The sequence below is a fragment of the Dioscorea cayenensis genome, chromosome 8 (assembly GCF_009730915.1).
Source record: "Dioscorea cayenensis subsp. rotundata cultivar TDr96_F1 chromosome 8, TDr96_F1_v2_PseudoChromosome.rev07_lg8_w22 25.fasta, whole genome shotgun sequence".
Classification (NCBI taxonomy): Eukaryota; Viridiplantae; Streptophyta; class Magnoliopsida; order Dioscoreales; family Dioscoreaceae; genus Dioscorea; species Dioscorea cayenensis.
Window position 1 is genome coordinate 18,572,232 of NC_052478.1, and position 72,089 is coordinate 18,644,320.

The following is a 72,089-nucleotide window of genomic DNA, read 5'->3' on the forward strand; positions in this document are numbered from 1 at the left end:
ATTAACCTCCTTGGTTGTAGTTATTATAATTTAAAATAATAAACTCTTTTAAATAATTAAATGATAAAAATAGACTTCTGTAATTTTTAAAATAAATTTAACGAAATAGATATAAATATGTAAGACAACAAGTTTGAGATAGGCTCTTCTTGGAAATTTTACTATTAAATAGTCAAATTTTTACTAAGAAGTAGTCAGTTATTTTTAAAATTCGATAACATTAGATGGAAGAATTTAAATGGAAGAATTTTATTTCATCATGCACTATCTGGTAACTAACAACTGCAATAATACTTTGAAGGAAATAACTCCCATGTTCACTTAACTCTAAGACACCACAAGGTTTATCAATATCCTACTTACACTTATTTTGATCAATGTTCAAATACATTTGATATAGGAAATTAGATAGAAAACACAATGAGTACATAATAACATAAGCGATTTATTTATTGAAAGCTACAAAAAATCTATGCTATAGATGCTAGTGGATCTGTAAGATAAGAAAGCACAAGATTTGCCCCTAACACGCAGCAAGCTCTAAGAGTGACTACCTATAACAACATCAATAATAAATTGAATGAGTAATACTACTCATTAAAGGTATAGTGAATAATAAAAATAAAAAAAGTTTGGGCAGAGAAAAGGTCTAAAATACATTTTCTAAACCATTTTTTCCTCATTACTCACATATCATGTAGCCATCACCAGAATCGAGTACAAAACATCTTAACAAAACTCAAGTAATAAATATAGTAAACAAAGCTTAAGTGTAAAATATAGTAAATAAAACTTGTGTATATAACATAGCAAATATAACTTAAAGGCCTTCCAAGGTCGTGCTATGTATAATACTATATAATAACAGAATCGGGCTTGTCAAGAAACCACCCCATACATAGCCGTGATCATAGCTAACTACTAGGTCCATCAAGGTCGTGCTATGTATAATGAAACAAAAGCAGGGCTAAGCCCGCATTGCCGTTGCCCTAAGCTTAATTACAAGTGTGATGACGTACAGTAATTTAGTTTTCGTGGGGATATCTTCCAACTCTCCATTAAATTTTCTTCAAGCTCTCTCAATGGGGAGAAACATAATCTTAGTCAACCATTCCATCCCTCACAAAGCTATTTTACAGAGATTACTATTACATGTAGTCATGGCCGGTCTTAGAGAAAATGGGGCTTTAAGCCAAAATAAATGTTTTTTTTAATTATTTTTATCAAATAATAAATTATATAATAAAAAATAAAAAAAATTATTATGATAAATCAATTAAAAAAAATAAAATTTAGAGTTTAAAAAAATTAAAAATATTTAAAATTATAATTATGAAGATAGAATAATAAATAAAAAGTTTAAATATAATTTTAAAAAAGAAAAAAAAAATCAATTATGTGACTCTAGAAATTTTCGGAACCACCATCTGGTTATTTTTATTTGTCTATTTTACCTAATTCACATAGATTAGAAAACCGGTTGGAATTAATTTGCAATATAAATTTCATAAAAAATCATATTGATTATCTTTATTTAAAATATGCTTGAAAAAAGCTGTAGTTGAATATAAGTTATTGGAAGGTGTAAGATTGCATTAAATATAAAAAGTAAATTTGAAAAAAATAAAATTTAATGCTTGACAAATATTTTAATTGGACAAGTAGAAAGAAGAAAGGAAATCTCTAAAATGGGAAAGTAAAAAGGACATAGGGGAGGAGTAGTTAAAAAAAATTTAAAATTTTCAAAATAATTATATGGATATGATTATAGGATGATAGTAAATGAAAATTATAAATATAATTTTTTAAAAATAAAAACATGAATTGCGAGGCCCTAGAAAATTGCGGGGCGCTATTATAAGCCCAAATTTGTTGCACATTGATATTATCATAAAATAAGTTTTATAGTTAAAAAAAAGTTAAAATCTTGAAGATGATAATTATGTGGATAAGATAATACTTAATAAAAATTTTAAATATAATTTTTTTTAAAATTATAAGAATTATGAGACCTAGGAAATTGTGGGCCTATGTCTAGGCCTAGGTCACCTATGCCTTAGGCCGCCCCTGCAAGTAATAGCTCGTTTTCACGAATGTAATTAAAGTATCAAAATACAATGTATAACATTTTTGGTATGTATATGAGTAGAATCTCACATTTACAATTTCACAAAAAGCCCATTTGAAGATCAAGTCTTTAAACAATTTATTTCTCAATAAATATGAAGTTTCAAAGAACTTGCTTGCAGGCTAAGTTATTTATTAAATCTTTTCTTATAAATTGAAAGATGTTTCATAAATAAAGAATATCTTATCTCAATGGGAATAACAATTCCATTTTTGGTCCCATAGATATGCCCTCTGTTTCACATCATCTGTCATTTTGAAAAATCAAGAAACTAATTATTATCTTTTACCAAATTTTCCATCAATTATTATACATGTGTGTAATTTCAACTGATTATAATTTAGTTTTGAAAGTCGGGGGCATATAAATATAGTCAATAATCACTTTTTTCAAGTATATTATCTGAATTTCCATGACAGTAGACATACACTAATATAAATACTGAGGGAAAGAGAGCATTAATGCAATATAGAAAAATTAATAGAGTTACTCCTAACATTGATGGACCATGGGAAAATTAATAGTGCTAATACCTTAAATGAATGGAGCATGGGAAAATTAATATGGAAAATTAGTTATATGTAATAATAGTGTCAATACCTAAAATGAATGGAGCATGGGAAAATTAATATGGAAAATTAGTTATATATAATAGGAATTTTCTTATGAAAACAAAAAATATTCCAGTCATTTCCTTAAGGGGCATGCATTTGTCAAATTGACACATTATATGAAATGAAGGGACTAAATACTTTGAAATGGTAATCATTTATCAAATCATTATTTACATTGATGACCTCTCAGTACTCTAAAACATATAGAAAAATTTTTATAAAAAAGTTATAAAACATCATGAAACAAGGAATAAAATATTATAAGGCAAACTCTATAAACATTATTGAACAAGTGCTAAAAACATTATTAAGCATTATAAACCAAGTTATAAAACTAGTTATAGAAGCATTATAAAGCTTGTTTTAAAGATATTATAAAACAAATTATAAAATAATATAAACCATATTACCCTAATAGAATTTAGCATGGAAAATTATCCACTCATAGTGTCATGGATGCTAATTATCAAATATGCAAATTTGGTTGTACATGATAAATCCTTTGCCTTTGTCTGAGGTCTCACCTCCTATATAATTCCCAATTGTTATAAATTTAACTCAAGGAACTTATGTACATGAGTACATAAGCACTTTTAGTCCTATATGCAATATATGAAATGTTAAGGTAACTATTAAAGTGTTCCAGGTTTGAAAAGAGTACACAGAATTTTGAACTTGGTCAACCTTTCACTATCTAACATTTCAAATGATGCCTCAAACATATCATACTCGTATTTCAAGGCTTTAAATAACTACAAAACATACTTACAATTTGGATCTAAACTCCTCAAAGTTGTAGCCTTTATACAAATCCCCTTAAATCAGTAGCGGAAAGAGGGCCAAGGGGGTGCTTGAGCATCCCCTTGCTTGGGAAACATCCCTTTCCTCCTTGAAAGAATAAAGGCCCATAGACCATGATATCAGCAATCAGTCTTCCTCTAGATTTGAAGACTGCCAAAGCCCCAATCTAAAGGCATATAAATGTGGCATCAAAGACAACTATCAAGATTGTTGATTGAGTGAGGATTTGTTTGCACAAATCTCGATGTTAGCAAAGCAAGCACCCATGTCACCATGTCTTCTTCTTTGTTATTCTGGATAATCATCAAATCACAAGCAACATAGTAAGGAATCTTAATAACAACGTTGATATGTTATAAGTGCATTTCATAACATGTTTTATATACCTCCAATCTATACTTTCACTCATCTTTTTAGCAATTTTTGTATATATTTGATGCTATTATGGGTATGTTGTGTTCATTGTACATAATTTTAGGGCTCAGAACAAATAGGAGTGAAATCAGAGGAAAAATTGACCAAAGAATATGAATTTCTAAGTGTTCAAGCCAAGCATAGCCAAGCACGGAAGTGCTCTTTGGCCATGATTATTGCTGTAGCCAAGCAGTCTGAGTAACATGGCCAGCATGGGTGTGCTCCAAGGAGAGCACGGGCAAAGCACAAGCATGCTCCTCCCCAAAAATTATCACTAGAATGAAGCACTTATTTCATTTAGGGGAAGCACGGTCTGCTTACTCCGTTCACAAGCGTGTTCCAGCATAGCATGGGCAGACCACGATCGTGTTCTCCTCGTGGTTTTCTCTGGATGACACTTAGTCGATTCTTTCCGAAGCCCCAAGAAATGTACGGCTTAAGCACGACTGTTAACAACGCCCCTTGCGTATGTCCCGCAAGTGCACAGGTTTGTCGAAGTAAAAAAATCGCAGGTGAGTGGGTATCGTATCCACTTGGAATAGGGAGTAAAAATACTTAAATTGTTTCTTAACTAAGCGAAATATGAATAGTGATTTTGTGTGACAAGATGTAATGCAAACAAAAGTAAAAGAGACAAGAGAGAGAGCACAAGTAAACGAGAGGTAAGGCAATCGATATAAATGGGGTACTCGGATATTGATCCGCCTAGGACAACCGTTTCAAGTGCAAAAACCCTCTATTATGCTTCCTAACTAATGCATTAATGAATCGTGGAGATCCTTTAATACATGGTCCCAAATCTAAGGTCAACCATGCCTAACCCTATACATGTCCCAGAGGAGAAATTGAACAATCTCTCAATCTCGCACTCGTATAGAATTGCAATGAGTTCTAGGGATTCCAAGTGATAAATCCTCTTCTTATATGTAGACCTAAAACTTTGGTCCAAGCGGAAGATCCCTAGCCACAATTAAGCCCTAGATGCTAAAATCACTTCAATGCTTCACTCCATTGCACTCGAAACTAAGCCCCAGCGGAAGGTCATCCCTTAGTCCATTCACTCTACTATGACCGCAAAGAACTCGAGGAATTGGAGGTAGAATAAATCACACCGGAGGGGAAAGGAGACGCTCCGCTACCTCTCGACTCACCCTCTCAATCCTCTCCAATCTAGCTTTGTCTAACTCTCGCGGTGTGTCACTCACTCACAAGGGTTACCAACAAAAACTCTCAACCCTAGTGTCACTCTAAGGGAGTATTCATACAATCAATGCATTTAAGATTGGAACTCAATAAAAACATCAATTAATGAAAGCATAATAACAAGGTTTAATGAAACTAATACATCTTAGGGTTCACAATCCAAGTGCCCACTAGGGGGTTTAGCTCTCCATGGAGATAATTACAATCAATGAAAACGAATGTAAAACAATAAATCTATAGAAAACCCCCTCGATAGTCGTGATGATGGTCTTCTGGAGAGTTCTCTACTCGTTCAAAGGTCCCTTTGTCCGGCCTAGGATATACCTCGCCGGATCGGTGCCGACGAAAGCTCTCCCACTAACCTTCTTCCAAACGGAGCGCGATGTCAGAGCCATACAACCTCTCCGAATCCCTAGACAATACCTCTCAAAACCCTAGCCGCAGCCCTTTCTCAAGTTGGGGAAAAGATGGAGAAAAGAATTCTAAAATCGGTGCTGAAATCAGCCTTAAATAGGGTTGGAATAAGGAATCCACACGCCCATGTGGGCGCCAGTGTGGATTTTTCACACGGGCTTGTGGAATTTTGACACGGCCGTGTGGATTCTCTGTTTTCATCCTTCTTCGGCCGGCTGTGAATAGTACCTACTGCAATGTTTTGCTACTGTGTTTGCTACATTGCTCTGCTACAGTACCGGCCCGAAACACTCCCGAATCCATGCTTTCATCGAGGTAACGTAAACGGGCACACGTTTACGTCATAAATCGCTTTGCTTCTTCAATAACGGACATGTTGGTGGAGATCTTGCTATACATGCACAAGTCAGAATGCTTGAATGTGACTGCCCTTGTGCCCCTCCAAATCGTTGTGCTAACTTGAATACGAGGAGGTTGGCACACATTACCGCATTTCGAACCCGACTTATGTCTTCACGTTTGAACCTTCTCAAGATTTCCTCCAAATGGTGCATTTACGATCCACATTGGCTTCTTTCTCTAATACTCGGCCTCACAACCCTATCTGCATGAAAGTAACATAAATACACACATATTAGCGTTAAAACCCGATAAAAGTAATGCTCATCATAAGGAAAGAACACTTCGTATTCTTATTGCACAAGCATTTATCAAACTCCCCCACACTTAAGCTTTTGCTTGTCCTCAAGCAAAAATTTAAACATTATGTGCATAATGACGGAAGTGATTGGCCTTAGGTTCACCAAAGCATACAAAGAGAGCATTCTACAAGCAAGGGAAATTTCAACACTAAATACGAAAAATCAATGCCCTAGCTAAAAACTTGAATAAAAATGGACAACAAACCCGAAATCATGTAAGTGTGTGAACTCACTCAAAACAACCCAAAGTATACTCCTCAAAGTTCTAAGTACAAGGGACTTATTTATCTACAAACAGTAACAAAATTTCAAAGATGGTAGTAGCTTCACACATCCTCTAAGGTAGCCCTTTCCAAAGTGGGCGCTAAGGTGGCTTTCACACTTTCGAGGTGGTAGCTCTTTCTACCGGAGTGGTAGCTTTCACTCATCCTATGAGATAGCTCTTTCTCTCATTAGGGCATAACTAGTATCCGACTTATGAGATTAGCTTCATATTTCATAGGTGGTAGCTCTTTCCACCCAACAAGCACAACTAAACAATAAAACTATTTTGTTCTTTCTTTTCATTTTTCCATTTTTCTTGAACTCAACAAAAGAAACAATTATACTTAGTCCCTTTAAAATCAAACTTGAGTTTCCAAAAGAGTTTAAAGAGTGAGTAGTGCACAAGTGACAATCGGGCAAAAATAATTCCTAGAAATTCAAGCAAAAAATAGAGCATGAGAACATTTAATGTTAAAAATTTTCCTAAACTCAAGGATACAATCATTGCAACTAAGGTGAACCTCCATTGGCTATGTGAACATGTATATCAATCAAAACTAATATATAAAGAGATGTGTGCACAAATGTGGGAGAAGCAATCAAAACAATACTCCCCTGATTCCTAGTGTTGCATTTGATGGAGCTAAATCCTTGGGAGTGATGTTCCAACGGGTTGTGAAGCACACACGGCCAAGTGCCGAAGCACCTTGATCATGTCTATGACTATTTCTCAAGTCCCATGTTGACAAGACCATCTGCACGCATATACGAGGGGGTTCAGTAAAGCTCAATAAAAACAAGACAACTCGAGTATATATAAAAGATAAGGCAATGAATACAACTCGAGACAACAAAACACAAATAAACTCATAAGGAAAGTCCTTTATGAATATAAAAGTCCAAAATAAAATGCAAAAGGTAATAAAACGAAAGAAAATAAATCAAGTGTCGGTGTCGCGCTCTGGCTCCTCTGCTGTTGCTGGGTACTCAAAAGGAGCAGGTGGGAATAGTGGTGGGGATGCAGGAGGGGCCGGAGGTCTTCTAATCAACAGCCGCTGTACCATGTCGAAATGAGCCAACATCTCAGTATACTGTGTGGTCTGTATAGCCCGGAGCTATGCGATCTCGGTCCGAAGCTCACCCACAACACTCTCAAGCCTCCCAATACGATCATGATCTCGAGGAGGAGTAAAAATGGGTACTTATCGCCAGAATGTCTCCTATGCTGCAGTGGGTGTTCCGGGCCCCGTCTGTGCAAACTGAGGCCAGGGAATCTATCAGGGACCCTCCGATACATCCCTTCTGCTCCTAGCGGTCTCTGAGGTGGATGTAGCTATAATATATGTCCCAGGCCCACATCTGTGTACAACCCCATCATCCTGATTGTCTCAAATCCCAGGGGGTAGGCACAACCGTCCTCTCAGCACCACATATAGCGTCCATCAAGCCTATTCCCAAGATGAGTCTGGTGACGTAAGGACCAGTAAATAATAATCGTACTCTCACAAATTGGCCCTGGTGCCTCAAAACATCTGCCACTATGTGCCCTAAATGAATCGGCACATTATGGACCATGGAATATAGATAAAGTAAGTCCTGCCTGCTCAAAACATCTGTGTTGTCTCCTTGACCGGACATAGACCTGCTGAGGACCGAGTGCAAATACCTGTAGCTCAACTAGGATAGGTTGGTGGACTTAGATACTCCCGGTTCATACTGTCTATGTCCACACAAAACCCTGTACGCCTGATGCTGGATCATTGTACCTGGGAAATCCGTCGATAGACATTTATACTCCTTTGTACCTGTGTATGTGCTATCGTACAGGCCCATACGAACCTAGAACTCAGTGACACACATGCAGAATAGATGTCCGAATGCTCAAAATTGTATAGCATCCATGGTGTCAACCCTCCCATTCGGATGATCAAACTCGAAAGACGCTAACACCTCTAGTGTCATCGCGCGGAAAGTTGGCTAATGGATCGTCAATAACCTCCTCCAGCTTCCCACTACTAGCATCTCATCAATCTCATCAGCTAGCTCATCACCCCGCTGAATATCTCTCAACACCTAGAAGTCTACAAAGCGAATCTTACCAAAACTGAGCGCTTATAATCTCTCAAATTGAGCTTGATGCTTGGGATTTCAGAATTCCATGTGTATTGGCTCAGGCGGGGTATCTCAGAGACATTTTACTTCATGCGTCCTTGCTTGAGGTGCCATATCTACAAAATTGGATGAGAAAACGATCAACAAGGCTAAAAAAAAAACATCCTGCAGAATTCCACACGGGCCTGTGGAAATTATCCACGCTCGTGTGGATCTGTGGGGCATTAAAACCGCAAGGTTACTCAACAATCTTCCAAAAAATACAACTCAAAACCACTGGTAAACACTGTCCAGACATGCATAGACCATTATAAAGTGAAAATACATGCAACTCAAGACTTTTAATCCGCTAAAAACCAGAATTGGCGAAGAAAAGAGGGTAAAAAGGTTTACCGATGAAATAGATGTGAACACTTCAAAAATCGGCACGGAATGTGAAGAAAAATCCTCCAAAACAACGATGAGGGGCCGGGAAGTTCATTAGGAGTGGTTTCCGGGTGATTGGAGATAAAGAAGAAAAGAATTCACAAGAATTTTTAAAGAAAAACTCGCTTCTCTTGGAATTCTGCGCATCCACACGGGCGTGCGGAAATTGCCCATGCCCGTGCGCCTCCACAGGAAAGCTTCACAGGGATAGGTGCATGCCCCTGTGCGCTCCCAGGAAAACCCTCACTGTCTCTGAATGCTCTCGCATGGGCATGTGGAAAATACTCATGCTCGTGCGCTCGACCCACAGGGGGACGCGCACGCCCCTGTGGCTTCTCTGTCCAACCAAGAAGAATCGCTAAGTGTTTCGCACGCCCGTGCGGAAATTCTACATGGGTATGGACATTCGCAGACCCAACTCACAGGAGCAGCCGCACATTCCTGTGTCTTCTCGAGATGGAGAGGGATTGTTTGCAGTGATCCGCACGGGCGTGCAGAAAATTCCCACACCGGTGCATTTTTCATAGGGTCGCCCACAGGGATGAGTCCACGCCCCTGTGTGCTCTCAGGATAATTTGCCAAGTCTCTGCAGGAAAACGCACGCACGTGCGGAAGTTACCCACGGGCGTGCGAAAATCGCAAGGTCACTCACAGGGGTGAGTCCATGCCCCTGTGCCTTTTGTGGATGAGCTCGCAATACAACTCCACGGGCGTGCGAAAATTCCACATGCCCATGCGTTTTCTTTGGATGACTTAGAAAACTTTGCAGGCTCTGCAGAAATTTCGTGAACATGTTTACACATTCAGAGCCTGCCCTTTTATGCAAAATACACCAGCAGAAAACATTAAAAACAAGCTCAAGCGACTTAAACTTCGCCAAATCCTCATGAAAACAAACAATGACATTAAAATCCACAATACAATACACAGCAGAAGCATCTAAAAATCAAGACACCAACACTCAACAAGTTATTCATGCAAAAACTAAACTAACAACTAAGAAAAAAAATAGTAAACACTTAGGTTGCCTCCCAAGATGCGCTTGTTTTACATCACTAAGCTTGACGTACCTCATCCTTACCTCACGGGAGCTCATAGATGAATGTTGCCCTCTTACCCATGGCTTGAAAGCATGACGAGCAAAGTCTCTTGAAGGTAGAGGGAGAGTTATCGGGCTTGGGACCACCTAGCAATGGTTCATCCAACTTGTTCGGTTCACACACATCTCCAACAGCCTTGGAACGTTTCCGGTGGTGTCTCCTCACCCTCTTCATCTTCCGAAGCACCTTCTTCAGGATCCCCGGAGTAGACGGTATTTCTTCCGTCAAGCAAAGCATCATTACTTCATTTTCCTCCTCTTGGTCGAACAAACCCTTGTAGGGGTCCGGATTGAACATTTTCTGCATATATTCATCAACAATCTCATCTGTAGTGTCTAGAAAATACAAACTATCATCGAAATCAAGAGAATGCCGCATGGCTTCAGCAAGGCGGTATGTGAGCTTGTCATCTCCAACTCTCAAAGTTAGCTCCCCGCCATCCATGTCAATAAATGCCTTGGAAGTCCGCAAGAACGGCCTTCCAAGTATCAAGGGCACATCTGCATCCTCATCGATGACTAGTACCACAAAATCTACAAGAAATATGTACTTGTCCACCTTGACAAGCACATCTTAGATGATACCCCTCGGATGTCTCACCGTTCGGTCCGCCAATTGCAAAGTTAATGTTCGGCCTCACCTTCGATGTCTCAACATGTGGATGAATGCCAGCTTCAGCTTGAAGTTCTGAGCTGTAATCGGGGATGCACAATACCCGATTGTGTCCCCAATACTGAAGGTCTAGGATAATCGGATAATGCCCTCAGTTACTCATTTTGTTCTGCCATATTATCTGACCCTTCAACTTCTAAATCAGCTAGATTAGATTTTTCTTGCACAGGTTCTTTCACTTTTCTTCTAAGTGTATGTTCGAGCTCGGGATCTCCTTCAATCAATATTGAGGTGTTCCCTCGGTTCATAAACCTAGAGCTGCAAAAAAAGAAAGAAAGAAAATCATAACGATGATAGAAAAGAAGATGTGAAATAGAATGAATAAATGAATAGCTAAGAAAATAAAGTGCAAAGTATCTCTAAAAGCCTATTCCCCGGCAACGGCGCCAAAAACTTAACAACGCCCCTTGTATATGTCCCGCAAGTCCACGGGTTTATCGAAGTAATAAAATCCCAGGTGAGTGTGTATCATATCCACAGGGAGTAGGGAGTAAAAATACTTAAATTGTTTCTTAACTAAGCAAAATATAAATAGTGATTTGTGTGACAAGATGTAATGCAAATAAAAGTAAAAGAGACAAGAGAGAGAGCACAAGTAAAGGTGAGGTAAGGCAATCGATATAAATGGGGTACTCGGATATTGATCCTCCTAGGAAAATCATTTCAAGTGCAAAAACCCTCTATTATGCTTCCTAACTAATGCATCAATGAGTCGTGGAGATCCTTTAATACATGGTCCCAAATCTAAGGTGAACCATGCCTAACCTTATACATGTCCCGGAGGAGAAATTGAACAATCTCTCAACCTCACACTCGTATAGAATTGCAATGAGTTTTAGGGATTCCAAGTGATAAATCCTCTTCCTATATGTAGACCTAACCCTTTTGTCCAGGCGGAAGGTCCCTAGCCACAATTAAGCCCTAGATGCTAAAATCACTTCAACACTTCACTCTATTGCACTCGCAACTAAGCCTCAGTGGAAGGTCATCTCTTAGCCCATTGACTCTATTATGACTGCAAAGAACTCGAGGAATTGGAGGTAGAATAAATCACACCGGAGGGGAAAGGGGACGCTCCGCTACCTCTTGACTCACCCTCTCAACCCTCTCTAATCTAGCTTTGTCTAACTCTCATGGTGTGTCACTCACTCGCAAGGGTTACCAACAAGAACTCTCAACCCTAGTGTCACTCTAAGGGAGTATTCATAAAATCAATACATTAAAGATTGGAACTCAATAAAAACATCAATGAATGAAAGCATAATAACAAGGTTCAATGAAACAAATACATCCAAGGGTTCATAATCCAAGTACCCACTAGGGGGTTTAGCTATCCATGGAGCTAATTAGAATAAATTAAATCGAATGTAAAAACAATAAATCCATAGAAACCCCCTCGATAGTCATGACGATGGTCTTGTGGAGAGCCCTCTACTCGTCCAAAGGTTCCTTTGTCCGGCCTAGGATACACCTCGCCGGATCGATGCTGACGAAAACTCTCCCACAAACCTTCTTCCAAATGGAGCATGATGTCAGAGCTGTAGAACCTCTCCCAATCCCTGGCCAATACCTCTCCAAACCCTAGCCGCAACCCTCTCTCTAGTTGGGGAAAAGATGGAGAAAAGAATTCTAAAATCGGTGTTGAAATCAATCTTAAATAGGGCTGGAATCGGGAATCCACATGCCCATGTGGGCGCCAGTGTGGATTTTTCACACGGGCTTGTGGAATTTCGACACGCCCATGTGGATTCTCTATTTTCATCCTTCTTCGGGTGGCTGTGAACAGTACCTGCTGCAATGTTTTTCTACTGTGTTTGCTACATTGTTCTGCTACAGTACAGACCCGAAACACTCCCAAATCCATGCTTTCATCGAGGTAACGTAAACGGGCACACGTTTACGTCATAAATCGCTTTGCTTCTTCAATAACAGACATGTTGTTGGAAATCTTGCTATACATGCACAAGTCGGAATGCTTGAATGTGACTGCCCTTGTGCCCCTCCAAATCGTTGTGCTAACTTGAATACGAGGAGGTGGGCACACATTACCGCATTTCGAACCCGACTTATGTCTTCACGTTTGAACCTTCTCAAGATTTCCTCCAAATGGTGCATTTACGATCCATATTGGCTTCTTTCTCTAATACTCGGCCTCACAACCCTATCTGCATGAAAGTAACATAAATACACACATATTAGCATTAAAACCCGATAAAAGTATGAACACTTCATATTCTTATCGCACAAGCACTTATCAACTGTGTTTAGGCTTTGTTGAGCCCGAAAAGTCTTTTTTATCTCTCAAAACTAGGTTTTTAATGGGAGCTTGGCTAAGGGTTTTCATCTTTATTATTCCAGCTATCAATGGAGAGCTTGAGTAGTGTTCACCACACAGTTTAAGGGGATCAAGGTTAAGTTAGATGCACTTGAGAAATGGAGTTGGTTCATTCATCTTTTGAGGTACGACTGAGAAGATCTTGTGAAAAGTGGGAGTCATGATTTCTCACCTGTTTGTACTCATGTCTTTCTCTCAATTGTGTGAACTCATGAGTGGCTAACTGTTTCATGGTGCCCCGGGATGATGAACTATGTTTCTTAGTATACTTTGATTTAATTTCTTTTAATGTTTATGGAGTTTTATTGTGTTCTTGTGTTTATTCATGTGTTGCATAATTTGGCGTGCTTGATTTGCGTAGTTGCTTGTGTAAAACTTGACGTGCATTGATTACCGTAGTTGTGATTGCCTTTTGTAGTTGCAAAACTTGGCATATATGAAGCATGTAGTTATATTTGCAAAACTTGGCATATTTGAGAGCTAAAGATATGAAAGTACCCATAAGAGCCTTAGAATGTACCTGATAGACATTAGAGGCAAGTCAGTATACTATAGCACATAGGGATCATCCCAGGGCATTCTTCTCTTCTTTTTGAAAAATCAACCCTATTCTACCAATCACTTCCGTCTTCTTTTCCCTTTCTTTGCCCTTGTCTTATATCTCTCTCTCATCTCTCTTTCTTTCATTCTCTTCTTTTCTCTTTTTTTCCCACCGACTCTCTCTCCTTTTTCTCATCCATTTCTTGGCCAAATCCTCTCTTTTTTCCCCTAAATCTTCTCTTCATCCCTTGGAGACTTCGATCTAATGGTTTTCCTCAAGTTTAACGCAAGTTTTCTCAAGATTTCATCCGTAAGCTCTTTGATGCCCTAAAGTTTTCTTTTTCATTGTCTTTGCATTCTTGGAGCTTTTGTGTGGAATTTTTCAAGAATTTTGCTTGATTTGGATGATGTGAATGTCATAGATGAGTTTTATTTGAATTGATGTACAAAATTTTTGACTACCATGATTGTGGGGAAACTCTTGCATAATGAATAGTGACCATACGACCCCCATACGGCCATATGGCCACTAATCCTTGTAATTTTGCCATATTTCCCCATCTTTTGCATCATGTTTTAATTTGTTTTGAATCAAGGTTTATCTTTGTTGTAGGGATTCCTAATGCCAAAAGGCTCACCTCTAAACGCCAAGAAACACCAAACCATCCTACACTCGAGGAATCCGTCTTCAAGCATGCACATCATCAAGAAAAATACGATATTTTGAAGACAAAACCATTTGGAACAGTGTGCTATATTGATTGGGGTCATGTGGAAAGTCTTGGGATGGAAAACCAAGTCAAAGGATAATTATCGCATAATTATTGGGAAATTATATTTGCAATCGATGAACCATCCATTTGCCAACTAACTTTGGAGGTTTTGAGCACTTTTGAGGCACGACAGGATTCGCAGTCCATGGGTGATAAGAAACGTGGGACCATCAGTTTTCAAGCTTTTGGAAAATCTCTTGAGATGAACCACATGGAATTTGCCAAGTATTTGGGGATATATGATGATCATTTTATCAATTCAATGCCTGTTGGCCGACTAAAGACAGATTCCCCAAGTGATGTTAGTAAAAAAAATATTGGCAGCCTTGGCATGACAGACCAAGCACACAAATATATTCACGGGGGTAGTCACATAGTCAAATCTCTACACGGTGTTTTGCATCATTACATAGCACTCCATTCATCTTGGCCACCTTGGTGTTGATGCATTTCTTTATCAAGGATAGTGTGAGAGATTAGGAGCTATATTTGTTGGGCCCTATGTAACCAGATTGGTTCGTAGTATGGGTTTATTTGAGCATACTCGAGGCATGACCATTGTAGGAGGAGTACTACCCCTCGGGATGGCCACCCTATGGGCGAAAGGTTTGATGACAAGCAAGGGTGATAGTGGTAGACCCACACGACACCCGGCCACTGGAGAGTCCAGTTAGCAAAAGCCAGTGCACACAGAGTTAGAGCCTATGGACACCTGCTTCCACCCCCAGTGCCACATCAATGCCTAATTTTGACATAAGAATGAGGAGGATTGAGGGAGAGATTCAGGTTGTGTGCCAGGAGCAGCACGAGAGACGTGGCCAGCTTCACAAGATTATTAAGGGACAGCGTCAACTCGCACAGGATTTTCACCGATTTATGACTTTGTATCATGGTTCATTCTTACATGCTGCGACCATTTTTTCTGCAGCCATGTCGCCACCACCTGCATCAGCCTGTGATGAGTAGCTGCCATTCTGATCATGGACACTTGTTACTTTCTTTAGTTCACTTTGTTTTGTGTGCTTGTTGTTTTGTTAAGTGGGCACGGTTCTTACCATACCCAACTTGTGGTGTAGAATCTTTTCTTTTCTCTTTCATCTATGTTGTTTTGTTGACTACTTCCTATTTTCTCGCTTGTGTTTGCATTTTTTAATTTTTGTGGAATGATTATGTCCGCTTTTTTCCTCGTAGGGCATTAAGGGAGTTTGGTGAGCTTTCCTACTTTGGAATGGAGGTCGGACCCGATATGTATTGCTCACACTCCTTTTTGTCGGGCACACCTCACCATAGGAAAAGAGTAATCGGGGAAGTTCATTTTCACCCTCCTCTATTATTTTTGTCACCTATTTGCCATATTTTTCATGATTAGTGTACATTAAGGGCAATGCACAACACTAAGTGTGGGGATAGGTGTATTTCCTGTATTAGGACCATTGTTTACATGCTAGTGTTACCTATGATGGCTTTGTTCATTCTTGTAAGATTCTTATTTTTATGCTTTATTGAATCCTGTTTCACCTCTAGTAATGTTTTGTGCACTGAATTTTTTGTTGATACCCTGGGAATAGCCAACGTAACTACTTTAACTCTCTTGTATGCTTAACATACTACTTTGAGTACTTGACCTTAGAACACTAAGTTCTATCCTTCAATGGACTCTTAAGAACTTCTAAGTCTTGTTGAGCTAATCCTAGTATTGTGGCTTATAGAGAAGTCTAAAGACATGATTTAGGGTTAAAAAAAATTTTAAAATGAGTCTATGACAGTATTCCTCTGCTAGTTTAGCATTAATGTGTTTATGTGGATTTGTAATCAAGTAGTTGCGTGGCTCTTGTGCCTAATTAGCATGTGCATCCTCCAGAAAGATTTTTGTGTAGATCTACGTTAGTCGGACTAGGTGACAAGTACCCCTTGCTTATATCCTGCAAGTGCATGGGTTGGTCGAAGTAATAATCCCGGGTGAGCGGAGTCGAATCCACAGGGAGTAGGGAATGAAAATACTTAATTTGTTTCTTAGCTATGTGGAAGATCAATAATGATTGGTGTGAAATTGATTCAATTCTCAATAATAAAAGAAACAAGTGAGAGAGCAAGAATAAAGAAAAGGGTAAGGCAATCGATAAAGATGGGGTACTCGGATGATGCTTCACCTAGGAAAATCGTTTCAAGTGCAAGAGCTCTCTATTATGCTTCCTAATCGATGCAATGGTGAGTCGTGGAAATCCTTACATACATAGTCCCAAATCTAAGGTCAACTATGCCTAACTCTATTCATATCCCGGAGGAGAGATTAAGTAACCTCTCAACCTCGCACTCGAATAAAATTACAATGGGCTCTAGGGATTCCAAATGATAAATCACTTCCTAATTATAGACCTAACCCTTTGGTCCAGGCGGAAGGTCCCTAGCCACAATTAAGCCCTAGATACTAAGATCCCCTCAACGCTTCACTCCATTGCACGCGCAACTAGGCCCCAGCGGAGGTTCATCCCTTAGACCATTCACTCTATTATGGCCGCAAAGAACTCAAGGAACGGAGGTGGAATCTATCACGTCGGAGGGGAAAGGGGACGCTCCTGTACCTCTCGACTCACCCTCTCAACCCTCTCCAACCTAGCTTTGTCTAACGCTCGTGGTGTGTCACTCACTCACAAGGTTACCAACAAGAACTCTCAACCCTAGTGTCACTCTAGGGGAAATGTTCATATAATCAAGCATTCAAGGTCAGAACTCACAATAAACATCAATTTATTGAAAGCATAATAAAGAAGTTCAATGAAACGAGTACATCCTAGGGTTCACAATCACCCAAGTACCCACTAGGGGTTTAGCTCTCCATGGAGCTAAGTACAATCAAAGAAATTGAATGTAAAAGCAATGAATCCATAAAGAAACCCCCTCCATGGTCGTGTCGATGGTCTTGTGGAAAGTCCTCTACTCGTCGTCCAAGGATTCCTTCGTCAGGTATAGGATACGCCTCGATCGAAGCTCCCCTACCAACCTTCTTCCTAATAGAATCACGATGTCGGAGCCGTAGAACCTCTCGAAAACCTTGGCCAATACCCCTCGAAACCCTAGCCGAAACCCTCTCGCAAGTTGGGGAAAAGATGGAGAAAAAAATACTGAAATCGGGGCTGAAATCGGCTTTAAATAGGGCTGGAATCGGGCGACTGCACGGGTGTGTATGATGTCACACGCCCCTGTGGAATTTCCACACGGGCGTGGATAATTTCCACATGCCCGTGTGGATTCTCTGTTTCTCTGATTTCTCGGCCGGGCTGCTACAGTACTTGCTACAGTGTTTTGATACATCACCCTGCTACAGTACTCTGCCGGAAATACTCCCGAATTCCATACTTTTATTGGGGTAACGCAAATGGGCACACGTTTACGTCGTGAATCACTTGCTTCTTCAATGATGTACACGTTGGTGGATCTCTTGTTCTTATATGCATAAATCAGAATGCTCAAGTGTGACTGCCTTTGTGCCCCTCCAAATGAATGTGCTCACTCAAATACGAGGAGGTTGGCACACACTCTAGCATCTCACACCTGACCTATGTCTTCGCGTTTGAACCTTAGCAAGATCTCCTCCAAAATAGGTGCATTATGATCCACATTGGCCTATTTCCTTCATACTCGGCCTCACAACCCTACCTGCATAAAAGTAACATAAAAACACACATATTAGTGTAAAAACCTGAGAAAACATAAGGAATGAATGCTTCGCATTCATATCGCACAAGCACTTATCAAACTCCCCCACACTTAAGCTTTTGCTTGTCCTCAAGCAAACATTAAAACATTCTGTGCATCAATGAAGAAAATGTTGAAAGTGCTTGGCCTTTGGTTCACCAAAGTATACAAAGATAGCATTCTACAAGTAAGGAAAATTTCAACACTAAATATGAAAAAATCAATGCTCTAGCTAAAAACATGAATCAAAAAGGATAACAAACCCGAATTTCATGTATGTGTGTGAACTCACTCAAAACACCCCATGTTATACTCCTCAAAGTTCTAAGTGCAAGGGACTTATTTATCTACAACAAGAAAACTACGAACATTTCAAAAACGATAGTAGCTTCACACATCCTCTAAGGTAGCCCTTTCCCAAGTGGCCGCTAAGGTGGCTTTCACACTTTCGAGGTGGTAGCTCTTTTTACCCAAGTGGTAGCTTTCACTCATCCTATGAGATAGCTCTTTCTCTCATTAGGGCATAACTAGTATCCGACTTGTGAGAGTAGCTTCATACTTCATAGGTGGTAGCTCTTTCCACCCAACAAATACAAATAAACAATAAAACTATTTTGTTCCTTCTTTTCATTTCATTTTTTTTTTGAATTAGCAGAAGAAAATAAACCTAACTAGTCCCTTTAACATCGAACAAGAGTTTCCAATAGAGTTCAAAGAGTGAGTAGTGCACTAAGTGTAAATCGGGCAAAAATTCCTAGAAATTCAAGCAAGAACTAGAGCATGCAAACATTCAATGTTAGAAATTCTCCTAAACTCAAGAATACAACCATTGCAACTAAGGTGAACCGCCATTGGCTATGTGAGCATATAACAATCAAGAACAATAGAAAAGATGTGTGCACTATGAAACTCCCCCCCACACTTAAGTTGTACATTGTCCTCAATGTACACATGCAAGCTCACTCAAAATATATCATTTAAAAAAATAGATGTGGGAGAAGCAATCAAAACAATACTCCCCTGACTCCTAGTGTTGCATTTGATGAAGCTAATTTATTGGGAGTAGTGTTCCAACGGGTTGTGAAGCTCGCACGGCCAAGTGCCAAAGCACCTTGGCCGTGGCCATGACTAAGTCTCAATTTCCAAGAAGACAAGACCATCTGCACGCATACACGAGGGGGTTCAGTGAAGCTCAAGAAAAACAAAAATAACTCGAGTGTAAAAAAAAAATGAAGCAATGAATACAACTCGATAATGCAAAATAACATAAACTCAGAAGGAAAATCCTTTCTGAGTGAACAAGTCTAAAAAAACAAGAAAAATAAGATAAAAGTAAAAATGCATGAAAGTAAAAAGAAAGGTCAAGTGTCGAAAGTCGCCTCGGGCTCCGCTCATCGCTGCTGGCGAAGTGGAAGCATATAGTGGGTCCTCTGGTGCTGGGGTCGAGGATGGAGGTGCTGGAGGTACTGGTGGTGCCTAAAGAGTCCTCGGCTGCGGGACGAATGATGAGCCAACGTCTCGCTCTAGGATTTGCTGTAATATGTCAAAACGCGCCATGAACTCTGTGTACTGAGTGGCCTGCGTAGCCCTAATCTCAGCAACCTCGGCTTGGACCACTCCTATAGCATTCTTGAGCCTCTCAAAGCGATCATTGGCTCGAGAAGGTGAAAACATACGCACTGGAGGTGGTTCCTCGGCCGCTGGAGGTGCCTCGGTGTCCATCGATGCGGGCTGAGGCTCGGGGACGGGCTGAGATGCTCCGGCGTCATCACCCTCATCCTCGCCTATCTCGGGGGCTGGTAGAACTAACGCAAAAAACCCCCGTCCGAACCCCTCGCGGACCATGCCCATCAACCGCATCGTCTCTAGACCCAGGGGAGCGTGTACACTCATTTTCTCGACCCCGCGAATCGAATCCAAGAGACCCATGGCCAGCACTAATCTCGTAATGTAAGGACCCGAGATGATCGCTCCCAGTCTAGTGTACTGTCCCTGATGTCTGATGTAATCAACCAAGATGTGCCCCTAAGTGTATCGGTACGCGCTCTACCATCGAGTACAAGTACAGCAACTCCTGGCGGCTCAGGACACCAGTACTATCACCATGGCCATTCACCGACCTACTCATGATTACGTGCAAATATCTGTAGGCAGGCCGAGAAAGGCACGTGGCCTTGGAGACCCCCGGCTCGTACTGACCCTGACCACATATCACTCTGTAAGCTCTCTGCAGGGTCAAGGTTCCAGGATAATCAGTAGGTAACTGTGCGTACTCCTCGGAATCTGTGAATGCCTCCTCGTATAAGCCCAGTAGTATGGAAAACTGTGTAATGCTCAAAATATGGTGGTGTCCAAACACTCTGAACTGAATGGTGCCCAAACTGTTGAAGCTCACATACGCTCTATCAAACTCAAACGAGGAGAGCAACTCCAATGCAAACTCTCGGATAACTGGCTCTCTAATCGTCAACAACTGCTGCCAACCCCCCTCTGAAACAAGGTCCTCAACCTCATCAGTGAACTCATCTCCCTGCTGAAGATCTCGTAATATAGTCGTGTCCAGGAATCGAGTCTGTCTGAAGCGGAGTCTCGATAAGCGCTCATAACGGGCCTGATGTTCGGGAATCACAAATCGCATGCCCTCGGGCTCAGAGGATGACTCACGTGGACTCTTATCAGTTTGCTTCTTTGTCCTAGGTGCCATGATCTGCCAAATTTAAACAAAATTAGTCAAACAAGTTGATAAAACAATACTGCAGAAATCCACACGGTCGTGTGGAATTTCCGCACGCCCGTGTGGATTCAAGGGGCGTGAGAAACGCACGGCCAGGTATCAACAATTCAAAAATACACATCAATAATATCTCTAACTTCGTTCTAAACGTAAATCATTGTTCCAATTGAAGAAACGAAGCATTGTTGACTAGATTAATCAATGGAAATCATGAATTGACGAAGAAGATGAAGAAAATGAATTTACCGACAAGGAGAAATGAGAAAATAGAGAGCCGGCCGAAAAACTTGCTAAAATCCAACCAAAATGGCGCAATGGACTCGGAGAATGTTGTGAGAGTGTTTTCAAGGGAAAAAGAGTCGTGAAGAAGGAGAGAAATCATCCCATTTTTAAACAGAACTCACGACTTTTGACGTTCTGTGCATCCACACGGGCGTGTGGAAATTCTCCACGCCCGTGTGCCTCACTTCAAAAGCTCCACAGGGGCGTATGCACGCCCCTGTGCGCTCTCGGAAAAAACTCTCACTGACTTAAAACGATCTCCCACGGGCGTGCAAAAATTATCCACGCCCGTGCGCCAAACCCACAAGGGCAGACGCACGCCCCTGTGGCTTCCCTGGTCATCTGAGAAAAATATCAAGTCGCCAACACGCCCGTGCGGAAATTCCCCACGGGCCTGGGCATTCATAGGCCTCAACTCACAGGGGCGACCGCACGCCCCTGTGTTTTCTCTGGATGGAGGGACCAACCTGCAGAGTTTCGCACGGACGTGCGGAAATTACCCACGCCCGTGCGTGGTTCACAAGGTCACCCACAGGGGTGAGTCCACGCCCTTGTGTATTCTCGGGAAAATCTGCCCAACTCTGTAGGAAGGCACATGCTGGTGTGGAAATTACCCACGGCCGTGCGCCAGTCGCATGGTCATCTACAGGGGCAGCCACACGCCCCTGTGCCCTCTCTGGAAGAGTTCACAGTACACACCCACGGGCGTGTGGAATTTCCACACGCCCGTGTGTTTTCTCTGGATGACATAGAAAAACCTGCAGGCTCTGCAGAACTAGTCTGAACATGTTTACACACTCAGAGCCTGCCCTATTGTGCAAGATATACCAGATAAAAACACAAAATAGAACTCAAACGACCAAACTTCGCCAATTCTCAACAAAACATACAATGAATTCTTTTAAAAACCCACAATAAAATCGCAGCACAAGCATTCAAAAATTGAAACACCAACACTTAACAATTTATTCATGCAAACAAACTAAACTAAAAGGTACAAAAATAGCAAACACTTGGGTTGCCTCCCAAGAAGCGTTTGTTTAATGTCACTAAACTTGACGTATCTTTCTTACCTCACGGGGGTTCATGAATGAAGGTTGCCCTCTTACCCATAACTTGAAAGCATGATGAGCAAAGTCTCTTGAGGGTAGAGGGTGCACTATCGGGCTTCGGACCACCTAACAATGGTTCGTCCAACTTTCTTGGCTCATGTACGTCTCCAACAGTCTTGGGGTGTTTTCGGTGGTGTCTTCGAGACCTCTTCATTTTCCGGAGCACCTTCTTCAAGATTCCCGGGGTAGATGTTTCCTCTCCAGTCGAACCAAGCATCATTACTTCTTCATTGCTCTCCTCTTGGTCGAACAAACCTTCATACGGATCCGGGTTGAACATTTCCTGTATATATTCATCAACAATCTCATCAGTAGTGTCTAGAAAATACAAAGTGTCATCAAAATTGAGAGAATGCCGCATGGCTTCAGCAAGGCGGTAAGTGAGCTTATCGTCTCCGACTCTCAACGTGAGCTCTCCGCCGTCCATGTCAATCAATGCTTTGGAAGTCGGTAAGAACGGTCTCCCAAGTATCAAGGGTACATCTGCATCCTCATCAACATCTAGCACTACAAAGTCAACCAGAAAAATATACTTGTCCACCTTGACAAGCACGTCTTCAATGATGCCTCTTGGATGTCATACTGTTCGGTCCGCCAATTGTAAAGTTATCCTAGTAGGCCTAGGATCACCCAAGCCTAGCTTTTGGAAGAAAGTATATGGCATGACGTTGATACTTGCCCCTGAATCTGCCAATGCCATTTCCTCACCTAAGTTGCCGATGTTACACAGAATAATGAAGCTTCCCGGGTCTTTCTTCTTATCCGGCATGTTCTTTTGCAACACCGCCGAGCGTGAAGCATCAAGCACCACTGAAGCACTCTCCTCCAATTTCCTCTTGTTGGTCAATAAGTCTTTCAGGAACTTCGCATACTTAGGCATTTGAGCCAAAGCCTCAACAAAAGGAATGTTGATGTGGAGTTGCTTGAACAAACTCAGGAACTTCTTATACTGGTCATCCCTTGGTCATTCTTTAATCTAGAGGGATAAGGGATTCTTGGCTTGAAAGATGGGGGTGCCACATCTTTCTCTTTGTTTTCTCCCTTCTCAACCTCTACGACCTCGGGTGCGTGTTCTTTCGGCTTTTCACTCGGAAGCCGCCCTTCAACCTCACGACCACTTCTCAAAGCGATCGCCTTCACATGTTCTCTCGGGTTGGTTTCCGTGTTGCTTAGTAAACTTCCATGTGGCCTTTCGGAAAGAGATTTCGCAATTTGCCACACTTGATTTTCAAGATTGTGCAAGGAGGCGGTGTGATTGCAAAGTGTAGCCTCGACTGATTCAAACCTTGTATTTGCCGATTGAACAAATCTAGCCAAGTACTTCTCCAAATCTGTCATTCGGGTTTCCAAACCTGAAATTCTGTTTTCCACTTGAAGGGCTTGTTGTTGTTGTTGGAACCCCGATGACCCCATGGTTTTCTGTGGTCCTTGATTACTCCATGAAAAGTTGGAATGATTCTTCCAACCTGAATTGTAGGTGTTGCTGTATGGATTCCCTTGAGGTCTCATTCCATTACCTACAAAGTCAACATTCTCAACTGAAGAAACATCACCTACGACGATTGGGCAATCGGAAGGAGCATGTCCTCCACCACAACCGGTACAATTTGTCACAGCCGCAACTCTATTCGAAGCTATAAGATCTAGCTTCTTACTCAAACTCTCCACTTGGACCGCTAATGAAGTTACCGCATCAATTTCATGGAGTCCGGCCACCTTTTTCTTTTCCCTAGCGTTCCACTGGTAGCTATTTAACCCCATTTCCTCAATCAATTGACGTGCCTCGTCGGGGGTCTTGCTACCTAAGGTACCTCCTGCCGCCGTATCCAAGAGTTGCCTTGTACTCGGGTTCAAACTATTGTAGAAGGTTTGAACAATCATCCACTCCGGGAATCCGTGTTGCGGACACTTGCGCAGGAGTTCCTTGAAACTTTCCCATGTCTCAAATAGAGACTCCAATTCCAACTACATAAAGGATGAGATCTCATTCCTAAGCTTTGCTGATTTTCCAGGAGGGAAATAACAGGCTAGAAAAGCTTCTACCATCTCCTCCCATGTAGTGATTGATGCCCTAGGTAATGAGTGTAGCCACTGCTTTGCTTTCCCCTTTAAGGAAAATGGGAAGGCTCTCAATTTGATGGCATCATCCATCACACCATTTATCTTCAGCATGTCACACACCTCGAGGAAGCTCTCTATGTGACTGTTTGGGTCCTCATCGGCCAAACCGTTGAATTGTGTGGACTGCTGCAGCATATGGATGAATGCCGGCTTTAGCTCGAAATTCTGAGCCGTGATTGGGGGACGCACAATACTCGATTGTGTCCCCAACACTGAAGGTCTGGCATAATCGGATAGTGTCCGTTGTTGCTCATTTTGTTCTGCCATGTTGTCAGATCCTTCTACTTCCAAATTAGCTGGATTAGGCTATTCTTGTACAGGTTCTTTCCCTTTCCTTCAAAGTGTAAGTTCAAGCTGCACCAAAAGTAAAGAAAAAGAAAATCAGAATGATGATAGAATAAGAAGATATGAAATAGAATGTGTAGTGAAATAGCTAAGAAAACAAAGTGCAAAGTACCTCTAAACGCCTAACTCCCCGATAACGGCGCCAAAAACTTGACAAGTACCCCTTGCTTATATCCCGCAAGTGCACGGGTTTGTCAAAGTAATAATCCCGGGTGAGCGCGATCGAATCCACTGGGAGTAGGAAATGAAAATACTTAATTTGTTTCTTAGCTATGTGGAAGATCAATAATGATTGGTGTGAAATTGATTCAATTCTCAATAATAAAAGAAACAAGTGAGAGAGCAAGAATAAAGAAAAGGGTAAGGCAATCGATAAAGATGGGGTACTCGGATGATGCTTCACCTAGGAAAATCATTTCAAGTGCAAGAACTCTATATTATGCTTCCTAATCGATGCAATGGTGAGTCGTGGAAATCCTTACATACATAGTCCCAAATCTAAGGCCAACTATGCCTAACTTATTCATGTCCCGGAGGATAGATTAAGTAACCTCTCAACCTCGCACTCGAATAAAGTTGCAATGGGCTCTAGGGATTCCAAATGATAAATCGCTTCCTAATTATAGACCTAACCCTTTGGTCCAGGCGGAAGGTCCCTAGCCACAATTAAGCCCTAGATACTAAGATCCCCTTAACGTTTCACTCCATTGCACGCGCAACTAGGCCCCAGCAGAGGTTCGTCCCTTAGACCATTCACTCTATTATGGCCGCAAAGAACTCAAGGAACGGAGGTAGAATCTATCACGTCGGAGGGGAAAGGGGACGCTCCTGTACCTCTCGACTCACCCTCTCAACCCTCTCCAACCTAGCTTTGTCTAATGCTCATGGTGTGTCAGTCACTCACAAGGTTACCAACAAGAACTCTCAACCCTAGTGTCACTCTAGGGGAAATGTTCATACAATCAAGCATTCAAGGTTGGAACTCACAATAAACATCAATTTATTGAAAGCATAGTAAAGAAGTTCAATGAAACGAGTACATCCTAGGGTTCACAATCACCCAAGTACCCACTAGGGGTTTAGCTCTCCATGGAGCTAAGTACAATCAAAGAAATTGAATGTAAAAGCAATGAATCCATAAAGAAACCCCCTCCATGGTCGTGTCGATGGTCTTGTGGAAAGTCCTCTACTCGTCGTCCAAGGATTCCTTCGTCCGGTATAGGATACGCCTCGATCGAAGCTCCCCTACCAACCTTCTTCCTAATGGAATCACGATGTCAGAGCCGTAGAACCTCTCCAAAACCTTGGCCAATACCCCTCGAAACCCTAGCTGAAACCCTCGCGCAAGTTGGGGAAAAGATGGAGAAAAGAATACTGAAATCGGGGCTGAAATCGGCTTTAAATAAGGCTGGAATTGGCGACTGCACGGGCGTGTATGATGTCACACGCCCCTGTGGAATTTCCACACGGGCGTGGATAATTTCCACATGTCCGTGTGGATTCTCTGTTTCTCTGATTTCTCGGCCGGGCTGCTACAGTACTTGCTACATTGTTTTGATACAGTAACCTGCTACTGTACTCTGCCGGAAATACTCCCGAATTCCATACTTTCATTGGGGTAACGCAAACGGGCACACGTTTACATCGTGAATCACTTGCTTCTTCAATGATGTACACGTTGGTGGATCTCTTGTTCTTATATGCATAAATCAGAATACTCGAGTGTGACTGCCTTTGTGCCCCTCCAAATGAATGTGCTCACTTGAATACGAGGATGTTGGCACACACTCTAGCATCTCACACCTGACCTATGTCTTCGCGTTTGAACCTTAGCAAGATCTCCTCCAAAATAGGTGCATTATGATCCACATTGGCCTATTTCCTTCATACTCGGCCTCACAACCCTACCTGCATAAAAGTAACATAAAAACACACATATTAATGTAAAAACCTGAGAAAAGTAATGCTCAACATAAGGAATGAACGCTTCGCATTCATATCGCACAAGCACTTATCACTAGGGAAAATGAAAATAAAATATACCCTTTTGATCTTCTGACTGCCTACCTAGTGTTGTTGTGAAGAAAAGAGGATTTAGTTTCAAGCTAAAGAATTAGAAGGGTCTTTCTTTGAAATTGAAGTAGCTCTTAGTAGTTTAAGGCTTAGTATTCTTTGTATGTGGAGTGATTAGCATCTGCATATAGAGTTGTATTGATTGAAGTCCTTAGGCTACACCAGATCAGGGCAAATGAGATAAAAATTCACTTACACGACACAGACATATAAGTGGTGAGATAGGGTATTTTTATTATGTTTATTGATTGTAACTCAACATCTATTTATCATTGTCCATTGCTTTTGGATTCTTATACTTGCTTTAGGTAATGCATTTAGCCATTTATCAGTCTCTTTGTTTTTCACGAGTTGTTTGCTTGGGGACAAGTAACGCTTATGTGTGGGGATATTTGGTAAATGTCTAAATGTAAGTATTTTCTTATATGTATTTTATGCACTTTGCATGTATTTTGTTGAGGATTGACGCCCGTTTTGTGCTTAATTGTGTACTATTTGCTTTGTAGGGTACAAGAGAGCCATGGAGAACACGAGGATACCATTTGTCAAAAAGAAGAAGAAAACAGTCCCAATGTATTGTAGCGGAGTTACTGCAGTGAAGTTACTGTAGCAATCACTGTAGCACAGGGATTGTTTGAAGTAGCATGTCCAAAACTTCATGCGGCCCCCATACGGGCCTAATAAGTGCTTGTGTGTTAAGAATGTGAAGTATTCTTTCCTTATGATGATTATTACTTTTATCAGATTTTGGCGCTAATACATGTGTATTTGTGTTCTTCTGCACATGTAGGGTTGTGAAGCTAAGTATGAAGGAAAAAAGCCAAAGTAGATCTCGAATGCACTATTTGGTGAAACCTTGGAAGAAACAAATATGAAGACACGAGTTGGGTTCAAAGATACGTGAATGTGTGCCAACCTCCATGTATTCAAGCAATTACAATAATTTGGAGGGGCACGAAGATAGTCATGTTTGTGTATCCCAACTTGTGCAATGATAGAAAGATCTTCACCAATGAACCGTTTATTGAAGAAGCGACACGATCCACGGCATAAACGTGTGCCCGTTTATGTTGCCTCTATGAAAAGTGGATTTGGGAGTGTGTTTGGTAGGTACTATAGAAGGTTATTGCAGCAAATTAATGTAGAAAATTACTGTAGCAGTTAGTGTTCATAGTCGGCCGAAAAATCAGAATTCTAGAGAATCCACACGGGCGTGTGGAAATTTCACAGGGGCGTGTGGAACATCTACAGGCCCCTGTGGATGCCTGATTCCAACCTTATTTAAGTCGCGATTCAGCCAAATTTTGGGGATCATCTTTCATCCTTTCTCCTATCTTTTCTTCAATTTTGAGAGGCCTGCGGCTAGGGTTTAGAGAGGCTTTAGAAAGGCTTTTGGAGTGGTTCTACGGCTTTAAAACTGCGTTTCTCTTGGATGATAGTTATTGGGGGAGCTTTCGTCGACACCGATCCGGTGAGGTGTGCCCTAGGCTTGACAAGGTGGCCTTTGAAGAGGACGAGGCTACTCCACAAGACCATCAACAAGAAAACCAAGGGGGTTTTCCTATGGATTACATGTTTTACTTTTGATTTCATTATTGATTGTATCTTGCTCCATGGAGAGCTAAACCCCCTAGTGAGTACTTGGAGTTGTAAACCCTAGGATGTTATTGTTTCATTGACCTTTTATTATGCTTTCCTTAATTGATGTCTTTAATTGAGTTCCAATTTTGAATTCTTGTTGAATGATTTCTCCAATAGAGTGACACTAGGGTTGAGAGTCAATCTTGGTAGCCTTTGTGGATGAGTGACACACCATGAGGCTAGACAATGCTAGATTGGAGAAGGCCGAGAGGGTGAGTCGAGAGGTAGCGGAGCGTCCCCTTTCCCCTCTGATTTGATTTATCCTACCTTGATTTCCTAGAGTTCTTTGAAGTCACAATAGAGTAAAGTGCTAAAGGATGAACTCCTTTGGGGCTTAGTTGTGCGAATGACAGAGTGAAGCGTTGAAGTGAACTTTAGTATCTGGGGCTTAATTGTGACTAGGGATCTTTCACCTGGACCAAAGGGTTAGATCTACACATAGGAATAAGGTTTATAACTTGCAATCCCTAGAACTCCATGCAACTTTGCACAGTGTGAGATGTTGAGACTGAGCGATTTCTCCACCAGGACATAGTGTAGAGTTAGTCACGGTTGACCTTAGGTTTGGGATCGTGTATTTTAGGATTTCCATGACTCATTAAGCATCAGTTAGGAGACATAATAGTTGGTCTTACACTTGAAGCAATAATCCTAGGGGGAGTAATGTCTGAGTACTCCACTTTTTATCGATTGCCTTTCCTCTCACTTATTTGTGCCTCTCTTTCTTAGTTCTTTTATTTTGTCTACGTTACATCTTATCAACACAATCATTGATTTGTCTTCTCTTGGTTAAGTAGCAATCTTGGTGTTTCTATTCCCTATTCCCTATGGATACGATACTCACTCACATAGGATTTATTACTTCGACAAACCCGTGCACTTGAGGGTCACACGCAAGGGGTGTGTCAGGGCCGTATGAAGGCCATATGTAGCCTGTATGCACTCCCGTATGAAGTGAAAATTGGGGTTTTGAGTGCTATACAGCCCCTATATGGTCCCCATATGGCCCGTCTTGTTTGGAGGGTATAAATAAAGATTTCTAGGGCGAAATTCGGGGACTTTTGGAGACCACATTTTTGGAGACTTCTTGGGAGACCTTGAGCGATCTTGGGAAGAAGAAGAAGGGCAAGGAAATGAGGAGATCATTGAAGGTTGAGTTCAAGGGCTCTCAAGGCTTGAAGACATCATCATTCAAGGGGAAGATTAATAACCATTTGAAGAAAGGAGATCCGCGGCTAGAGGAAGCGTCATTCGGCATTCCTTTAGCGGGGAAGAGTCATTCGATCGATTTTCCACCTCCTCCTTCACCATTTCATCTAGGGAGTGTCATTTTATGAGTTTGATTTGTGTTTTGTTTAATTTTATTGCTTGTTTAGGTATGATGACACACTAGACCCCCAAGGCCACCGGATGCTGGTGAACCTTGGGGGGTTTATCATGTATTTTGGATGATTACTTGTTAATTTAATGCTTAGGTTGATTTGAGATTTAATCCATTTGTTTAATGCTAGGAGCTATTCTATGGTGAAATCCGTGGTTCTTTTGTGAGTTATACATGTAGATGTGACCTACTCGCATCTATAAGATCGTGAATAGATTGAAAGGGGATACTTGTATCAACATGCCGAGAAATTGGGTGTTGGTGGCCCTCTGTGTTTTATGGGTGAACTTAGGATGAGTTTATCCCTAGTTTGGGATTTCCTTATACTCAATCCAATCATAGGAATGTAGATTTGGAAGAAATTCCTATCAACATTCGTATGGGATTAGCATTCAATCACGAGAAATTAAAGTTGTTCTAATCTAGTAATCCCTTGGTCCAAATCACCCTTACATCTTTTGTTCTTCATCCATGTATCATGATGACCCCTCAAGGGGATGCACATCCCTAGGCCTCTTTGCATTTCATTGTTATTCTTGCTTGCTCATTGCTCGTCCTCTCTAATTTGTTGGTAATCTTGTATTTATTTTTAATTGCATCTAGTAGAGTGAATTCCTTTACTTAAGATGTTAGGCTAGATAATAGGTTGAGAAGGAGTAATAGGAGATTCTTAGCCCTGTGGAATACGATCCTCGTGTCTTCACACGAGGTATTACTTGGTGACCCTGACAAAACGCCTCTTACGTATATCCCGCAAGTGCATGGGTTTGTTGAAGTAATAAATGCCAGATGAGTGGGTATCGTATCCACAGGGAGTAGGGAATAAAAACACTTAAATTGTTTCTTAACTAATCATAAAGTGAATAATAGTTGTGTGACAAGATATAACGTAACAAAAATAAAAGAGACAAGAAAGAGAGCACACGTATAGGGGAGGTAAGGCAATCGATAAAAATGGGGTACCCGGATATTGTTCCACCTAGGACAATCATTTCAAGTGCAAAACCCTCTATTATGCTTTCGAACTAATGCATTAAAGAGTCGTGGTGATCCTTCAATACGTGGTCCTAAATCTAAGGTCAACCATGACTAACTCTATACATGTCCCGGAGGAGAAATTGAACAATCTCTCAACCTCGCACTCGCATAAAATCGCAATGAATTCTAGGGATTCCAAGTGATAAATCCTCTTCCTAAATGTAGACCTAACCCTTTATTCCAAGTGGAAGGTCCCTAGTCACAATTAAGACCCAGGTGCTAAAATCACTTCAACGCTTCACTCCGTTGTCTCCACAACTAAGCCCCAGCGGAAGGTCATCCCTTAGCCCATTCACTCTACTATGACCGCAAAGAACTCGAGGAAATGGAGGTAGGATAAATCACATCGGAGGGGAAAAAGGACGCTCTACCATCTCTCGACTCACCCTCTCAACCCTCTCCAATCTAGCTTTGTCTAACTCTCGTGGTGTGTCACTCACTCACAATGGTTACTAGTAAGAATCCTCAACCCTAGTGTCACTCTAAGGGAGTATTCACACAATCAAGCATTCAAGGTTGGAACTCAATTAGAACATCAATTAATAAAAACAAAATGAAAGGTCTAATGAAACAAATACATCCTAGGGTTCACAAATCCAAGTACCCACTAGGGGGTTTAGCTCTCCATGGAGCTAGTTACAATCAATGAAATCAAATGTAAAAATAAATAATCCATAGAAAATTCCCTCGATAGTCATGACGATGGTCTTGTGTAGAAGCCTCTACTCATCTAAAGGTCCCTTTGTCCGGCCCAGGATACACCTCGACAAATCGGTGCCGATGAAAGCTCTTCCACTAACCTTCTTCCAAATGGAGCGTGATGCCAAAGCCATAGAACCTTAATATTGGAAGTATTGGAAAAAGGAAATATTGTAAGTACTTGGACTTAGGTTCATCAAAGCATACAAAGATAGCATTCTGCAAGTAAGGGAAGTTTCAACATTAAGTACAAAAAATCAATGCTCTAGCTAAAAACCTTAATAAAAAAGGATACAAACCCAAAATCATGTAAGTGTCTGTAAAGTCGCTCAAGTCAACCCAAGGTATACTCCTCAAAGTTCTAAGTAAAAGGGATTTATTTATCTACAAAAAGTAATGAAAATTTGAATAGATGGCAGTAGCATCACGCATCCTCTAAGGTAGCCCTTTCCAAAGCGGCCGCTAAGGTGGCTTTCACACTTTTGAGGTGGTAGCTCTTTCTACCAGGGTGGTAGCTTTCACTTATCCCATGAGATAGCTCTTTCTCTTATTAGGGCATAACTAATATATGACTTATGAGAGTAGCTTCATACTTCATAGGTGGTAGCTATTTCCACCCAACAAGCACAACTAAACAATGAATATTTTTTTTTGTAATTAACAAAAGAAACAACTATAACTAGTCTCTTTAACATCAAACTTGAGTTTCCAAAAGAGTTAAAAGAGTGAGTAGTGCAACAAGTGTGAATCGGGCAAAAATTCCTAATAATTCAAGTAAAAACTAGAGCATGAGAACATTCAATGTTAAAAACTCTCCTAAACTCAAGAATACAATCATTGCAACTAAGGTGAACCGCCATTGGCTATGTGAGCATGTATAAAAATCAAACTAATATAAAAGATATGTGCACTATGAAATTCCCCCCGCCCCCCTTAAGTTGTTCATTATCCCCAATGTACCATGCAAGCACAATAGAAAATAAAGCAATCAAGTACAAACGTGAGAGTAGCAATTGAAACAATACTCCCTTGACTCTGAGTGTTGCGTTTGATGGAGATAAATCCTTGGGAGTAAAGTTCCAACGGGTTGTGAAGCACACACGACCCACTTTGGCCGTGTCCATGACTAGTTCTCAATTCCCATACTGACATGACCATCTGCATGCATACACGAGGTGGTTTAGAAAAGCTTAATAAAAACAAAAATTGTCAATTCCCATACTGACAAGACTACTTTTACTCCCCATTGTACCTCCTCTAGCGATATCTAACAATTGCTTTGTACTCGGATTCAACCCATTATAGAAAGTATGAATAATCATCCATTCGGGAAATTCGTGTTGTGGACACCTCCACAAACGATCCTTAAAGCACTCCCATATCTCAAACAATAACTCTAACTCCATCTGCACAAACGATGATATCTCATTGTGAAGCTTAGATGACTTCCCCGGAGGAAAGTATTTAGCAAGAAAAGCTTCGACCATCTGATTCCAAGTCATGATGGAGGCCTTGGGCAAAGAATGTAGCCACTGCTTGGCTCTTCCCTTGAGAGAGAATGGGAAAGCCCTCAATCTAATAGCATCATCTAATGCACCATTAATCTTCAGCATATCACAAACTTCCAAGAAGTTCTCTATATGGTTGTTTGGATCCTCATTGGCCAAACCATTAAACTGCGCTGATTACTGAATCATTTGGATGAATGCTGGCTTCAGCCCGAAGTTCAGAGCTGTAATCGGGGGTCACACAATACTCGATTGTGTGCCCAAAACTGAGGGTCTAGCATAATCCAAAAGTGTCCTCAGTTGCTCATTCTGTTCTGCCATATTATCTGACCCTTCAACTTTTATTTCAGCTTGATTTAATAGTTCTTGCACATGTTCTTTTCCCCTCTTTCTGAGTGTACGTTCAAGTTTAGGATCTCCTTCAATCAATATCGAAGGGTTCCCTCGGGTCATAACCTGGAGCTGCACCTAAAGAAAGAAATCAAAGCAGAACGATGATAGAAAAAAAAGATGTGAAATAGAATGAATGAATGAATAGCTAAGAAAACAAAGTGCAAAGTATCTCTAAACACCTACTCCCCGGCAACAGTGCCAAAAACTTGACAAAATGCAACTTGCGTATGTCCCGTAAGTGCACAGGTTTGTCAAAATAATAAATCCCAGATGAGTGGGGATCGTATCCACAGGGAGTAGGGAATAAAAACACTTAAATTGTTTCTTAACTAAGCGTAAAGTGAATAATATTTGCGTGATAAGATATAACGTAACAAAAGTAAAAGAGACAAGAAAGAGAGCACACGTAAAGGAGAGGTAAAGCAATCGATAAAATGGGTACCCGGATATTGTTCTGCCTAGGACAATCATTTCAAGTGAAAAATCCTCTATTATGCTTTCTAACTAATGCATTAAAGAGTCGTGGAGATCCTTCAATACGTGGTCCCAAATCTAAGGTCAACCATGCCTACATTCTGTACATGTCCCGGTAGAGAAATTGAACAATCTCTCAACCACGCACTCGCATAGAATCACAATGAGTTTTAGGGATTCCAAGTGATAAATCCTTTTCCTAAATGTAGACCTAATCCTTTGGTCCAGGTGGAAGGTCCCTAGTCACAATTATGCCCAGGTGCTAAAATCACTTCAACACTTCACTCTGTTGCCTCCGTAACTAAGCCCCAGCGGAAGGTCATCCCTTAGCCCATTCACTCTACTGTGACTGCAAAGAACTTGAGGAAATGGAGGTAGGATAAATCACATCGGAGGGGAAAAGGGACGCTCCACTACCTCTCGACTCACTCTCTCAACTCTCTCCAATCTAGCTTTGTCTAACTCTCGTGGTGTGTCACTCACTCACAAGGGTTACCAATAAGAATCCTCAACCCTAGTGTCACTCTAAGGGAGTATTCACACAATCAAGCTTTCAAGATTGGAACTCAATTAGAACATCAATTAATGAAAGTATAATGAAAGGTTTAATGAAACAAATACATCCTAGGGTTCACAAATCCAAGTACCCACTAGGGGGTTTAGCTCTCCATGGAGCTAGTTACAATTAATGAAGTCGAATGTAATAATAATTAATCCATAGAAAACCCTCTTGATAGTAATGACGATGGTCTTGTGGAGAAGCCTCTCCTATTAGGATACACCTCGCTGGATCGGTGCCGACGAAAGCTATCCCACTAACCTTCTTACCAATGGAGTGCGATGTCAGAGCCATAGAACCTCTCCCAATCCCTAGCTAATACCTCTCTAAATCGTAGCCGACGCCCCCTCTCAAGTTTGGGAAAAGATGGAGAAAAGAATGTTGAAATCGGGGCTGAAATCGGCCTTAAATAGGGCTGGAATCGGGAATCCACACACCCCTGTGGATTCACCACATGGCCCGTGTAATTTCCACACAAGCGTGGATAATTTCCACTCACCCATGTGGATTCTCTGGAATTCACTTTTCTTGGCCGGTTGTGAACAGTACCTACTACAATGAATTGCTATAGTATTTGCTATAGTGCCCTGCTACGTCGCAGGTCACTTTGCTTCTTCAACAACGGCTTCATCATTGAAGATCTTGCTATTAATGCACAAGACGGAATACTCAAATGTGACTGCCTTTGTGCCCCTCCAAATAATTATCTTAACTTGAATACATGGAGGTTGGTACACATTCTCGCATCTTGAGCCCGACTTATGTCTTCGCGTTTGATCCTTGTCAAGATTTCCACCAAATGGTGCGTTCATGATCTACATTGGCTTCTTTCTCTAACAATCGGCTTCACACCCTATATGCATGGAGGTAACATAAATGCACACATATTAGCGCTAAAACATGATAAAAATAATGCTCATCATAAGGAAAGAACACTTCGCATTCCTATCACACAAGCACTTTTCAGACCCCGTACACTTGTAGGGATTCAATCACTTATAGGAGAATGCCTTTTGGATTATGTAATACGCCAACAACATTTCAAAGATGCATGATGTCGATCTTTGATGAGTTCATTGAGGACATTATGGAAGTCTTTATGGATGATTTCTTATTTTTTGGGAATTCTTTTGAGGGATGTTTGCATAATTTAGAACAGGTCCTTTCAAGATGTGAAGAAACAAATTTGGTGCTCAATTCGGAAAAGTGTCATTTTATGGTGAGAGAAGGAATATTCCTAGAACAGAAAATTTCTTGTGATTGGATAGAGATCGACAAGGCAAAACTTGAAACAATAGAAAATCATCCCCCTATAGTCTCCACAAAAGACATTTGAAGTTTCCTTGGTGACATTGGTTTTTACAGACAGGTTATGAAGGATTTTTCAAAAATTTCTAAACCAATGACAAAATTATTAGAGAAAAACACGGCCTTCAACTTTAATCAGGAATGCCTCAAAGCTTTTCACTTATTGAAGGAAAGGTTAATCCAGGCTACCATCATGGAAGCACCCGACTATAATTGCCCCTTTGAACTCATGTGCAAGAAAGATGATAAATTCAGCTCAAGGAAATTATACTACCACAGAAAAAGAGTTATTAGAAATTGTCTACTCTTTCAACAAGTTCTGATCTTATTTAGTGCTATCTAAGGTCGTGGTGTACATTGACCATACATCACTCAGATATCTTCTGATGTAAACAGATGCCTAACCCCACTTAATCAGGTGGATTATTCTTCTACAAGAATTTGACTTAGAAATTTGAGATAAGCAGGGCTTAGAAAATGTGGTGGCAAACCACTTGTCACGCCTTGATTTCATTGAATGAGGGAGAAATGATAGTCGGGAAATTGAAGATGCTTTTCCTGAGAAGCGTCTTTACTTAGTTAAAAAAAATCATCTCAAAATTATGACAGCCCTTGGTGTGCCGACTTTGCCAACTATATTGTGGGAAAAATTATTCCTGCTCAGTTTTCCTATAAATAGCGAAAGAAATTTTTGTCCGATGTAAAGCAGTATGTTTGGGAAGATCCTTTCTTGTACAAACTTTGTGTTGACTTAGTAGTGCGGTGTTGTGTATCACATTCTGAATGATGGGAAATTCTAAAACATTGTTACTCAAGAATAATAGGGGATCATTTCAGTGCGAATCACATAGCTGAGAAGGTTCTAGAAGCTGGTTTCTTTTGGCCAACATTATTCATGGATGACAGAAAATTTGTAAACACTTGTTACCAATGTTAGAGGAGCGGGAACTTGTCCAAGCTTGACGAAATGAAATAGACTCCTATTCAACAGATGAGGTGTTCGTTGGGGCATTGACTTCAGGGGACCATTTCCTAGTTCAAATGGAAACAAATTTGTGCTAGTAGCAGTGGACTACATTTCCATGTGGGTTGAAGTGAAGGACTTCCCACAAATGATGCAAAAGTGGTGGTAAAGTTCTAAAAATACTTTTCTCAAGATTTGACACCCCAAGAGCAATTATCAGTGATTGGGGAACGCATTTTGCAACTCTCAGTTTGAAAAGATGATGAAGAAATATGCTGTGAACCATCGCATTGCCACATCTTATCATCCCGAACCTAGTAGTCAAGTTGAAGTCACGAATTGAGAATTAAAATGGATTCTAGAAAAGACAGTGCATCATAATAGACGTGATTGGTCCAAATGGTTGGATGATGCTCTTTGGGCTTATAGAACAACTTCTAAAACATCCATAGGGCTTACCCCTTATCGGCTATTTTATGAAAAGGCATGTCACCTACCTGTTGAGTTAGAGCATCAGGTATATTGGGCTATCAAATCATTAAACTTCGATGTAGGATATGTTCAACGGAAGCAGAAATTTCAATTAAATAAGATAAAGGAGCATCGGCAAAATGCATATGAGAATGCGGTGTTATACAAGGCAAAAATGAAAAGACTCCATGACAGTTATATCAAGAAAGATAAACAGTTTCAAGTCGAAGAACAAGTCCTACTTTTCAATTCAAGATTAGAACTCTTTCATGGAAAACTCAAATCCCTTTGGTTAGGACCATGCACAATTACTCAGACATTTTCTTATTGTGCAATTGAAGTTTATCATCCTACTAAGGGAATATTCAAAGTGAATGGGCATCATTTGAAATCTTTTGCACTAAGGGAAGAGCCTAGCCCATTTACTGCATATATAGCAATCTTACTTCATGAACGTTTTTGATAAGAGGAATAGATATGTCAAGTTAGTAATGTTAAACAAGCGCTCCTTGGGAGGCATCCAACATTTTGTATTTTTAGTTTGGTCATTTTGTGTTGTTTTCTTTGTTTTAGTTGTTTGTTAATTTAATGGCTGTGCGTGTTCTGCAAAGTTTGATTCTCTCTGTTTGGATTTGGTGTTTCTTCGGTTAGTGTTTCTATTGTTAGCAAATTCTCGAGAGCATTGTGTTTTATTAAGGAAATAGAGAAGGAATAACAGCTGATAAGTGCTTGAGTAGACATATATTTATATATGTTTTACATGCATTAAGCATCATTTTTACCATGGTTTATGTCTCATATTGTGTATTTGGTGTTCTTTTGTGCAATTAGGTTGTAAATGCCTTGAAGAGTAAAAAGGAAGCAAAGATAGGCTATAAAGACACAATGTTGGGAGTTCTTGTTCAATTTAAAGACCAAGACACGAGAGGAGTTCATGAACATGGAGATATGTGCCAACTTCAAAGGAGATTCAAGCCAATTTACTAGATCGAAGGACACAAAGGTAGTCACATCTTTATGTTCCTTCTCTTTGTGAAGATTACAAGATCTCTCGAAGACGCGTCGAGGAAGAAAAGTCTTATAGCCTACCGCATGATCGTGTACCTAACTATGTGGCCTCAAGAGGAGAATGGTTGGACCGTGTGTGTGAAAAGTAATGTAGCCAAATGGTGCAACAATTTTACTGTAGCAGTACTGCAGCAAAATTACTGTTCATGCGTTAGAGTGAAAATTTCTGCAGCCCACGCAGGTGCGTGGAAAATCCACATGGGCCGTGGGCACATGATAGACGCGGTTTAGGCTTATAAATAGCCCTCTTGCCCTATTCTTTGACTTCTTTTGTGCGGCTCTTGAGGGATGAAATGGGTAGGGTTTGGAGAGGAGGTCTTTCTGATTTGGAGGGTGTTCTTCACAAACTTTGATAGTTTCTTTTGCCATCATAGTACTTGGGAAGCCACCGGTGACCTAGTTTTGGAGAGGAATCCTTCAAGACATTGAACTACCCATCAAGGCCAATCATCAAGAATTCAAGAGGGTTTTCTCTATGGCTTTTGTTGCTTTTCATTGTTTTAATTATTGTTTTGTAACTTGCCCCATGGAGGGCTAAACCATTGTAGGTACTTGGGCATGTGAACCTTAAGATCTATTCTTTTATATTGAGTTGCTTTATGTTCCTAGTTAATCCGAGTTGATTTGAGTTTTAATCTTATGATTTCATTGCTTGCATGTGTTATTGATCTTTGTGATTAATCTACATTGCATGATTTGTTACTTTGATGAGAGAGGTTTCCATTAGAGTTAGAACTTCAAGGTTAAAGAGGGTTGAGAGGGTGAGTCATGAGATAGTGGAGCGTCCCCTTTACATTCCGATTGAGTGTTTCTTATCTCCGTATTCCCTAGACTCCATGCAACCATATTTGGTGTGAGGCATGAGATTGAGAGATTTCTCCGCTGGGACCTTGTAGGGGGTTAGGGATCCTTTGCCGGGAATTATGGTTGAATCTATCTTTAGGAATCGATTTCACTCTTAGGTATCCATAGAGCTTATTGCTGTCATATGGGGTGTGAGGTGTTGAGATTAAGCGATTTCTCCACCAAGACCTTGTAGGGGACTAGTACTGGTTGTTTGGAGACAAGGACTGATTGTTCTTGGATTACCTTGACTCATTAGACTCAGTTTAGAAGCATTTAGCAAGTCTTGAACTTCATGTTAGATCCTAGGGGGAGCATTGCCAGTGTACCTCATCTTTATTGATTGAGATCTCCTTCCATTTTACCCTTGCATATTCGTCTCCGGTATTCATTTCTTCACACATTAGATCACCATATCTTTCCATTTATCTTTAGGCTAGAAAGTAGAGAAAAAGTTAGTACTAGTAGCCTTGTTCCCTATGGATTTGACTACCCGACTCACCGGGTATTTTATTACTTCAACACTCGTGCACTTGCGGTTCACACACGCATATTCGGTCGTGTTAACAGCTAGGATGTTTTAGGCTCAGTACGGGCAAAGCACCACCGTGCTTAAGCCTTGATTTTCTATGATTTTCTTGACTTTCATGACCATGCTTCATTTTCTGAAGTTTGGGTGATTTTCCCTAGGAGAAGTATAGCCAGGGAACACGGGGGAAGCATGACTGTATCTCCCCCCATCCAGTTTTTCTCTACTCTGAGCATGGGCCGAGGACTCCCATGCTTTAGAGGTGCCTGGGAGCAACCTTTCTTTTTTTTTATCCTTCTTTTAAACTTGAGTGTCACTGTGCTTATTTTTCACTTTCTGTTCTTGATTCTTGTCTCCACTCCTTGGTTGTTGGGTTTCCTCGAGGGTTTTACTGCTTTCGCGCCATCATTTTGCTAATTCTCTCATCCCTTGTTTCATTTCTTTTCCCTTAACCCTAGTAAGCTGATAAGTGCTTGTGTATTAGTAATACGAAGTATTCTTTCCTTACGATGAACATTTTTTTTCTCAGATTTTGTGGCTAATACATGTGTTTTTGTGTTCTTTTGTGCATGTAGGGTTGTGGAGCCAAATGTAGAAGAAAGAAGCCAAAGTAGAGTGCGAATGCATTTTTGTTGATGGAATCTTGAAGTGAACAGATGAGAAGACACAAGTTGTGCTCAAAGACATATGAGTGTGTGCCAACCTCTATTATGCTCAATGGAATATGTAGATTGGAGTGGCACAAAGCCAGTCACACTCATGTGTTCTGACTTGTGCAAGGCTAGAAAGATCTTCATCAATGTTATCCCTTATTAAAGAAGTGATGCAATCTACGGCATAGACGTGTGCCCGTTTATGTTGCCTCGATGCAAAGTATGGATTCGGGAGTGTTTTTGGCTGAGAATTGTGGTAGGTTATTGCAGCAAATCACTGCAGCAATTTACTGTAGTAGTTACTATTCATAGGCCGCTGAAAAACCGAGTTCTGCAGATTCACACAGCCATGTGGAAATTTAACACGGCCGTGTGGATTCCCGATCCCAGCCCCATACAAAGCCACGATTCAACCCAATTTCAAAATTCTCTTTTCCATCTTTTCTCCATTTTTCCCCAACTTTAGAGAGGCCTGAGGCTAGGGTTTAGAGGGGCTTTGGAAAGGTTTTTGGAGTGGTTCTACAGCCATCGACGCCGTGTTCCTTTGGAAGAGAGTTATTGGGGGAGCTTTCATCGGTACCGATCTGGCGAGGTATGCCCTAGGCTTGACAAGGGAACTTTTGAAGAGGATGAGGCTACTCTACAAGACCATCGACACGAATACTGAGGGGGTTTTACTTATGGATTGCATGTTTTTACTTTCGATTTCATTATTGATTGTGTCTTCTTCCATGGAGAGCTAAACCCCTAGTGGTTACTTGGACTTGTAAACCCTAGGATATTATTGTTTCATTGACCTTCTATTATGGTTTCCTTAATTGATGTTTTTGATTGAGTTCCAATCTTTATTGCTTATTGAATGATTTCTTCCTTAGAGTGACACTAGGGTTGAGAGTCTACATTTGTAGTCCTTGTGAGTGAGTGACACACCATAAGGGTTATACAAAGCAAGATTGGAGAGGGTCGAGAGGATGAGTCGAGAGGTAGTGGAGCGTCCCCTTTTCCCTTCGTTGTGACTAATCCTCTCTCCATGTTCCAAGAGTTCTTTGCTGTCATAATAGAGTTAAGTGCTAAGAGAGAAACTCCACTGGGGCTTAGTTGCGGTAGCAACAGAGTGAAGCGTTGAAGTAATCCTTAGTGCTGGGGCTTAATTGTGATTAGGGGTCTTTCGCCTGGACCAAAGGGTTAGACCTATATTAGGGAATAGGGTTTATCACTTAGAATCCCTAGAGCTTCTTGCAACTTTTCACAGTGTGAGGTATTGAGACTGATTGATTTCTCATCCGGGGTATAGTGTAGAGTTAGTCATGGTTGACCTTAGGTTTAGGACCGTGTATTTTAGGATTTCAATGACTCGTTAAACATTAGTTAGGAGACATAATAGTTGGTCTTGCACTTGAAGCAATAATCCTAAGGGAAACAATGTCCGAGTGCCCCACTTTCTATCGATTGGCTTTCCTCTCACATTATTGCGCTTCTCTTTCTTATTTTCTTTAGTTCTTTTCATATTAATTTTGTTTACACCACTATTGATTCATCTTCACTTTAGTTAAATAGCAATCTTTGTTTTTCTGATCACTTTTCCCTGTGGATTCGACTACCCACTCACCGGGGTATTATTACTTTGACAAACCTGTGCACTTGCAGGTCACACGCAAGGGGTGTGTCATAAGCCTTTAACCCTTGCCTTTCCTGTGGATTTCATTTTCAAGATCTTGTTTCTTCTTACTAAGTTGGCCTTGCTCTTTTGATTGGTTATCTTGTTGAGTTTCAATGTTGATTTTTTTTTAAATTGGCAAACTATGTAAGCCTCTAGGACTTTCAGGGAAGATAACCTTCCTTGAAACACAATCGTGCTTATCTCCAAGCATATGTTTCCTCCTAACTTCTAAAAATAAAGCTAACTTGAGTCATTTTCTCTTGTAAATAATGTTGAGGAGATGAATGTTCATGGAACCAACTCCAAATGTATGTATAGCTAGTGGAAATATCCAACAAAGATTTGAATCAGCTATTCAACAAGAGCGATATGCTTGACTCTCTAAACACCGATTTGGGAAACTACGAATAATTGATTGGGATGCTTTGCATGTTTTCTGTTTGGTTGATGATGTGGAGCAACTTTTAAATGTCGGAGGCTGGCAAAATGTTCTCACTATTAATGAGCCGGCTTACCATGAATTAACTTTGGAGGTCCTCACTATGTTAGATAGATATCGGGGCATGATGTTTGGGACGAGCCTAATGCAGTCAACTTTTGACTCCAAGGACTTGAATACTACTTGATTTTCATAGATTTCACTCTTCTCATGGGGTTTTATAATCAAGCGTACATCACCACTGATACCTACCGACATTTCCATTCTTATCCACCCCATGGAGAACCAAAGAATTATTATTGGTAGAGATTAAGCACCGGCAGTTCTTGCCTTACGCCTAGCATTTCCAAGGCATCATTCCTCAAGTCACCTACACTCAGATTCATTCATGCCTAACTCAGTGGATCAATTACTGGTAGAAGTGATAGTAGCGGAGTTATTAATTGACACGAATTCAACTACCTTCTGAGTATGGCTAATAATGTTTCCTATCACATGAAATTTGTTGTTGCTACATCATTTCATCATCAGACTACTGATTCCAGAGCAAGAACTATTTTTATCGACCCCTACATTACTCAACTCATTAAGGGAATTAGTCTTTTAGGTTGTGTGGATCGAATGACTATTGTGGGTGGATATAACCCTAACACCTTCTGTAGTCTGTAAAAGTTGGGCATACCCATTCCAATAATTCCAAATGAGGATCGAACATCCACACAATCACACTCACCATCATCTATATATGCTGAGTGTCTTTCAAAAGACGATTCCTTGTTTACTCAAGGAGCCCCCCTCATTTGGTGGCTAGGGCAGAGTTTACAGTGCATTACAAATGATTGTACTTCATCATCTCCTCTGTTGACCTTTATTTGGGACATACGGACGTCGGCACTCACAGTGATGTTCATGAAGTGGCACCTGATGCTCCAGTCAGGCGAGCTCCATTTTGATTTCGTGCAGCTATCTTTGTTTATGAAGTGGCACCTGATGCTCTAGTCAGGCGAGCTCCATTTTACTTTTCCTTATTGTATTTTGGACTTATATTTGGTTCAGTTAGCAAGGAAAGTTGACACGTCCGAATATGCGTGTATGTACCGTAAGTGCACGGGTGTCGAAGTAATAATTACCCCGATGAGTGGGTAGTCGAATCCACAGGGAACGGAAGTATTAGTATTAACCAATTCTTAGTTATCTAGTCGAAATCAATGGATATGATGAAATGAACTAATTGCAAGAGAATTAATAAACAAGCAAACGAGCAAGAAAACAAGTAAAGGAGATCTCAATCAATAAAGATGAGGTATCCGGGCAATGCTCCCCCTAGGATCTAACATGAAGCTCACGATTCACTAAATGCTTCTAAACCGAGTCTAATGAGTCGAGGTAATCCAAGAACAACCGGTTCTTGCCTCCAAGCCACCGGTTCTAGTACCCTACAAGGTCCCGGCGGAGAAATCACTCAATCTCAACACCTCACACCCCATATGACCGCAATACGCTCTAGGAACACCTAAGAGTGAAACCGATTCCTAAGGATAGATCCAACCCTAATTCCCGGCGAAGGATCTCTAACCCCCTACAAGGTCCTGGCGGAGAAATCTCTCAATCTCACGCCTTACACCAAATATGGTTGCATAGAGTTTAGGGAATACGGAGATAGGAAACAGTCAATCGGAAGGGAGAGGGGACACTCCACTATCTCATGACTCACCCTCTCAACCCTCTTTAACCTTGACGTTCTAACTCTAATGGAGACCTCTCTCACATCAAAGTAACAAATCATGCAAATCCAATCAACCTCAAGGATTAATTAAACAAGCAAGCAATGGGAATACAAGGTTAAAACTCAAATCAACTCGAATTAATAGAAACATAAAGCAAATCATTACAAAAACATAAATCCTAGGGTTCACATGCTCAAATACCTACTAAGGTTTAGCCCTCCATGGAGCAAGTTACAAAAACAATGATTATTACAATGAAAAAGCAATGAAAAGCCATGAAGTAAAACCCCCTTAAATTCGTGATGATGGCCTTGATGGGTCGCCCAACGTCTTGAAGAATCCTTCTCCGAAGCTAGGTCACCGAAGGCTCCCTCTTTGCTATGACGGAGAGAAGATCGATCAAAGTTGGTGATGGGACGCCCCCAATATCGCCAAAGACCTCCTCTAAAAACCCTAGCCGCCTTGCCTTCAAAGTGCTCGCCAAAACCCTCAAAAAAGCCTCCCAAAAAAATAGGGGCAAATGGCCTATTTAAAAGCCCAAAAATCGCGCTCGTCACGTGGCCTCACGCGCACGTGTGGATTTTCCACGGCCGCGTGGGACTTCGAAAAATTCCACAGCGGCGTGAAATTTCAGCAGGTAGCGTGGGACTCTGATACTTTTCACAAAACACAATCCAAATACTCTTCTCTTGAGGCCACATGTCCGGGCTACGTCCATGTGGTAGGCTATAAAACTTTTCTTCATCGACGTATCTTTGAGAGGTCTTGCAATCTTCACAAAGAGAAGGAACATGAAGATGTGACTGCCTTTGTGCCCTTCCAACTAGTGATTTGACTTGAATCTTCTTGGAAGTTGGCACACATCTCTACGTTTATGAACTCCTCTCGTATTTTGGTCCTTGAATTAAACAAGAACTCCCAACATTGTGTCTTTATAGCCTATCTTTGTTTCTTTTTTACTCTTCAAGGCATTCACAACCTATTTGCATAAAAGAACACCAAATACACAATATGAGACATAAACCATGGTAAAATGATGCTCAATGCATGTAAAACATATATAAAAATATGTCTTCTCAAGCAGTTATCAAAAGTCCCCTACTAAACTGACATTTTAGTTTGTTTACTTTATGCATGTACTTTTTGAATTCTAGTTTCCTCTTTGTTTATTTTGAAATTTGAGTTTCACTTGTGTACATCTTGACTTATTTCAAGGATTGTGTGATTGAATGGATGTTGGAACACATGTTGAGAGCGGCAAAATTACTCTCCATGTTTAGGAAAACTCAATGAACACTCCTTTGTTTATTGTTTTCAATTAATTGTTTATGTTTCATATTTTTAGGGTTTTCACACACAGAAGGTCATTGAAGTAGAGTGTAGCCTTTGGTTTGAGTATTCTTAATTCGTTTTCTAACCTCCGTTGGCCCCTCTAAGCTTTAGAATTTTCTATTCTCTTGAGATAAGAAGTCATGCACTCATCTATCTTTTGTTGAGACGAGTTCGATTGCTTGAGGACAAGCAACAATTTAAGCATGGGGATACATGATTAGTACATTTCATATCATGTTTTATATATATTCAATCTATACTTTTGCTCATCTTTTAGCACTTTTTTGTATATATTTGATGCTATTCTGGGTATGTTATCTTCATTGTGTAGAATTTCAAGGCTCAGAAGAAATAGGAGTGAAATTAGAGGAAAACCCAACCAAAGAATATGAATTTCTAAGTATTCAATCCAAGCATGGTTGTGCTCTTTGGCCGTGATTATTGATGTCACTAAGAAGTCTAAGTAATATGGCTATCATGGGTGTGCTCAAAGGAGGGCATGGGTGAAGCACGGTGTGCTCCTTCCTCATGATTATCACTGGATTGAAGCACTTATTTCATTCAGGGAAAGCATGGTTTGTATGATCCGTTCATAGGTATGTTCTAGCAGAGCATGATCGTGTTCTCCCTGTGGTTTTTTTTGGAGGACACTTAGCCAATTCACTACAAAGCACCAAGAAAAGCATGGCTTAAGAATGACCGTGTTTAGGCCATGTTGAGCCCGAAATGTGTTTTTTATCTCCCAAATCTAGGTTTTGAAGGGGAGCTTGGCAAGAGTTTTCCATCTCTATTGTTTCAGTTATCAATGAAGACCATAAGCAGTCTTCACCACACCATGTAAGGGGATCAAGGTTGAGTTAGGTGCACTTGAGAAGTGGAGTTGGTTCATTCATGAAGCTTTCGAGGCACGATTGAGAGATCTTTTGAAAAGGGGGAGTTATGATTTCTCTTCTTATTATACTTATTTCTTTCTCTCAGTTGTAAGAACTCATGAGGGGCTAACCATCCCAAAGTTCCCCGGGATGCTGAACTATGTTGCTTAGTATACTTTGATTTACTTGAATTAAAGGTTTATGGAGTTTTATTGTGTTTTTGTGTTAATTCATGTGTTGCATAACTTGGCATGCTTGATTTACATAGTTGCTTGTGTAAAACTTGATGTGCGTTGATTACTATAGTTGTGATTGCCTTGTGTAGTTGAAAAACTTGGCATGTTTGAGCCCGTAGTTATATTTATAAAACATGGCATATTTGAGAGCTGTAGATGTGACATTGCTTTTGGGCACCCATAATAACCTTAGAATGTACCTGATAGACACAAGAGTCAAGTCAATATAGTATAGCACATAAGGATCATCTTGGAGCATTGTTCTCTTGTTGTTGAAAACTCATACCTTGTCTACCAGTCACTTTCATCTTCTTTTCCCTTTATTTGTTTAGTTAACCCTTATTCCAACCATCTTTTGATCGAATGGAGATTAAAAGATCAGCTAGTACTAGAAGTCCAATCCCTGTTGTTCAATAACCCTACCCCTCGCGGGGTATCACTTTATTACTTGTTATGATCTGTACATTTGGAGAGAGTGCATCAATATGGTTTTAGAATTTTTGATCTCTCTTCTAGTTCTAGTCCACATCATTTAAGCATTCCTTAATAACTTGATTCATGCTCCGATCTCTCCATTCCCTCTCGTAATTCACAAATCCCCAATCATGTTGAATATTTTGATCCTGATTCCAGACTACAGACTTTAGAGTAAATCTCACATTCTCATCTCTTTAATAATTATTGATAAGTGCCTAAATGAATTCATATTCTTGTACATTCTGCATACACTTAGCATGTGATTTGATAGAGTTGATGCCCGTTTTGTGCTTAATTTTGTATTATTTGCTTTGTAGTTCATTTAGAAGCCATGGGGAACTCAAGGACACGATTTGGGTGAAGAAAGAATAAAATTGAGATCCTTGCAGCCCGTATGGCCTAGGGGTATAAAAGATGACCCCATACACTTGCGGGCGAGACATATCAATTATTGGATGAGGGATTGATAATTGCAAAAGTAACTAATTTTACACTGATTTGATAGCTCTTGCACACATGTCTAAGTCTAGATTTGAAATTCATATCTTTGTGGCTAGGTATTACATATTTTTCGAAAGTAAGTTTCAGTTTTTGTAAATTTATTTAATTATTTAAATATTAATAAAATTAGTAATTTTGCAATTTTATTTTATAATAGTCAGTTAGTGGATTCTATCAAATTTTAACTTTGGTGGTGAGTAAGAGAATAATTTTTTTGGGTTTGTGAGGATAAATTTCCAATTGTACACCATTCAAATAGGAATTAATTCTCTAAAAGATTTTTTCTTTCGTTTGTTGGTGAGTCATCCATGATCCTTTCGATAACCTATATAAGGTTCATAGAAAATACTATATACAAAACTATGCCTTATTATTTATTAGCTCGCCACTCCTGAAAAAATAGAAAATGAGCTAAAAATAATGTGTTTTCTACTATATTATTCAGGAATTGAAAGTGCATTTAACTAGACTTACGATCAACTACAATGAGATAAAAAATCTCGACTGACAGATTTTATTGCTGTAATCTACTACTTGCTTTGACTAACAAAAACCAAAAACATAAACTTCTTAGAATAAATCTAATCAAAAGTAAGCAAGTCAATCTTGAACAAACCGTCAACGCTCCGCCTTTGTAATTAGAGAGCCTTTGTAAATGTATCAATTACTTGTTCATCCATAATGCAAAATTTCAATATAATATAATTTTTTGCCACCATCTTACAAATAAAATGGAAGCAAATATCTCTATGCTTTGTCCTTCTATAAACTGTAGGATTTATGGTCAATGTAGTTAAGCCTTTGTTGTAAAAAAAAGACGTATTTTCTTGCTTTTGATGAATATATAAAAGAAGTCTTCTTAGGATATATGTTGACAAATTATAGAAGTTGCTACTACATACTCTGCTTTTGAAGATAATTATGGAATTATAGCTTATTTTATTGAAAACCAGGTAATTGCACCTAGATCAAGTTTGAAGTCATTGTTTGAAGTGCTCCTTCTATCATCCAAAGAGCCTAATGAAGAGTTGTTAATAAATCCAAATACTTTAAAATTTGAAACATGTGTGTACCAAATTCTATAATCGATTGTCCTACCAACATAACACAAGATCCTTTTTGTTGCTCCAAAATAATGCATTGAAGGATTACTCATAAATTTTGAAACAACACCAACTAAAAATGAAATATCTGCTCGAGTGTGAGCCAAATAAATCAAACCTCTAACTAAACTTCTGAAACTTTTTGCACTAGCTTTCTTAGTACCATCTTCAAGTTGCAATTTTTCATTCATATTCATCGATGCGGTTACTAGCTCGCAAGTGATCATATAAATCTTATATGTAAGGTTGTTGCATATTTTCTTTGATAAATAAATACAACATCTTCTCCTTGCCTCACTTTAAGTATAAAGAAAAATGCATTAAACTTAAGTTTGATATTTTAAATTCACTAATTATACTAGACTTAAATTTGGATACAAGAGAGTAAGTTTAGCTCATATAAAATTATACTATTAATATATAAGTAAACTACAAGGTGGTCATTATTACCTTGCTCCTTCAAGTAGATTTTAGGCTTATTTTCACTCCTTTTGAACTTATTCTGTAGAAGATAAGAATTGATCATGCTATATCATTCTAGTGAAACTTGTTTTAACCCATATAATGCCTTTCTAAGCTCGTACATGTAATCTTCTTTGCTTTTGATGATGAAACTTGCAGGCTGAATAACATAAACCTTCTATTCCAATTCACCATTCAAGAATGCTAACTTGATCTTAAATTTATAAACTAACTATTTTAATTGTGCAGCTAAGGATAGAAAAGTTCTCACCATTTCAAATTTAGCAATAAGAGGAAATGTGATATTTGGTCTTTTATTGTGCATTGACTCAAACTTTTATTGAGTTCTTTTTGTAAACACCTCAGTAGGGCTTGCCAAATGCTTTGGAGTGTTAAAATTTTGAGCAAGTGACATTCTTAGCTTGCACGAGCAAGCATGCACCTGCATGCTTGCCCACTCGCCACAACTAGTAGGCCGTGAGGTCTACCATGAGCTCGCACTTATTTTCCTGATGGCCATACGACCTTGCCATGCACCGGCATGGCACAACATGTGGGCGACCGTGTGGTTCAATCATGTACGCACATGCGAGGGCACACTACATGAGGGGTTTCAAGTTTTTTGAGTCCTTAGGTGAAGAGGTTGGCTTAAATTAGTAATTTCCATGTCCTAAACCCTTTTTACCCTCATTTCCCCCTCTTATCTCTCATTCTCTTGATCTTTACTTTTGGATGAGAAGAACTTCACCTTGAATGACCTCTTTCTTTATCCAAGGTTGAAGCTCCAATCTTTATCACCTCGTCTCACTAGTGCTTGGCAAGGTATATATTGCCATCCTTTTGTTTCTGTCCTTGTTTTCTTCTTGGTATTCCTATAATAAATGCTAGACCTAGAATCGTGGTTGGTGAGCAAGGAGAATCTAGTTAAAATTTATTTCTTGGATAGTAGATTTTAGAAGTTGTATTTTCCATTCTTTCTTCCTAATTTTGATGAAACAATAAACCATTCTTGTGTCAAAATCGTAGATACTGTAGCACTACTATAGCACCTAGGAACCCTTCTTATTTCTCTTGTTTCCTTGGTTTGTAATCGAGCCAGTCTCCATGAAAATTCATTGGAATTCTTTGAACCCTAGTTTGTGTCAACCCTAAGCCTCTTACAGGGTTGTTTTGCTTATAGATTTAGGGTTTTCTTCTATGCATCGCATTATGATCCTTTTATTGTTAGTTATCCTTCATTGCTACTTGAAGAATATTAGTCTCCCGAATTTGTGAGTGGGTTATGTTCCATTGCATAATTCTATTAGGATTTTCCAATTGCTTTTAATTGTTTGATGAAATTGCTTAATGGCCTTATTGTATTTGAATGATGTTTTGTGGGTTTGGAATGTCTTACTATGTTATTGAGTTCTAACGCACACCAACCATGCAAATGATTTGCTGCGCATAACACCACAAGTATATGGGTTGGCAAGTAATACCTTGTGGGTAAGCATAAGGGCCATATTCCTCAGGGAATGGCGAGAGGCTCCTATTACTTCCTTTTCACTTAATCAATAGCCTAATGTCTATGTTGTTTCTTAGATCTACTTCTACAAATTAATTAATAAAATACAATTGAGGATCATGAAAAACAATTTGAAGGAGCGGGGTTTTGTATGGGAATCCCTTCAACAATTACTTGCGATGTCTATTAAGATGTGACAATTGGGATTAAGTGCTAGACAAGGGAATTCAGGGGCCTACTGGTCCCAATCTCTTGGCAACCAGGTCTAAAATACTTGGAACATAAGATGGAATCTGTTCCATCCCAGCCTCCTATGTTCGCCTTAAGATAAAAAAGTCCTCTAAAATGGATAATCAAACCTAATCTAGAAACCTATTAATGCCTAATCTTTTAACGCATGCACAGATCTAACAAAGCATGGGTGTTCTGATTAGTGGCAATCTCTTCCTCACAACAACAAGAACAACAACAACAAAATAGCATTAAACAATCTTGTAATGAATCCAACTTAACTAGAAACAATAATGAATTGTCATAAGAATTCAAACGTAAGAGTTGAGGTACATTGATATACAGTTCCGCTCAAATTGGGGTCATATGGAAAATGACTAAAGATTGAATAATAAAAAATCCATAAGATAAGAATAAAGAATCCTAAAACTAACTCCCTCGAATAGATCTCTAATGGTTGAGGTTAAGAAGATCCCAAGATCGTCAAGATGGTGCTGAATTTCTTCGCACGCCCTCAACTATCAATATATGTTGACTTCCTAGTGAGAAACTTATTGGAATCTGCTAAAATAAAATCCTTATCTCCAGCAGCATAACTCTCCAGAAATCTGGCCATCTCTAACCAATTATAGTAAAAGAATCTACCTAAAAATAATAAAACCTAGGGCTATTTATAGGTTGTGATCCACCATAGGGTCACAACGGGCATTGTGAAGGCCGTTGTGATTAAATTTGATTTCTTAGGCACAAGTTGCATCCTTGCATAGTCTTGTTCTAGGCGTTATCTGTTATGACTTTAGCCATTGTGAGGACCATTGTGCCTCTTGTGATATCTTCCCGTAATCTTGAACACTAGTACAATTTGACCATAGCTGTGGTGAGGCTATGGTTGATGAGTAAATTTTATTTAGGTATTTAATATTCATTATAACATGATTCTCTTGTCCTTTGTACATTCTTTTATTATAAATTGATGTAGATAATCAGGTATTTAAATGAAAGAAAAGAATAGAGATGAATTCTGATGTGAAATGGAGTTAAAATACACTATTCAGGATAAGCATGGTGAAGAAGCATGGGCGTCCTTATACACATGCATTTCACTGGAGTCTGAGGGAAACTGAAGAGTATAGTTTTATTGTCACTAGCACCATCATGCTTTGGAAGCACAGTCGTTGAGCACGGATATGCTTATACCCATGCATTTTACTAGGATTTTCATAGAGACAAGAGCACAGTTCTAGAGCTCCTGGCATTAGCATGCTCCTTAAGCACAGGTAATGATAAGTGCTTGTGTATAAGTATTACTAAGTATACTTTTCTTACATTGAGCATCACTTTTATCAGATTTTATAGCACATTCATTTGTATTTGTGTTTTTTTGTGTGTTTAGAGTTGTGGAGACAAGTTTAAAAGAAAAGAAGCAAAAATAGATCATGGCCGTGATTTTTGAGGGATCTCTTACATTGAACAAGGATCAAGGCACAAGTTGTGATTACATGTATGTGGGTGTGTGCCAATCTCCAAAAGTGTGCAATTAAATCTATAAATTAGTGGGGTATAAAAGCAGTCACACTCATATGTTCTAACTTGTGTTATTTTGTCAAGAGCTTTGTCATTGAGTTTGAAAAGTGAAGATGCGACGTGATCTACAACATGGATGTGTGCCCAATCTTGCGGTCTCGATGAAGAAAATGAATTCCGGATTACTTTGGCAAAAGTACTGTTCACATTATGCAAAAAATAAAGAACCTAGAAATTCACACGCCCTTGTGGAAATTCCACATCGGCTTGTGAAACCTCAATTTCAACCCTTTAAATATCGCTTCGAGAGTTTATTTTGGGGATCTTTTACCTATCTTTTGGGAAAAGCGTGGCTAGGGTTTGGAGAGGCTTTTGCTGGGATTTTAGAGCATTTCTATGGCTTTCAACATCGATTTCTTCTGAAGGAGAGTTATTGGGGAAGCCTTCATCGGCATCGATTTGGCGAGGTGTGCCCTAGGCTCGACGGAGGTGTCTTTAAAGATGACAAGGTGGCTCTTGAATGACCATTGACATGAATGACAAGGGGGTTATCTCTATGTATTGCTTGCATTTATTTTTGATTTCATCGTTGATTTTGTATTCCTCCATGGAGAGCTAAATCCCTAGTGGGTGTTTGGACTTGTAAACCATAGGATGATTTTGTTTCATTCACTTCTATTATGTTTCTTTAATTGATGTTTTAATTGAGTTTCAATCTTGCATGCTTATTGTTGTGATTTTCCCTTAGAGTGACACTAGGGTTGAGAATCCATCTAGGTAACCCTTTGAAGGGGTGACAACTTCACTAGGGTTAGACTTAGCCAGATTGAAGAGGCTTGAGAGGGTGAGTCAAGAGGTAGTGGGACATCCCTTTTTCCTTCTGATGTGATTAAGCCTACCTCCATGTTCCAAGAGTTCTTTGCAATCATGATAGAGTGAAGTGATAAGAGACCTTCTCCACTGGGGCTTAGTTGCATGAGTGACAGAGTAAAGTGTTGAGTTATACTTAGTGATGGGGCTTAATTATGATTAGAGATCTTTCGCCTGGACCAAAGGATTAGATCTAAATTAGGGAATAGGGTTTATCACTTGGAGTCCCTAGAGCTTTAAGCAGTCCCACACAGTGTGAGGTGTTGAGAGTATCCCTTTCCGTGAGGCATAGTGTAGAGGGCTAGTCACGGTTGACCTTAGATTTGGGACCGTGTATCTTTGGATCTCCACAACTCATTAAACTTCAATTAGGAAGCATAATATTAGTTTTGCACTTGAAACAATAGTCCTAAGGTGAGCATTGTCCTTGTATCCCATTTTACCATCGATTACCTCTCTTAATTCCTCTTGTTTTCTCTTCTATCTTTTACTTTTATATGCATTAATATTTTGAATCAAAATCACAAATTGGTTTTTACTCTAGCTAAATAGCAATACTTCTTGTTTTTGAGCATCTATTACCTGTGGATTCGACTACCCACTCATCGTGGTATTTTATTACTTTGACAACCTATGCACTTGCGGTACACACAAGCAAGGGGTGTGTCCAGTTTTTGGCACTGTTGCAAGGAAATAGCATTCTAGAAGCATTTGCACTTTGCAATTTTAGCTATTCATCACTTATTCTGTTTCATACTTTCTTATTCTCGCATCATTCTTATTTGATTGCAACTCTAAGTTATGACCGAGGCAACCCTTTGACATTATTTGAAGGTGATCCAGAAATTGAAAAAAAGGATTTATAGACCGGGAAAGGAACCTGTACAAGAAGAGTATAATCCAGTTGAGATAGAAGTTGAAGGGTCTGATAATATGGCTGAATAGCAAAAGTAACAGAGGGTACTCTAGGATTATGTAAGACCCACAGCTCTTGGCACGCAGTCTAACATTGTGAGGCCAGTCATTACAGCTTAGAGTTTTGAGCTCAAGCTAGGCTTCATCCAAATGTTACAGCAGTCAATACAGTTTAATAATTTTACCGACGAGGTTCCAAATAACCACATTGAGAATTTTCAGGAAGTGTACGACATGCTCAAGATTAATGGTGTTATGGATGATGCCATCAAATTAAGGGCCTTCCCATTTTCCTTGAAGGAGAGAAAGAAATAGTGGTTATATTCATTGCTTAGAGCATCGATGACTACTTCAGAGGAGATGGTAGAAGCTTTCCTAGCCTGATATTTTCCTCTTGAAAAATCTGTGAAGCTCAGGAATGAAATATCCTCTTTTGTGCAAGTTGAATTGGAGTCTCTTTTTGAGACATGCGATAGGCTCAAGGATCACCTACGGAAATGTCCTCAGCATGGGTTCCCCGAGTGGATGATTATCGATACCTTCTACAATGGTTTAAACCCAAGCACGAAGTAATTATTTGATGTTGCAGAAGAAGGAACCTTAAGTAGTAAAACCCTAGAAGAAGCCCGACAGCTCATTGAAGAAATAACTATTAGCAGTTATTAGTGGAATACACGGGACAAAAAAAAAGGTAGCCGGACCTCATGAGATCAATGCAGTGACATCATTAACAACCCAGGTTGAGTCCTTGAGTAAGAAGTTAGACACCCTAACTTCTCCTACAATGGCAGTAGTGATGAGTTGCATTGGGTGTGGGGATGGACATATTTCATCTGATTGCCCAATTTCTATTAGCGGTGCAGCTTCAGTTGAACAAGTGGATTTTGTAGGAATTTAGATGAGAGGTCAGGGAAATTCTTACAGCAATACCTACAATCTGGGTTGGAGGAACCACCCAAGCCTTTCTTGGAGTAATCAAGGGCAACAGAAGACTACTACACCACCAGGTTTCCAACAACAAGCCCTAAATGTGGAAAGCAGAGTTTCAGGGTTGGAAAACTGGATGACTGATTTGGAGAAGGCTTGAACCAAGGTTATTCAATCTCTAGACACAAGATTTTCAGTCAGTTGAAGCCACACTTCAGAACCACACCGTCTCTTTGCATAACTTGGATAACCAAGTGGGTCAGATTGCGAAGTTGATAAGTGCTTGAGTAGATATATTTTGTTATATGTTTTACATGCATTGAGCATCATTGTTACCATAGTTTATGTCTTATATAGAGTATTTGGTGTTCTTTTGTGTATTTAGGTTGTGAATGCCTTGAAGGGAGAAAAGGAAGCAAAGATAGGCTATAAAGACACATTGTGGGAGTTCTTGTTCAATTTAAGGATCAAGATACAAGAGGAGCCTATAAACATGGAGGTGAGTGCCAACTTCCAAGAGGATTCAAGCCAATTTGCTAGTTGGAAAGGCACAAAGACAGCTACAGCTCTATGCTCTGACTCTTTGTGAAGAATGCAAGACCTTTCAAATGATGAGACAATGAAGAAAAGTCTTATAGCCTCCCACATGGATGTCCACCCGATTATGTGGCCTCAAGAGAATAGTGTTTGAACCGCGGTTGTGAAGAGACTGTAACTAAGCACTGTAGCAAAATACTGTAGTGGACATTCCTGTAGGTCAGCCGCTGAAATTCTATGTAGGCGTGTGAAGGCAAGTGACAGCTAACACACCTCTTGCGTGTGACTAGCAATTGCACGAGTTTGTCAAAGTAATAAATCCCAGGTGAGTGGGGTATCATATCCACAAGGAATAAGGAATAAAAACACCAAAATTGCTACTCAACTAAGTGGAAATGAAATAATGATGGTGTGGATAAAGATCGATGCAAACAAACTAAAGAAAATAAGAAAGATAGGTACAAACAAATGAGAGAAAAGGCAATCGATAAAAGTGGAGTACTCAAATATTGTTCCTCCTAGGATTATTGCTTCAAATGCAAAACCAACTATTATGCTTTCTAACTAATTCTTAATGAGTCATGGACATCTTTAAATACACGGTCCCAAACCTAAGGTCAACCATGACTAATTCTACACTATGCCTCGGCGGAGAAATCAACCAGTCTCAACACCTCACACTGTGTAAAGGATCAAGAAGTTCTAGTGATTCCAAGTGATAAACCCTATTTCTATATGTAGATGTAACCCTTTGGTCCAGGCAAAAGAATCCTAGTCACAGTTAAGCCCCAGTTGTTAAAGTCACTTCAACGCTTCATTCTGTTGCTCACACAACTAAGCCACAGTGGAGGTCATCTCTTAACCCTTCAGTCTATTGTGACCGCAAAGAACTCTTGGAACGTGGAGGTAGGATAAATCACACTGGAGGGGAAAGGGGATGCTCCTCTACCTCTCGATCCTCTCTGATCTTACTTTATCTAACCGTCATGGTGTGTCACTCACTCACAAGGATTACCAATGTAGACTCTCAACCCTAGTGTCACTCTAAGGAAGAAATTATTCAGCAAGTATTCGAGATTGGAACTCAATCAAAGACATCAATTAAGGAAAGCATAATAAAAGGTTAATGAAACAAACATTCTAGGGTTCACAAATCCAAGTACCCACTAGGGCGTTTAGCTCTCCATGGAGCAAGATACAATTAATAATGAAATCAAAAGTAAAAACATGCAATCCATAGTAAAACCCCCTCAGTATTGATGTTAATGGTCTTGTGGAGTGGCCTCGTCATCTCCAAAGGTCCCCTTGTCAAGTCTAGGGCACACCTCATTGGATCAATGCTGACAAAAGCTCCCCCAATAACTATCTTCCAAGAGAAACGTGGTGTCAAAGCTGTAGAACCACTCTAAAAGCCTTGCCAAAGCCTCTCTAAACCCTCGCCATCGGCCTCTCAAAAGTTTGAGAAAAGATGGGAAAAAAGATGCTAAAATCGGGCTGAATCGCAGCTTTAAATAGGTTAGAATCGATCCACACGGCCCTGTGGATTTTCCACATGCCTCTGTTGAATTTCCAGATGCCCCTGTGGAAATTCAACACAGGCGTGTGGATTCTCTGTAATTCGGATTTTCTATGCGCTGTGAACAGTAACTACTAGAGCAAATTACTACAGTGATTTGCTGCAGTAACCTGCTATAGTGCTCCACCGAAAATACTCCCGAATCCACACTTTTAATCGAGGTAACTTAAACGGGCGTGCGTCTATGCCATAGATCGCGTTGCATCTTCAACTAAAAGCCCATTTGACGATAATCTTGCTAGCATTACACAAGTCGGGACACACGAATGTGACTGCCCTTGTGCCCCTCCAAACTATACATTTACTTGACAATAATGGAGGTTGGCACACACTCTTGTGTCTTAGAACACAACTTGTGTCTTCGCATTTGTTCACTCCAAGATCCCATCAACAAAGTGCATTCATGATCTAGTTTGGCTTCTTTCTTTGATATTTGGCTTCACAAACCTATATGCGTAAAAGAACATAAATACACATGTATTAATGCTAAAATATGATAAAAGTAATGATTATCATAAGTAAAGAATACTTCACATTCTTAACACACAAGAACTTATCAAACTCCCCCCACACTTAAGCTTTAGCTTGTCCTCAAGCAAAAATAAAACATTGAAGTATAAAAGAAGGAAATATTGAAAGTGCTCGGCCTTAGGTTCACCAGAGCAAGCAAGGGAAGCATTTTTCAAGTAAGGGAACTTTCAACACTAAATACGAAAAATCAAAGTCCTAGCTAAAAACTTGAATACAAAAGGACAATAAACTCGAAATCGTGTATGTGTGTGTAAACTCACTCAAATCAACCCAAAGTATACTCCTCAATGTTCCAAGTATAAGGGACTTATTTATCTACAAACCAACACAAAACAAAGAGGTGGTAGTAGCTTCACACATCCTCTAAAGTATCCCTTTCCGAAGCGGCCGCTAAGGTGGCTTTCACACTTTCGAGGTGGTAGCTTTTTCTACCGAGGTAGTAGCTTTCACTCATCCTGTGAGATAACTCTTTCTCTCATTAGGACATAACTAGTATCCGACTTATGAGAGTAGCTTCATACTTCATAGGTGGTAGCTCTTTCCCTCCTCAATTCACAACCAAACAAGTATAACATTTTTTCTTCTTCTTTTTTTTTCATTTTTTTGTAAAAACAACACATGAAAATAACACTAATTAGTCCTTTAAACATCAAACTTGAGTTTCCAAGAGAGTTTAATGAGCGAGTAGTGTAACAAGTGTTAATCGGGCAAAAATTCCTAGAAATTCAAGTAAAAACTAGAGCATGAAAACATTCAATGTTGAAAATTCTCCTGAACTCAAGAATACAATCACTACAACTAAGGTGAACCGCCATTGGCTACGTGAGCATGTATGTCAATTAAAATTTATGCAAAGGACATGTGTATAGTGAACTCCTCCCACACTTAAGATGTACATTGCCCTCAATATACACATGCAAGAACAATAATAGGTATAACAATCAAATATATATGTGGTAGTGACAATTGAAACAATACTCCCCTGCCTCCTAGTGTCCATTTAATGGAGCTAAATCATTGGGAGTTGAATTCCAACGGGTTGTGAAGTACACATGGCCAAGTGTAGAACACATTGACCGTGTCTATGACTAACCCTCAGTTTCCATACTGACAAGACCATCTCAAGTGTCGGTGTTAATTGCCGGTGCATCTGTTGCCATTGCTGGTGAAGATGATGCTGGTGCTACAAAATAAATGAAGATTGGGTGAAGGAAAGAGAAAGAGAAGGTTACCGATAAAATAAGAATGAAAGACTAGAAAATGGCCAGGAAACTCAAGTAACAATGCTTTAAAACGATGGTGAGAGGTCAGGAGAGTGCAAGGATGCATTCTCAAAATGTTTCGGAGTGAAAAGATAAACAGGCAAAATAAATTTATAAAGAAAAAACGCAGCCTTTTGAGTTCTGTACATCCACACGCCTGTGTAACTCCACATGAGAGCTCACAGGGCAGACACATACCCATGTGGCTTCTCTGACTACCAGAGAAATTCTTCTAAGTGTTTCACAGGCCCGTGTGGATATTCTACACTGGCATGGATCTTCACAAGGCTACTCACAGGAGTACTTACACGCCCCTGTGTCTTCTCGGGATAGAGTTTTGAACTCTGCAGAGCAACACACGCACGTGTGAAAATTCCACATGGGCATGTGACTATCACAAGGTCGTTCACAAGGGAAATGTACATCTTATATATGTTTTTGATTGTTATACTTTTTCTTGTGGTTGCATGTGTACATTGAGGGCAATGTACATCTTAAGTGTGGGGGGTTGGGGGAGTTCACATTACAGATGACAATACTTATGCTTTTATTGATCATGCTCATGTAGGCAATGGCGATTCACCTTAGTTGCAATGGTTGTATTCTTAAGTTTAGGAGAATTTTTAACATTGAATTTTCTCATGCTCTAGTTTTTAATTGGAGTTTTTAGGATTTTTCCCCTATTGACACTTGTTAAACTACTCGCTCATTAAACCTTGTAGAAACTCAAGTTCAATGTTTAAGGGACTAGTGTGGTTGCTCTTTGTTTTGAGTTTCAAAAAAAATGGTTGAATGAAAAATATATATAGTTTTGTTTTGTTTGTGCATTGGGGGGTGGAAAGAGCTACCACCTATGAAGTATGGAGCTACTCTCATAAGTCGAATACTAGTTATCCCCTAATGAGAGAAAGAGCTATCTCAGGGGATGAGTGAAAGCTTCTACTCCGGTAGAAAGAGCTACCACCTCGAAAGTGTGAAAGCCACCTTAGCGGCCGCTTTGGAAAGGGCTACCTTATAGGATGTGTGAAGCTACTACCATCTCTTTTCTTTCTTTTGTACATGAATAAGTCCCTATAACTTAGAGCTTTGAGGAATATACGGTGCGTTGATTTGAGTAAGTTTACACACACCTACACGATGTCGAGTTTGTCATCCTTTTTGATTCAAGTTTTTAGGTAGAGCATTGATTTTTTCGTATTTGGTGTTGAAATTTCCCTTACTTGTATAATGCTTCACTTGCATGATTTGGTGAACCTAAGGCCAAGCACTTTCAATATTTCCTTCTTTTATGCTTTAATGTTTATTTTTGTTTGAGGACAAGCAAAAGCTTAAGTGTGGGGGAGTTTGATAAGTGCTTGTGTATTAGTAATACGAAGTATTTTTTTTCTTACAATGAGCATTTCTTTTATCATATTTTATCACTTATACATGTGTATTCATGTTCTTTTATGCATGGAGGGTTGTGGAGACAAGTATGGAAAAAAGAAGCCAAAGTAGATCATGAATGCATTTTGTTGATGAAATCTTGGAGTAAACAAACGTAAAGACACAAGTTGTGCTCAAAGACATATGAGTGTGTGCCAACCTCCGTTGTGCTTGAGTGAACATGCAAATTAGAGGGGCATAAAGGCAGTCACACTCTTGTCTTCCAATTTGTGCAATGCTAGCAAGATTGCCGTCAAATGTGATTTTATTAAAGATGCAACATGATCTACCGCATGTATGTGTTTCGGTTCATGTAGCCTCAATAAAAGTGTGGATTCGGGAGTATTTTAGCGGAGTACTATCACAGGCACTGTACCAAATTAATTCTTGCAGATTCACACAGGCATGTGGAAATTCCATACGCCCATGCGGATGCCCGATTTCAGCCTATTTAAGTCATGACTTCAGCCCGTTTTGAGAATCTTTTTCCCATCTTTTGCCCATCTTTTCACCATCTTTGGAGCTGCTAGCGACTAGGATTTGGAGAGGTGTTGGCTAGGTTTTTGGAGTGGTTCTATGGCCTTCAAGACTGCGTTCCTTCAGAAGATAGTTATTGGGGAAGCTTTCGTCGGCATCGATTCGTCGAGTTATGCCCTAGTCTTGATGAGGGAACCTTTAGAGAAGATGTGGCTACTCGACATGACCATCGACACAGACACCAAGGGGTCTTATTCATGGATCGCATATCTTTACTCTTGATTCCATTATTGATTATATTTTACTCTATGAAAGCTAATCCCCTAGTGGATACTTGGACTTATAAACCCTACGATAATATTGTTTCTTTGACCTTTTATTATGCTTTCTTTAATTGATGTTTTAATTGAGTTCCAATCTTGAATTCTTGTTGAGTTGATTTTTCCTTATAGTGGCAGTACAATTGAGAATCGATCTTGGTTACCATTGTGGATGAGTGACACACCATGAGGGCTAGACAATGCTAGATTAGAGAGGGTTAAGAGGGTGAGTCAAGAGGTAGCGGAATGTCTCCTTTCCCCTCTGGTGTGATTTATCCTACCTCCATATTCCAAGAGTTCTTTACGATCATAATAGAGTGAAGTGCTAAGAGACGAACTCCGCTGGGGCATAGTTGCGCAAGCAACAAAGTGAAGTGTTGAAGTAATGCTTAGTATCTGGGGCTTAATTGTGACTAGGGGTCTTTCGCCTGGACCAAATGGTTAGATCTATATTAGGGAATAGGGTTTATCACTTGGAGTAAGTGGAGCTTTAAGCAACCTTACACAGTGTGAGGCATCAAGACTGAGCGATTCCGCTGGGGCATAGTATAGGGTTAGTCACGGTTGACCTTAGGTTTGGGACCGTGTGTTTTAGGATTTCCACTACTCATTAAGCATTAGTTAAGAAACATTATGCTTGATCTTGCACTTGAAACAATAATCCTAGGATGAGCAATGTCTGGGTGCCCCAATTTCTATCGAATGCATCTCCTTTCTTTTATTTGCGCCTCATTCTTCTTTCCTTATTTCTATTTTCATTGATTTTGTACATACCACTATCGATTCATCTTCATTCTAGTTAAATAGCAATCTTTGTGTTTCTAATCACTATTCCCTATGGATATGAATACCCACTCACCAGGGTATTATTACTTCTACAAACCAGTGCACTTGCGGTTCACACTTAAAGGGCGTTGTCAGTACCCAGCAGTGTTGGGGTTGGTCACTCTCCACTTGATGGGTATTGTGAGATACATAGGTTCAGGTGGATATGTATTAGTGGAGTCATCGTCTGAGGATGATGAGTAGCCTGCTGAGGCTATAGAGGCACCACCTGCTAGCGAGCCCATGGTCACCGAGCTAGCACTGGTAGTATCAGCCGACCTTGAGTCATCTTCCACCCAGGTTCACAAGTGCCTGGCTTGACTCGAGGTTGCGTGGCTACCATCATTGAGAACTAGGTGCAGATTTTGGAGTGACTCAATCACATTCAGCAGACCCTTGACGAGAAAGTCTCATCCGCTTCCGCACCAGCACCCGCGCCAGTACCATCACAGGCTCCAGATATCAATGCTTGAGGTGTCACACTCATGAGACTTTTATTTTATTTTATATGCTTTTATATGTTTTGTTAGTAGTTTGTGGACTTTGTGCTCAAAAGGCTTCGACTTTTGAGAGTTATCTTCATATTTGTATTTTGTTTATGATTATGTGCTTTATTGTCTATTGGTATGAACTCGTATTTTCTTTTCTATTTTGTTGAGCTTCACTGAACCCCTTGTATTTTGTGAAGATGGCCTTGAGAGTGATGTTGATGATGTTTTAGTCATAGACACGATCATGTAACCTTGTCACATGGTCGTGTGAGCTTCACAACCTTTACAACACGCCCATGAATTAGACTTCGCCAAACGTTTAATGAGGAGTTCAGGGGAGTATTGTTTTAACTGCATTCCCACACACATTTTTCTTCCATTGATGCTATCTTTATTGTGCTTACAAGCATACATTAACGGCAATGTATATCTTAAGTGTGGGGAGGGTTCACCTTATACATGACTTTTACTTGTGTTTTCATGAGCATGCTCTTGTTGCCAATCAAGGTTCACCTTAGTGTTAAGAATCTAATTCTTAGTTTTTGGAGGTTGTAAACATTAGATTTTATCATGCTCTAATTTTCATCCAATTTCATTGAATATTTTTGTCTTATTGCACTTTATGCACTTTTCTTTCTCATTAGACCTATGAAGACTCTAGTTCATTATTTTTGGGACTTTAGTGTGCTAGTTTTATTTTTTTAAAAAAATGGCAATTGTTTGTTATTTTATTTTAAAAAAATTGGCAGAATTAATTTCCAAGCGACCGCGTGGAAATTCATGCAGGCCACTTGGGAGAGTGAAAAATCCATACGGGCGTATGAGGACACTTGATAGCCGCTTTTTGTAGCTATAAATAAGCCGTTTACCCTATTTTTTCGAGACTTTTTGCGGAGCTTTTTGTTAGCACTCTAAGGGCAAGGTTGCTAGGGTTTTGGAGGAGGTCTTTGGTGATATTAGGGCCATTCTTCAATAACTTTGATCAATATTTTCTACATCATAGCATCGAGGGGGCCTTCGGTAACCTAGCTTCAGAGAAGGATTCTTCAAGACGTTGAGCGAACCATCAAGGCCATCATCATGAATTCAAGTAGTTTTTCTTTATGGTTTACATTGCTATTCATTGTATTAATCATTGTTTTGTAACTTGCCCCATGGAGGGCTAAACCCTAGTAGGTATTTGGGTATATGAACCCTGAGATCTATTCTTTTGTATTGATTTGCTTTATGTTTCTATTAAATATGAGTTGATTTGAGTTTTAATCTTGTGTTTCCATAGCTTGCATGCTTTATTGATCTTTGTGATTGATTTATTATGCATGATTTGTTACTTTGATGAGAGAGAGATATCCATTAGAGTTAGAAATCTAAGGTTAAAAAGGGTTGAGAGGGTGAGTCATGAGATAATGGAGTGTCGCCTTTCTCTTCTGATGAGTGCTTCCTATCTCCATATTACCTAGACTCTATGAAACCATATGTGGTGTGAGGCGTGAGGTTGATAGATTTCTAACACGTCCGAATATGCGTGTAAACCGCAAGTGCACGGGTGTGAAAGTAATAATCCCAGATGAGTGGGTATCGTATCCACAGAGAGTAAGGAATAAAGACACTTAAGTTGTTTCTTCACTAATATAGAAGATGAATAGTGATATGTGTGACAAAATATGAAATAACGAAAAATAAAAGCAACAAGATAGAGAGCACAAGTAAAGGAGAAGGTAAGGCAATCAATAAAGATGGGGTACCCGGATATTGATCGGCCTAGGACAATCGTTTCAAATGCAAGAACCCTCTATTATACTTCCTAATGGATACAACTATGAGTCATAGAAATCCTTAATTACATGATCCCAAATCTAAGGTCAACCATGCCTAACTCTATACATGTCTCGGAGGAAAAATTAAATAACCTCTCAACATCGCACTCGCATAGAATTGCAACGAGCTCTAGAGATTCCAAGTGATAAACCCTATTCCTATGTATAGACCTAACCCTTTGGTCTAGGTGGAAGATCCCTAGTCACAATTAAGCCCTAGGTGCTAAAATCACCTCAACGCTTCACTCCATTGCACTCGCAACTAAGCCCCATCGGAAGGTCATCCCTTAGCCCATTTGACTCTACTGTGGCCACAAAGAACTCTTGGAACAAGAGTTACCAACAAGAACTCTCAACCTAGTGTCACTCTAGGGGAGTATTCATATAATCAAGCATACCAGATTTGAACTCACAATAAATATCAATTAATTGAAAGCATAATAAAGTGATTCAATGAAACGAATACATCCTAGGGTTCACAAATACCAAAGTGGCCACTAGGGGTTTAGCTCTCCATGGAGCTAGATACAATCAATGAAATCAAATGTAAAAGCAAGGCATCCATAGAAAACCCTCTTGTTAGTCATGGTGATGGTCTTGTGGAGAGTTCTTTATTTGTCTCAAGGGTCCCTTTGTCCGGCCTAGGATACACCTCACCGGATCGGTGCCGACGAAAGCTCTCCCACTAAGTTTCTTCCAAACGGTGCATGATGTTAGAGTCGTAGAACCTCTCCAAAGCCCTAGCCAATACCTCTCAAAACCCTAGCCACTACCCTATCTCAAGTTATGGAAAAGATGGAGAAAAAATTGGTAAAAGATGGAAAAAAGAATGCTAAAATTGCGGCTGAAATCCACTTTTAAAGGGCTGGAATCGAGAATCCACACGCCCGTGTGAGCGTCCCTATGGATTTTTCACACGGGTGTGTGGAATCCCACACACCTGTGTGGATTCTATGTTTTCCTATTTTTTTGGCTGGCTGTGAATAATGCTGCTACAATATTCTTGCTACAGTTTTTACTACAGTACCGGCCTGAAATACTCCCGAACCTATGTACGTCGTTGATCGCTTTGCTTCTTTAATAATGGACATGTTGGTGGAGATCTTGTTCTATATGCACAAGTCAAAATGCTTGAATGTAGCTGCTCTTGTGCCCCTACAAATAGTTGTGCTAACTCAAATACGAGGAGGTTGGCACACATTCCCACATCTCGAACCCGACCTATGTCTTTGCATTTGAACCTTAGCAAGATTTCCTCCAAATTGGTGCATTACGACCCACATTGGCTTCTTTCTCTCATAATTGGTCTCACAACCCTACCTGTATGAAAGTAACATAAATACACACATATTAGCGTTGAAACCCGAGAAAAGTAATGCTCAACACAAGGAAAGAACACTTTGTATGCTTATCGCACAAGCACTCATCAAACTCCCCCACACTTAAGCTTTTGATTGTTCTCAAGCAAAAATTAAAACATTAAAGCATAGACAAAGGAAATATTGGAAGTGCTTGGCCTTAGGTTCACCAAAGCATACAAAGAGAGCATTCTACAAGTAAGGGAAATTTCAACACTAAATACGAAAAATCAATGTTCTAGCTAAAAACTTGAATCAAAAAGGACGATAAACCCAAAATCGTGTAAGTGTGTGCACTCCAAACAACCCAAAGTATACTCCTCCATGCTATAAGTACAAGGAACTTATTTATCTACAAAAAAAAATAACAAAATTTTTCAAAGGTAGTAGTAGCTTCACACATCCTCTAAGGTAGCCCTTTCCCAAGCGGCCGCTAAGGTGGCTTTCACACTTTCGAGGTGGTAGCTCTTTCTACCGGAGTGGTAGCTTTCACTCATGCTATGCGATAGCTCTTTCTCTCATTAGGGCATAACTACTATCTGACATATGAGAGTAGCTTCATACTTCATAGGTGGTAACTCTTTCCACCCAATAACCACAAATAAACAATAAAACTATTTTGTTCCTTCTTTTCATTTTTTCCACTTTTTTCAAAATTAACACAAGAAACAACTAAAACTAGTCCCTTATACATCAAGCATAAGTTTCCAAAAGAGTTCAAAGAGTGAGTAATGCAATAAGTTTCGGTCGGGAAAAAATTCATAGAAATTCAAGCAAAAACTAGAGCATGAAAACATTCAATGTTAAAATTTCTCCTAAACTCAAATATACAATCAATGCAACTAAGGTGAACCGCCATTGGCTATGTGAGCATGTATATCAATCAAAACTAGTATAAAAGAGATGCGTGTACTATGAAACTCCCCCCACACTTAAGTTGTACATTGTCCCCAATGTACACATGCAAGCTCATTCATAATGTGAATCAATAAAATTCAGATATGGGAGAAGTAATCAAAACAATACTCCCCTGACTCCTAGTGTTGCATTTGATGGAGCTAAGTCCTTGGGGGTGTTATTCCAACTGGTTGTGAAGCTCACACGGTCAAGTCCGAAACACCTTGGCCGTGCCCATGACAAAGTCTCAATTCCCATGATGACAAGACCATCTGCACACACACACGAGGGGGTTCAGTGAAGCTCAACAAAAACAAACATAACTCGAGTATATAAAAGATAAGACAATTAATACAACTCGAGATACAAAATGAAAATAAACTCAGAAGGAAAGTCCTTTCTGAGTATACAAGTCCAAAATAAAATGCAGAAGTAAAAGACGAGGAAAATAAAATCAAGTGTCGATATCGTCCTGTGGCTCTGCTATTGCTGCTGCTGGTAATGAAGTACATGGTGGGTCATCTGGTACTAGAATAGGGGATGGAGGTGTTGGAGAAGGCGAGGGGGCCTGAGGAGTCCTCGGCCGCAGGACAAATGATGAGTCGACGTCTCGCTCTAAGATCTACTGTAATGTGTCGAAATGTGCCATGAACTCTGTATATAGTGCGGCCTATGCATCCCTAATATCTGCAATCTCTGCTCGGGCCTCTACTACTTCTGTCCGTATCACCCCTACAGCGCTCTCGAGCCTCTCTAAGCGATCTTGGGCTCGAGATGGTGAAAACATGCGCACCGGGGATGGGTCCTTTGTCACGGAGGTGCTGACTGAGGCTTGGGGGTAGGATGGAAAGCCTCAGTATCATCTCCCTCCTCCTCGGCTATCTCTGAGACTGGTAGAACCAGAGCATAAACCCCCGTCTGAACCCTACGGACCATGCCCATTAATCTCATCATCTCCAGGCTCAGGGGCGCAGGTATACTCGTCTTCTCGGCCCCGCGAATCGCGCCCAAGAGACCCATACCCAGAGCTAATCTCGTAATGTATGGACCCGAGAAGATCGCTCCCAATCTGGCATACTGGCCTGATGTTGAATGTACTCAACGACGATGTGCTCTAGATGGATCGGTATGCACTGCATCATCGACTATAAGTACAGAAGCTCCTACTGGCTCAGAACGCCAGTGCTATCACCACGGTCATTCATTGACCTGGTCATGATGGCATGTAGATATCAGTACGCAGGTCGAGAAAGGCACGTGGCCTTGGACACCCCCGGCTCATACTGGCCCTGTCCACATAATACTCTATAAATGAGACTACTCATCAGTATTTGTAAATGCCTCCTCGTACGAGCTGAGCCGAATTAAAAACTGAGTGATTCTCAGACTATAGTGATGTCCAAGTGCTCTGAATTGAACTACGTCGAGGTCATCGAATCTCATATAGGATCTGTCTAACTCGAATGACGACAGAACCTCCAGTGTAAGCTCCCGGATGGTTGGCTCTCTAATCGACAATAACTACCTCCAACCACCCACTGAAATGAGAGCCTCGACCTCATCAGCGAACTCGTCCCCCAGCTGTAAATCTCTCAATATACTCGTGTCCAAGAACTGAGTATGTCCGAATCGAAGTCTCGACATACGCTCAAAACGAGCCTAATGCTCGGGGATAGTGAATCTCATGCTCTCGGACTCAGGGAACGACTCTCGCTGTCGCTTATCAGCTTGCTTCTTTGACTTCGGTGCCATAGTCTGTAAAAATCAAAAGAGAATTGATAAAACAAGTTAATTCAACATAGCTTCAGAAATCCACATGGTCGTGCGGAATTTCTGCACACCCATGTGGATCCACGGGCCGTGAACAAATGCACGGCCACACTTCAAACTCCACAAATGCACCATTACAACGCTTTTACTTCGTTCTAAATATAAATAATCATTCTAATTAAAGAAACGAAGCATTATTGACTAGTTTCATCGATGAAAATCATAAATTTGCGAAGGAAATCAAAGATAGGGCTTACCATCAAGTTGAAATGAGAAAGCTTTGAAAACGGCCGGAAAACCAAGCAAAATCCTTCCAAATTGGCGATATGAGGTCGGGAAACAATGTAAAGGTGCTCTCAGACAACTGGAGGATATTAGGGTGAAGAGAAACGATAATCCTTTTAAAAGGACGTGCGCCTCTTGGAGTTCTGTACATCCGAATGGGTGTGCAGAAATTACACACGCCCGTGTACCTCCACAGGAAAGCTTTACAGGGGGAGGTGCATGCGGCTGTGTGCTCTCGGGAAAACAATCACTACCTCTGAACGCAAATACATGGGCATGTGAGAAATACTGACCCCCGTGGGCCCAACCCACAAGGGCTGCCGCTCGCCCTTCTGCACACCCATGTCGAAATTCCGCACGGGCGTGGGCATTCATAAGCCCAACTAACAGGGGCAAGTGCACGCCCCTGTGACTTCTTGGGATGAAGAGTGCTCCTTTCCAGAGATTTGCATGGGCTTGTGGAAATTACCAATGGCCGTGCGATTTTCACAAGGTTGCCCATAAGGACGAGTCCACGCCCCTGTGTGCTTTCGGGAAAATCTACCAATCTCTGCAGGAATTCATACGCCCGTGCAAAAATTACCCACGGGCGTGTGAGGATTGCATGGTCGTTCACAGGGGTGAGTCCACGCCCCTGTGCCTTCTCTGGATGAGCCCGCAACACAAAACCACGGGCGTGTATTAATTCCATACGCCCGTGTGTTTTCTCTGCATGCCTTAGACAATTCTTCAGGCTTTGCACAGAATTTCTGAACATGTTTACACACTCAGAGCCTGCTCTAGTATGCAAATTTACCAGTGAAAAACATGAGAAATAGCTCAAACGACCCAACTTCCCTGAATTCACATGAAAACACACGATGAACTTGAAAACTCATGATAAAATCGCAGCACAAGTATATAACAATCGAGATACCCACACTCAACACTTTATTAATGCACACATTAAACTACTAAACTACAAAAACAGTAAACACTTGGGTTGCCTCCTAAGAATCGCTTGTTTAACGTCACTTAGCTTGACGTACCTTGTCTTACCTCACGGGGGCTCATAGATGAAAGTTGCCCTCTTACCCATGGCTTGGAAACATGATGAGCAAAATCTCCTGAGGGTAGAGGGTGAATTGTCAGGCTTGGGACAGCCTAGCAATGATTCACCTAGTTTGTTCGGGTCACACACGTCTCCAACAGCCTTGGAGCATTTTCGGTGGCGTCTCCTAGCCCTCTTCAATTTTCAGAGCACCTTCTTCAAGATCCCCAGAGTAGATGGTACTTCTTCTATTGAACCAAGCATCATTACTTCTACATTGTCCTCCTCTTGTTCGAACAAGCCTTCGTATGGATCTGGATTGAACATTTCCTCCATATATTCATCAACAATCTCATCAGTAGCATCTACAAAATACAAAGTATCATCAAAATCAAGAGAATGCCGCATGGCTTCAGCAAGGCGGTATGTGAGCTTATCATCTCCAACTCTCAAAGTTAGCTCTCCACTGTCCATGTCAATCAATGTCTTGGAAGTTCGCAAAAATGGTCTCCCAAGTATCAAGGGTACATACGCATCCTCATCAACGACTAGCATTATAAAGTCTACAGGAAATATATACTTTTCCACCTTGACAAGCACATGTTCGATGATACCCCTCGGATGTTTCACCGTTCGATCTGCCAATTGCAAAGTCATCTGAGTAGGCCTAGGCTCGCCCAAGCCTAGCTTTTGAAAGAAGGTGTACGGCTTGACATTAATACTGACCCCTGAGTCCACCAATGCCATTTCTTCACCTAGATTGCCAATATTACACCGAATGATGAAGCCTCCCGAGACTTTCTTCTTGTTCAGCATGTTCTTTTGCAAAACTGCCGAGCAAGATGCATCTAAAATCACTGAAGCACTCTCCTCTAACTTCCTTTTGTTGGTCAACAAGTCTTTCAAGAATTTTTCATACTTAGGCATTTGGGCCAATGCCTCAACAAAAGAAATATTAATGTGGAGTTGTTTGAACAAACTCAGGAACTTCTTGTACTCTTCAATCTAGAGGGATAAGGGATTCTTGGCTTCAAAGGTGGGGGTGCCACCTCCTTCTCTTTGCTTGCTTCCTTCTCAATCTCTAAAACCTCGGGTGCGTGTTCATTTGGCTTCTCACTAGGAAACTTACCCTCAACCTCACGACCACTTCTCAAAGTGATTGCCTTCACATGCTCTCTAGGGTTAGTCTTGGTATTACTCGGTAAGCTTCCATGTGGCCTTTCCGATAGAGACTTCGCAATCTGCCACACTTGATTTTCTAGATTATGCAAAGAGGCGGTATGGTTGCGAACTGTAGCCTCAACTGATTGAAATCTTGTATTTGACAATTGCAAAAACCTAGTTAAGGCCTTCTCCCAATCATTCATTCGGATCTCCAATCCTGAAACTCTATTTTCAATGTTTGGGGCTTGCTGTTGTTGTTGGAAACCCGGTGGCCCTATGGCCTTTTGTGGACCTTGGTTGCTCCATGAGAAAATTGGATAACTCTTCCAACCGGGATTGTATGTATTGTTGTATGGATTTCCTTGATTCCTCACGCCATTACACAAAATCGACGTTCTCAACCAAAGATGCATCACCAATAGATATTGGGCAATCGGAGGGAGCATGTCCTCCACCACACCCAGGGCAAGTAATCACGGCCGCTACTGATAAGGTTCCCTTGCGTATATCCCGCAAGTGCACGGGCTTGTCGAAGTAATAATCTCGGGTGAGCGCGTATTGAATTTTAGATGGAGTAGAGAATAAAAACATTTAATTCGCTTCTTAGCTATGTGAAAGATCAGTAGTGATAATTGTGACAATGATTCAATTCTCAAAAGTAAAGCAACAAGTAAGAGAGCACGAGTAAAGGAGGAGGTAAGGCAATCGATAAAGATGGGGTACTCGGATAATGCTCCACCTAGGATAATTGTTTCAAGTGCAAGAACCCTATATTATGCTTCCTAATCAATGCAATGGTGAGTCGTGGAAATCCTTAATTACGTAGTCCCAAATCTAAGGTCAACTATGCTTAACTCTATACATGTCCCGGAGGATAAATTAGATAACCTCTCAACCTCGGACTCGCATAGAGTTGCAATTAGCTCTAGGGATTCCAAGTGATAAATCTCTTCCTAATTATAGACCTAACCCTTTGCTCCAGGTGGAAGATCCCTAAACACAATTAAGCCCTAGATACTAAGATCACCTCAACGCTTCACTCCGTTGCATGCGCAACTAAGCCCAAGCGGAAGTTCATCCCTTAGACCATTCACTCTATTATGGCCGTAAAGAACTCAAGGAACGGAGGTAGAATCTATCACGTAGGAGGGG

At 40.3% G+C, this 72,089-nt stretch overlaps 3 non-coding genes across 3 annotated transcripts; 2 read left to right on the plus strand and 1 right to left on the minus strand.

Annotated features, from left to right (window-relative positions):
• The first annotated feature begins 24,212 nt into the window (after positions 1 to 24,212).
• LOC120268195 lies at positions 24,213 to 24,319 on the plus strand. The gene has a single exon (XR_005538863.1). It is a non-coding gene; the product is annotated as a small nucleolar RNA R71 (small nucleolar RNA).
• An 8,632-nt stretch (positions 24,320 to 32,951) lies between these two features.
• On the plus strand, positions 32,952 to 33,057 carry LOC120268150. The gene has a single exon (XR_005538820.1). It is a non-coding gene; the product is annotated as a small nucleolar RNA R71 (small nucleolar RNA).
• A 21,596-nt stretch (positions 33,058 to 54,653) lies between these two features.
• LOC120268202 lies at positions 54,654 to 54,760 on the minus strand. The gene has a single exon (XR_005538870.1). It is a non-coding gene; the product is annotated as a small nucleolar RNA R71 (small nucleolar RNA).
• Between the last annotated feature and the right edge of the window lie 17,329 nt (positions 54,761 to 72,089).